This window comes from Panthera leo, chromosome A1 (assembly GCF_018350215.1).
Source record: "Panthera leo isolate Ple1 chromosome A1, P.leo_Ple1_pat1.1, whole genome shotgun sequence".
NCBI lineage: Eukaryota > Metazoa > Chordata > Mammalia > Carnivora > Felidae > Panthera > Panthera leo.
The window spans coordinates 16,025,296-16,097,384 of NC_056679.1; the positions used below are offsets into that span (position 1 = coordinate 16,025,296).

The 72,089-nt window shown below is 36.5% G+C and overlaps 1 long non-coding RNA gene across 2 annotated transcripts; it reads right to left on the bottom strand.

The window, feature by feature from the left end:
• Positions 1-13,094: 13,094 nt before the first annotated feature.
• On the bottom strand, positions 13,095-25,255 carry LOC122198621. 2 transcript variants are annotated; one of them, XR_006193080.1, is made up of 4 exons: positions 25,119-25,255; positions 19,588-19,694; positions 14,832-14,902; positions 13,095-13,611 (listed from the first exon to the last, which is right to left on the bottom strand). It is a non-coding gene; the product is annotated as an uncharacterized LOC122198621 (long non-coding RNA). The 2 variants fall into 2 exon arrangements; XR_006193089.1 differs by lacking the exon at positions 14,832-14,902.
• Positions 25,256-72,089: the final 46,834 nt, after the last annotated feature.

Here is a 72,089-nt window from a genome sequence, read left to right on the forward strand (position 1 = left end):
TATTGCCTTTGCTCGTTTGTCAAAGATCACCTGGATATATTTATATGGACCTATTTCTGGGCTCTCTATTCTGCTCCACTCGTCTATTTGTATATTCTCTCACCAATACTATACTGTCTTGATTGATTTAGCTTTATAGTAAGTCTCGATGTCTGGTAGTGTCACTCTTACAGTTTATTCTTTTCCACCAGCATTGCATTGGCTATCCTGGGTCTTCTACCTCTCCATATAAACTTTAGAATTAATTTATCAATATCCAGAAAATAAATTGCTGAGAATTTGATTGGGATTGCATTGAATCTATAGATCAAATTTGGAGGAGCTGATATCTTTACAATACTGAGTCTATCAATGAACATAGTCCTTTTTATATCTTCTTTGATTTCATTCATTAGAATTTTGTAGTTTTCCTCATACTGCTGGAAGCCGAGCTATCCCAGCCTGAGTGGCAGGGCTGGGGCTGTGGACGGATTGGTGACTGCAGGGCGGCCCGCCGACAGTGAAGCTTCTTATACTCCCGCTTTTAGGTAATTTGGCCTTGTTAAAGTACCTGGGGTATTGTCCGTTGGGGAATTGCCCTCGGCAGGCCCCCTGGGAAAAGAACCATTAGTGAAGAAAATAAGGTTCCAAGAAATTGTGCGGCCTTATGTTTAGCCCTTGCCATCCCCTATGGAGACTCCTGTACTTACAGGAAGGATACCCTCATACGTTTGCCAGCAAAGAGGGCCTGTAAAGGAGAGACATATGGATTTAAAAGTCCCACTCTGGCAACTAAGGAGTGTATCTCTGGGCACAGGTGACTTCAACCCCTAGGCCCACCTGGCCCCCCGGAGGCATTCCAGATGATGACTGAACCTAGTCGGTTCATTGGTTCCTAGGTGCATTGTCTCTCTAAGAATGTATGAGGCATGGGTTTCTAAGGCTTTTTCAGCCCCTTTCTGGCACCTCGGACCGAGGCAAACACATTGTTCTTCTGGCCTCGTGTGGTTAGGAGGTCATGTCCCTGAAACTGTTCCACTTGAGGTGTTGAGAAATGGAGGGCCTTTCACGAGAACAGCAAAGCAAATGCTTTGTAGATTATAGATTAACGCAGATGCATAATGGAATAATGTAAGAAATTAATCAGTAACCAAAGGGTATGCAGGAAAATTAGGGGAAAATCACCATGTTATTTCTTAAAGGTTGTTTACACATAGGAACATTTTCAAAATTAGGTAATGTTAGAAAAACATAGATGACGTATGTTACAAGGAAACCACTAGAATATATAATGCCACGTTTACTACAATAAATCGGCCAGTTCAACACACTGCTGTTGTCTGTGTCCGTTTTTATTTTAGTTTTAGTTTTTTATTTTAGTTTTTTGTTTTCTAGTTTTTTATTTTAGTTTTGTTTTATTTTCACCGACGCCGTTCTTCCTTCGGGAGCCCCTGGTTGCTGGAGCTGGTCTCTGGCACTCATACAGATTGTGTTCATATTTTATTAGTTCTGTACCTAAGTATTTTATTTTCATTTCTTTACTCTTTTTGAGGGCTAACATGAATGGAATTGTGTTTTTAATTTCAAATTCCACTTGTTCATTGCTAGTATATAGGCTACTCAATTTTGTATATTACAACCTTGCTGTGATCACTTATTAGTTCCAATAACTCTGTGTGTGTGTGTGTGATCTTTTGATTTTCTGCATAGAATATCATGACATCTGCAAACAAAGACAGTTTTATTTCCTCCTTCCCAATGTGTGTACTTTTTTTCCCCCTTTACTGCATTAGCTAGAACTTTCAGTATGATGTTGAAAAGGAGTGGTGAGAGAGGATATTTTGCCTTGTACCTTATCTTTAGCAGGACCACTTTAAATTTCTTACCATTATCTGATGTTAGCTGTAGGGTTTAGATATTCTTTATCAAGTTGAGAAAGCTCCCTTCTATTTTCAGTTTCCTGAGAGTTTTTATCATGAATGGATGTTGGATTTTATCAAATGCTTTTTCTGTATCTATTGATGTGATATTGTGATTTTTTATTTTGTAGCATGTTGATGTGCCTGGATTATATTAATTGGTTTTCAAATGTTGAATCAGCCTTACATACTTGGGATAAATCCCACTAGGTTGTGATGTATAATTCTTTTCATATATTGTTGGATTTAATTTGCTAATATTTTGTTGAGGATTACATCTATATTCACAACAGATATTAGTCTGTAGTTTTTCCTTGTAACATCTTTGTCTTATTTTGGTATTATAATCTTTTGTCTTATTTTGGTATTATACTGGCCTCTTGGGATGGGCTAGAAAATATCTGTTATGCTTCTAACCTCTCAGAGAGATTACAGAAAATTGGTACAATTTCTTCCTTAAATATTTGGTAGACTTTGCCAGTAAACCTATCTGGCCTAGTGTTTTTGTTTTGGTAGATTTTTAATTATTGATCCAATATGTCATAGATATTGGCCTGTTCAGATTGCCTATTCTTATGTGAGTTTTGACAGCTTGCGTCTTTCAAGGAATTTGTCTGTATCATGTGGGTAATCAAATTTGTGGACATATTATTATTCAGTTTTCTTTTATTATCCTTTTAAGGCCTGTGGGATTTTAAATGATGATTCTTCTTTTGTTTCTGGTATTAATAATTTGTCTTTTTTTTCCTTATAGCCTTGCTAGAGATTTATCAATTATATTGATCTTTACAAGGAAACAGCTTTTGGTTCTATTGATTTACTCTATGGGTCTCCTGTTTTCATTTTCATTGATTTCTGATCTAATTTTTTATTCTTTCTTTTCTTCTGTTTACTTTGAGTTTAATTTGTGCTTCTGTTTTCATTTTCATTGATTTCTGATCTAATTTTTTATTCTTTCTTTTCTTCTGTTTACTTTGAGTTTAATTTGTGCTTCTTTTTATAAGTTTCCAAAGGTGGAAATTTAGGTTGCTGATTTTAGATATTTTTTTTCTAATATAGTTATTTAATGCTATAAATTTCTAAGAACTGCTTTCATTGGTTCCCACAAATTTTGGTAAGTTGTGTTTTAATTTTCATTTAGTTAAAAATATTTTAAAATTTCTTTTGAAATTCCTTCTTTGACTCATGTGCTATTTAGAAGTGTATTGTTTAATCTCCTTAAATTTGGTATTTTCCAGTTATCTTTCTGTTCTTGATATCTAGTGATTCCATTGTGGTATGAAAGAACACACTGTATGATTTCTATTCTTTTAAAACTGCAGAGGTGAGTTTTATGGCCCAGAATGTCATCTATCTTGGTGGAAGTTCCATGTGGGCTTGAGAAATATGTGTATATTTGCCTATTGTGGGGTGAAATAGTCTATAGATGTGCATTATATCTAGTTTAGTGATGGGAATTTTTGTGTTCAACTAAGTCCTTACTGTTTTCTGTCTGCTAGGTCTGCCCATTTCTGGTAGACTAGTGTTTAAGTCTCCAATTATGATAATGGATGCATCTATTTCTCCTTGTAGTTCTACCAGTTTTTGTCTCAGGTAGTCTGATGCTCTGTTGTTAGGTACATATACATTAAGGGTCATTGTGTCCTCTTGGAGAATTGACCCCTTTATCATTATGTAATGCCCTTCTTTATCTCTGATCACTTTTCTTGCTTTGAAATCAACTCTATCTACTCCAGCTTTCTTTTGATTTCTTGTTAACATTATATATTTTTCTTCATTCATTGGCTTATCATCTTTATGTGTCTTTATATTTAACGTGGGTTTCTTATAGATAGCATAGAGTTGGGTCTTGTTTTTTGATCCACCCTGACAACCTTTTCTAATCAGTGTGTTTAGAACATTGACAGTCAGTATGATTATTGATATATTTGCATTAATGTCTTCCTTGTTTGTTACTCTTTTCTAAATGTTGCCCTGTTTTTTGTTCCTATGTTTGTCTTCTACTCTTTCTTACTTCCGTGGTTTTAACTGAACATTTTATATGATTTCATTTTCTCACATTTCTTAGCATATCAGTTATACTTATTTTTTAAACTTTTTAGTGATTTCCCTAGAGTTGGAAATATACATTTACCATGAATCCAAGTCTGCTTTTAAATAACATTATACCACTTCATGGGTAGTGTGATTACCTTATAGTAACAAATAATCCTATTTCTTCTGTCTTGTCCCTGGTATTATTGTTGTCATTCATTTCAGTTATGTGTAAGCATACATTATCAAATACTTTTTGCTATTATTATTTTGAACGGACTATTTTTTGTTAGATCAATTAAGAATAAGAAAAATTATAGTTTTTGTTTTATCTTCATTTATTCCTTCTTCAATGCTCTTCCTTCCTTTATGTTTGCATATACTTGTTTCTTACCTGTGTCATTTTTTTTGTTTTGTTTTCTCTTAAAAACCTTTCTAACATTTCTTGTATGGCAGTTCTACTGGCAACAAATATTCTTTAATTTTTGTTTGAAAGTCCTTGTTTCTCTTCACTTTTGAAGGGTAATTTCTTAGGGTTCAAATTCTAGTATTTTTTGTTCTCAACACTTTAAATATTTACCTCCACTTTCTTGTTTGCATAGTTTCTCGGAAGTCAGATGTAATTTTTGTCTTTGTTCCTTTATCAGTAAAGTGTTTTTTCCTATGGCTTCCTTCAGGGTTATCTTTGATTTTCTGTACTTTGAAAATGATATGCCTAGGTGTGTTCTTTTTGCATTTATTCTGCTTGGTATTATTTGAGCTTTTTGGATCTGTGGCTGGTGTCTGACATAATTTTGGAACATTCTCTATGATTATTGTTTCAAATTTTCTTCAGTTCCTTTCTCTCTTCTCCTTCTGGTATTCCCATTATGCATTTGTATACTCTATGTAGTTGTCCCATAATTCTTGGATATTCTGTTCCGGTTTTTTTGTTTGTTTATTTCAGTTTTCATTATCTTTCTTTTCTGTTTTGGAGGTTTCTTTTGAGATGTCCTCAAGCTTAAAAATTCTTTCTTCACCTGTGTCTAGTCTACTAAATAGCTCATCAAAGGCATTCTTTATTTCAGTTACAGTGTTCTTGATTTCTAGCATTTCTTTTTGATTCTTCTTAAGATTCCCATCTCTCTGCTTACATTGCTCATCTGTTTTGTGTTGAAGAGGAAGAATTTCCTCTGCCCTTCAAGGCCCTTCTAGTTGGACTAAATATGAGATTGACATGAGACAGATAAACAGAAGAAAATTAAGTTTACTAGCATACATACAGGGAATCCACACAGACACAGAAAGGACAAGCACCACTAACAGGAAGGTGAGTGGAGATGTTCAGAAAACAAAAGTTTCCTATTATACAGTTAAGTTTTTTACTTAAAGAGGGATTTCTGTTAATAGCTCTCTTCTTGGTAGAGATAGGCAGTTGAGGAGGAGTTGAAGAGCTTTTCCTAAATCTGCTGTGGCTTGATTGCTTTTAACTCAAAATGTTTATGCCAAAGTGAACCATCTTGAGGTGGCCTATCCTTAGCCCCTACACTTGCATGCTGTCTACTGTATTCATTAGAGCCCTTAGCATAATAACTATAGTTGTTTAAATTCCTGGTTTGATAATTCCAACATCGTTGTCATGTCTAGTTCTGATTCTTATTTTGTCTCTTCAAATTGTCTTTTTTGCCATTTGGTATGTCTTATAATTTTTCTTGATAGCTTATTAACATGATGTACCAGGCGAAAGGAATTGTTGTAAAACTTTGAACTTCACAAATGTTTCTGTCTTTTTCTCCATGTTTAGCTGGGATAGGATGGCTAGAATGGGCTGGAATAAGCTATTTACTTCCCCCAGGTCAGTTAAGCTATTGATCATATCCAAATAGGTTAGTCTCCCGGTTAATGAGGTTTTTCCTAAGGTTAGTCCTTGTTAAGAAGAACAGAGTGCTCTGGAGTATTCCTAAATGGTTCCTTTCCCTCCCCGCCTGCAAGAAGTATGAGGACTAATCTCCTTACACATGGAACTGGTCCTGGAAGTCTCCCTAACTTTCTCACTGATTACACATCAAAGGAATGATTCCTATGTTCTTTAGAAAGGGTTGTAAAACTGGCAAGATACTGGAAGGAGATTTACATATCAAAGAGACAGAAAAAATTCACAATTGCAAGTTTTCTAAAGTTAATGCTCTAACAAAAAGGGAAACCAGGACTTACAGTCATGAAGTCTATTTAAAGTTTAGTCAAAGTGAAAGGAACTTGAAGACTGTTGTTCAGAGCAACAGGATGGAGTGGGGAGGGGAGATGATACTATTTATTATATACTGAATATGATTTCTATAAAGTAGATGTTCTTCTTTTTTTAATAGAAAAAGCAATTTTTTAGAGAAATTAACTTTTAGAGAGATTAAGAATCTTAAGTTACACAGCTAGTAGGAGATGCCAACAGTATTTGGATCCACATATCTCTGACATTTGCTGTACCAAGTGAATCATACCTTAAATCTTTTGAACTTCAAAGCCATCTGCTTTGTTTTCTCATCTAATTACAATGGAAATTTCTGCGTATATATTATATACATGTTATATATATTATATATATGGATATGGCTACTATGTACATATATTTCAACTTTTATTACTTTTCTTTTAACAACCCTGGCAGTCTCCTATTCACATTTACTCGTGGTATACACTGATTATTTATGAACACTTACAAAATCTGCCTTTATCCAGGAAAATCTAAAATATGTTATTAACATATGGCAATGTGTCATAGGATCATCCAAGATGTTTGGAGAAGATTTGAGTTTTTTCAACCCATAGATCTTAAAAAGGAGACTGTAACTTCAATTGGAAAATAAAATACTGTGTTAATATAAATATGTGTCTCATTATAAGACTATTGTAGACATTCGGTGATGATTGCTCACAGCAGTGCCATGCTGTGAATTCACTTAATAACATGGATTTCAAGCAAGAAATCTAATTACACCTACAGGCATTATGGCTAAAATAGTACTGACAGATGTAGTTCTTTCTCCAACATCACTCTTGCATTTCAGGGGGAAAATGAAAAAAAAAAATGCAGCCAACATTAAGAAAATTTCCTACAAGTGTTCTAGAATAAACTGTTTACACATTTTCATTTTGCCCTTCCACAGTTGTTTAAACAGAAATATAGAGTGGGAGAAAAGAAAAGAACTTCACCATAATCACATGTCAAGTCTAATTTATACCATGATGTCACCTAGTTTGACCAAAAATACCATAACCAGACACGGTTGTCATTGTCTAAATATGCTATTCCTGATGATGGCCCAAATTGTAAATAAAACAAAAACATTATATTTCTAAAAATAATTTATTTTCAAATAATTTCAGTAACTAAGAAGGACATACATATTGACATTTTAATTAGTGATAAATAACCAAAGTCATTTTCACCTAATTTTAGGTAAACGATCCTATAACATACCTTTTTTTAAAGTGCCTTTTTAGTTCTAAATTAACATTTATGTTTATTTTTGTCTTAGATGTTTCTACTCACTCACATGGGTTCTCTTTATCCCTGAAAGGAAATTCTTCACTTCATCTGTTGTGTTAGCTCATAATGTTTTTACGAAATAATTGCAGTTGTGATATTTTTGAATCATCATACTCCATTCTTATGTATTTACTTTTGATGAAGAACATTAGGGGTGTGGTATGGCCTATAGCTTTTTCCATTCTTTGATCTAGTAAATTAATAGCTTACATACTTGTAAACTATGGCAAAGACCCTTGCTAAAGAGCTGCCAAATCTCCAGACCCAAATCAGATGCCATGTGAGCAGGACACAAGGGGAGGGAGGAAAGCAGAGAGAATCCGTCCGAGCCATGGAAAATGCACAGAAGCCAATAGAGAGGCTAGCTGTTGAGTCATTAGGGACACTTACAATGAATGTAGTAATGAAATAGGCTTAATGTCCAAAGCTCAGAGGATTAGTTCATATTCAAATCTAGTTTCCTCTTTCTATAAAACACAGACCATTGCATTTTATTTTGTCTTAATGTTTATCTATTATTTTTGAGAGAGACAGAGACAGAATGCAAGTGGGTTAAGGGCAGAGAGAGAGGGAGACACAGAATCAGAAGCAGGCTCCAGGCTCTGAGCTATCAGCACAGAGCCTGACGCGGGGCTCAAACTCCTGAGCTGTGAGATCATGACCTGAGCTGAAGTCAAACGCTCAACTGACTGAGCCACCCAGGTGCCCCAGACCATTGCATTTTAAAAACAGAGTCTATTATAATGATGCTGATATTATTAACAACAACAACAACAACAACAAAAAACAGAGAGAGAGAAGAGATTATAGTCTTATCTGTCCACAGCAACAGCTTGTCCATAAAATAAAGTTATGATAGAGTGCCTGTAAGGTCACTTCTGCATTTCAATTTTTATAATTCTTTAAGTCTGTAATGATAAAAACTTATATTTATATATAAATCTGAATTTAACAAAAACATTTGTATGTTCATGTTAGAAGCAGATGTGTAAATTTAGAATCTGAGCCCCAGTATTTTGTATATTGTTTCTTCTCACTCTACTTGTTTCATCCCCAGTTTCCCTTCTTTGACTCTTTCTTTTCTGAGTCTTTCCAAGTATAGAAAAACTCTTCCATTTGCTTGTCCGGCCTGGAATGCAAGATCACTGTACTCAAGAAATTCTGTTACTGCCCTCTTTTTGGAAGGAACTCAAGAGTCAAGGCTTTGATGAATATGTGGAAGGTTGCTTCTTTATAGTTTTGCTTGAAGTATGATTGAGGAATGATTTTAAATATGAATGTTACACATATCAATGAGGCTGAATGGGAACTTTTCATTGTTCACAGTTAAATGCACAAACAATCTTACATCATTTTTTACAAAAATAAAAGAGAACAGAAATCAGGGAAGTACAGTGTTTGTAAAGAATGGAATACTCAATTTTGTACTGTTTAAAATAAATACTTTGGTATTTTTATTATGCTTTATTCAATTTATGTCTAGGTTTTACTGATTTTAGTATTTGGTATTCAGATACCATGTGAAGTCCAAAATTAAGCCTGGAACAATTCTGCATCATTGGTTTGACTGAAAGTCACATACACGTTGAACATTTGCTTGAGACTGATTGTCTTTTACAGTATATATTTCTTCTTTTCATTATTATTAACATTATAAACAGTCTTTTTTCAGAGGTCTTATTCTTTCCTAAAATAGAAAACTGTACACATTGTATTTTTCTCATGACTTTGTCATCTCAGCTTGGCTCAATTCATTTCTTTATGATTTTTGAATCACCTTTCTCTACTAATTTTTCAGAATTTGAACAACTTCTCTTTCCATTTATAAATTAGAATAGTGTATAAGTCAACATCACCTTTATCCATGTAATAAATTTAAAAGGATAACTTTGGTTTAGAATGGGAATACTTTCTCTCACTCTCTTGTTTGCCATAGCGAGTTAGTTACCTTCTATATTTCTCTTGTGTCCACCTAACTCCCATACTCCATTCCTCCTGCCTCTAACAGACTCCCTTTGCTTCTTGTTTAGGTTATTGCAGTAAATATCCAAACTATAGCTCACTTCAGTTTTCCCTTCCAATTCATTCAAGACATAACTGCCTGATTAATGTTCCTGAAGCCTCTGGCTAACCAGAAAGCAATCAATGGCTCACTATTTCTAAATAGATAAAAGTTATACAACTTTTCTTGACAAATATTTATTTAAAAATTTTTTGTCTCACTTTCCTCCTAATTGTTCTGAATTAGTATTAAGTCAGGTTAATTATACTAATTGTAATATCTGTACATTTTATGTATTTTTTCTATCTCCATTTCTTTGTTTAAGTTCTTCCTGTCACCCGGCAAATCTCTCCTTTCCCATGTCGATTTTCCCAAATCATAACTATAATTGGGAAACAGATCACATAGGGTCTCTGAGGCTGGCTAAGGTCTTTCAATTTTCTGCTCTTCTATAATGACTTTAACTGTATGCTCTTATTGATAGTACTTTCTAAATTGTATATTAATCATGTGTACACTAGGACCTTCTTCTGGGAGACCATAGCTTCTTGGTAATAGATTTAAAGCTCCTCATTTCATATTTGGGATTGAGAAATACTTATTCTGTTATCCCCTAAAGTGCCTAAATACTCAATAAATATCTGATAAATATCTATTCTTTGATCAGAAGAATGAATAAATAAATGAAGAAGAGAATTTGGAAATGGGCATTTAATTATGTTTTAAGGTAATGGTCTTGCTTTTTTCTTCTGAAGCAGTTATAAGATTGTTACTATTTATAGAGAAGGAGAATGGGAGAAAGAAGTTTAGGTGACATGGACATTTTTAAGAACAGATGTAGCTTGTGGTTACATTATATTCAATAAAAGAATAACAGTAAATGCTATTTTCCATTGTGGTAAAGAAAAATTGGAAGCTAAAGTGGTTCAGGTCAACTTGGTTTCTAAATTTTTTTCCAGTAACATTTTTCTGTGAAGGCTGAGAATTTGAGGCTCAGAATCCTGTAAGTTTAACTAAAAATCTGTTATTAACCATACCGAAAAGAAGTCTTTGATTTATTTAGTTTTGTTTATTTATTTTGGGAGAGAGAGAAAGAGAGAGAGAGACAGCATGCATGAGTGGGGGAGGGGTAGAAAGAGAGGGGAGGGGGAGAAAGAGAATCCCAAGCAGGCTCTATGCTGTGAGCACAGAGCCTGACACAGAGCTCGATCCCAAGAAACATGAGGTCATGACCTGAGTCGAGATTAAGAGTAGGACACTTGACTGACTGAGCCACCCAAGGCACTGTAAAACAGTCTTTTTAAAGACTTGAAATAACTGTAAGTAGATAATATGGGGGAATATAGCCAGAGATCAAAAGAATGTAAAATTAAAAAAATACCTCATAATCATCAAATAGACATTGGCTACTGAATTTGACAGAGTGTGAATTTATATGGTTGTCTGCTCTCTATATACTTAGAAAAAGGTTAGGAGATATAGTGAGCTGTTCATTCAGGTAGGCAGTTAAGTTCAGTCAGGTTGAGCTGCATTAGAAGGGAAAGCTCTGAATGGGAAGGGTGAATGATCTTTTGGGAGAATCAAAGTGCCATTTGATAGTGCTCACTTCAGCACATTTACAAAGTGCTATTTGATAAGAAGTGTCTCACTTTTTCCACCTACAGGTAATATATTCTATTTCACTTGATTTCTCTTACGGATCTGTGCCTATGTGAGACTTAAAGGAAGTGATTATTAATGAACAGAGAAGGAGGTTACCTTGGTCTTTCATTTTAAGGAAATAATTTGGTGAGTCTAACTCTTCTGTCATGCAGGAGAGTACCTTTCAGGTATTTTCACATTAGTATCTCACCTCCTTAAAAATACCACAGGGTCTGATTGCAAAATGACTTGCATTCATGCAAATGTTTAAATGGCTATGTCATCTTGAGAGCCAGAATCTATGAACTATAAATTACAAATTTCACATTTATTGACCAATGTGTGCCAGGAACTGTGTCATACTATTGCATACATATTAAGTCAATCGATCCTTACATAATTCTGTTTTTATTTCCCATTTTATGAGCAAGGAAACTCAAAAAGGATGGAAAATAATGTAGAAATGACAATATTGTTACTATTATCAATAATGCACAATATTTATATGGCGCTCCATCATTCATATTTTCATTTGGAATTTTGGATTAATCCTGTGATATAGGCAAGGCAGGAATCTTGCAAATGATGAAAATGAGTCATTGTCCAAGTTCACCCAACACATATATAACTGAACATACAAACAAACACAGGTGTTTTGGTTGTTCATTATTCACATCTGATTATTCAAGTGGTTAAACCCAAATGAAATAGAAGTGAGGAGCAAAGTTTGAGGAAGAAAACTTGGATAAAAGAATCCCTACCATGAATAAAACTTTCCTCTGAATTATGCTTCTTTTGAAAGGATGCTTGTGTTTGCTCACTGGTCTTCATCAAAAAGTGCAAGTCAGGTCACTGCTTAAGCTGTCTGCTTTGGGTCTGTGTGTTATACTCTGAGAGGGACACAAGACACAAATTATCAGGAGGAGAGGAGCCAGCTTAGTGAAAAAGACTTGAATCTCTACCATATCTGAGAATGTTAGAATCACCAGGAATGTTTCAGCCTGAGGAATAAAAAGTTTTGTTGGGAAGAATCAGAATCATGTGGATGAAGTAGATTCAGTCTTTAAGCCCTTCGGGAAAGTCCAGAACAGATGGTTAAAATTACAGAGAATGAATTTTCTTTTAACTCAGAGAGTAACTAAAATACTTTAATTTCTCAGATGAGGAGACTTTATTTTAAGGTATCAAGAGAAGGCTAATCTTTATTAACAACACAAGATCAAGCAATAATTTCACTGGGTGTTTTAACTACGACTACTGAAGCAGTGCTAACTGTCTAATGTAGAAATCTATCTGCACTTACAAGTGAGAATCTGAGGTTCAGAGAGGTTAAGTAGTTAACTCAAACACAGCTAGCAACTAGCTACAAGAGTTTTTGTACTAGTTGTGAGGTTGCACTAGATGACCTTTCAACAGTAAGACACTTACTCTTTAAGATGCTGTCTCATTTGAATGCTTCATGAAGAATCGACCTAAAAGTCACTCAGCAGTCTGACAAATAAATAGAACACTACTGACAATGAAATAAGGGCCCCTCATAAACCAACAGCAGAGATCGGTGTGCGTTCAAGAAATTAATAAGAATAAAGTGATCACCACCTTCTGCCTCATTTCCCCAAACATGAAGTGACAGAAGGTACAGGCTTGGTTGGCAAGGGCCACTTGTGAATCATGGAACTAGCTTTTGAGTGGGAGAGATATTCAATTTATTGTTTCGTAAATAAACAACAGACAAGGAGAAATACATAGTTAGAAAATAAGAAAAAAGGAAAAGTTAGAAAAATTTCTCAGGTGTGTACAGTTGATATTTGGTTTCTGATAGTTCTTTATACATAGAAAGGGCTAAATAGCAGGAGAATGAGCCCTGCATCATTCAAGAAACCATAAATTTTATTCCTCATAAAATGTGGTAAAATGTCTAATCCTGATTTTACATTACATTACTGACGGTGGTCCAGCACCTAGCCTCTCCCCAAGGCCCATTTCCACCCCTTATTCCTTGTGTATACCAGAAATAGAACCCAGTAGGTAGCACGGGAGCAACGATTTTAGAGATTTCAACATTAAGGTCCAGATGGTTTAGCAAAAAGTTTAGGTCATTCCTTAGAACAATAAAAACATAAGGTTATCAGGACTGTGTGTGTGTGACTCACAGACATCTGAAGCCTGGCTTATGAAAACTGGCTGTTCATGGGAAGAATTAGCACATAGCTTCGACTGCTTATACTATCGACCCAAAATAACAGTATCTTAAACAAAGTAGTGTTTCATTTCCCTGTCATGTAAAAGTTGGAGGAGAGCAATTCCTTCAGTTGCCAGAGACCCAGGAAATTTCATCATGCAGCTACACTAGGTCTATGGTGTTGTTCTCACCCTTCTGGTTTTCCATGGCTCCTTTCCAACATCCGCTTTTCAGATAGCAGGGTGGACGAAGGGGGAGGGTTATGACATGTCCCTCCACTTCAAGCTGCAGACATCCCCTTAGCCAGAACATAGTCACATGCCATATCTACCTGAAAGACAGACAGAAATACAGTCTTTATTTTAAGTGGTAATATGATCCAGATAAAAGTTACTATGAAAGGAAAGAATGGATTAATGAGGTAAATAAGTGTCTCTATGGAAACTTGGCCACCCATGCCTAAACATAGTTTCTCTCTGTATCTCTCTTTTTAGCACTTTAATTTTCAATAAAACCACATTCTAGTCATTTTCTAAAAAGTACTCATTAGTATTCTTCCTCTATAGACATTCTCAGTGTTTTATTTGGCCAGTTTATTAAGGCAGCCTTTGGGGCAGGCCATATGGGTGTGTTTAGCTGCAATGAGCTGGTCATTTTAGTAAAGGAAATGTCTGTGCAATGAAAGGACATTTCTGAGAAAGCCAAGTATGGCTAGAAATGACAAATGCTCTCTTTTACATACTACATTAGCTGCAGTGATTTTGGCAGGGAGGGGAAGGGGACAGGTGGGTGAAATCTGATACTCTAATTAGGGAACTGATGAAGTATTGTAAATTTTAAATCATGCCCCTAAATAGGCAAAAGGAACAGACTTTTCAAGATGTAATTGTACGTGAATCACAATCTTAATGGTAGCTGATAATGATTAGACTAGCTGAAGAATTATTATGAGACAGAGTGGACAATCTAAAAATATTAAGAAGCACCCAGTATTATCTGGGGCAAAAAAAAAAAAAACCCTGAAAACCAAGGCAATAATAAAAATGAGGAAACGCAAGTGGTTCACCAAGGAGTTGAAATTTGGCAAGAATGCCATAGTATTCTCCAGAAGCTTCAACCCAATAAAGTCCATCCTGTACATCTCCTTTTTGTTGTTGTTGTTTTTTTTAATGTTTATTTTTGAGAGAGAGAGACAGAGTGTGAGTGGGGGGGGGGGGGGCGGCAGGCAGAGAGAGAGGGAGACCCAGAATCAGAAGCAGGTCCCAGACTCTGAGCTATCAGTACAGAGCCCTATGTGGGGCTTGAACCCACAAACTATGAGATCATGACCTGAACTGAAGTCAGATGCTTAACCGACTGAGCCACCCAGGCGCCTGCATCCTGTACATTTCACATTAGTTTTATGTTTTTGTATTTTAACCTTAGAAAATAAGAATGTTAATATGCTAAGCAACTGTTCATTCTGAGTTCAGCCAGCCTTTGGCAATTATATTAGCATCATTTTCAGGAGAGTTACATTTCAGGATGATATTATCAGAGGTTGGAGCTTACTTGAGCGCTTCTTCACTCCTCTATGTCTCTGAACATTTAGAAAGAACTCTTTTTCTTGCCAGTGAAAGCACCTGAGAAAATAAAACCCTTCGATTTTTATATGGCTTCTTCCAAATGTTTTGCTGCAGATGACATTTTATTAAACTTGGATTCACTAAAAAGGAATTTTATAAATACACAAAGATGGCTTTCATTCTGCTTGTATCCATATGTATACATTGCACACATATGTGCAGATGCGATGCAAAGGAGAAATTTGCTAATTATTGAGTAATTGTACATAAACTTTGCTGAATATACATAAAAATGTTGGCTTTGCAGATTGTCAGGTGAATTGGGTTTTGTCTGAATTATAGTAAACAATTGAATATATTGTCACACCTGAAGAAAACCATCAGAATTTTCTCTTTGAAAGTTGGCAGTTTCAAAGAACTAGGATAAGAACTGTTTTTGTCTCCAGTTATGTGTATTTCAAATAAACTCTTAGGTAAATAATTTCTGATGAGATTTTCAAATAATTTCCCCATAAATAATGACAGAAGCTATTTATTTCAATTCTATTTCTCTCCAACTCTGTGTTTATGTGTATAATGGAATTTTTGTTTTTCAAGTTCTACAAGGCATAAGTCCTTATCATTAGCATTTTAATGTTTATATATCTTTTTGGTCAAATTTTTATGATTGTGGTCATGGTTTTTTAATTAGAGCAGTAGTCTAATTTGAAAACAAATGGAAAATGTATTGTAATCTATTTCTGGAAGCATTCAGCTGGAAAAAAACAAGAGAGAAGATTCCAAGCTTTTGATTAGCATCTTTAAAATATAAGGACATCATTTCCCTCAGGGAAACAGTGAAACCAACTGATGGTAAAAGTCACTTAAAAAGCAAACAAAAAACAAAGCAAAAGAAAGGAAGAAAAAAGAAAACTTCAACAGAGAACTTTCACAAACATTTATACTGTTAAGAATCAACTTTGAAAAGTGTGATTTAACGGTCGATTTCTCTTTAAAAAATGAGCCAAAACAGTGTGATATGACTTATAAGTAAAATCAATTAAATTTTTGAGTTTTATGTCTTTAGAATTTGAGACTAAGAGAGTGAGACAGTAAGTGAACACAACCCATCGGAAAGCACATCCTCATTGTTGTAGGTTTCATGTTTTTCCTTCAGCAGTGTGAAAAGAATATTTCTCTCAAAAGATTCTGATTAACTAGCATGCTTTAAGAACAGATCTTTCTGTATACTAAATTCAGACTTACTAAGTCAATCACTCCCAGTGCTAGAAGCAGTAAAAGCAAGCAAGGAATAAGCAGGCTCATTGATCGGCTTACTCCCTGTTCTTCCCCTTAGCCCTCTGAAATCACTGTTGCATGCAAACCAAAACTTAAAAAAAGAATGAAAACTTTCCTGTGAGAGTCAGCTATAGTGCTGCTGAAGAAATGCCCCATCGTCACCTCCCCACCTCTGGTGGTGGCCTCTGCTCCTCCCTGTGCTCCTTCCGGAAGAACAGCTCTCCTGATACACTAGGTAGAGGACAGTCACGTTCAGCAAACACGAATTCTTTCCTGTTACAAATATGCCCATCCCTATATGTCTTTGACATTGAAATGCTGTTTCTTTGATCAAAATTGCCTAATTTTACCTTTTCCTTTTGAAGCCTAAGTCCTTGAATTTTGAAAGGGATTTGGTGAATCTGTAAGATACTTTACTTGTGAGCTGCCTGCTTGTTTACTAAAGCCCCCTCTGACTGTAGAATAATGCAGCAAAAATATGTACTGTGGAACTCTACCAGAGACAGTGCAGCCAGAGAGAGATCTGCCGGTATGTGGGGAGGGACCCACCTGGTTCAAGTAACCTGTATGTGTGGAAGGTGACACTAAATCATACAGAACTTCATTCCAAATGTATTGACAATTAGTGTATTTTAAATGAGAAAGAGAATGCAAGCCTGTAAAGTGAGATAGCAAATATTTGGTGGTCTTGTTAGTAGAATTGTTGGCAAAGTCTGTGCTTCAGCTCTTTGAAGGGAGTTGCTCAACAATTGAGTTTCTAAACTCAAAGTTGCTGATGATCTGTTCTGGCAACAGTCTCCCTGAGAAGAGCTCCTTTGCAGCTGATCACCTTTAGCCAGAAGCAGCCTTGTGTGCCTCACGTGTACTATGTGGGGAGAAATGTTGGTAAACATAGCCATGAGGTAAGATAGACCGTCTCAGTCAAAAAAGAAGCAGGGTCACTTATTAGAAATATCTGAGCTGCAAAGACCAGTAGAAGATCAAAAGATAGCCTACCACTTTGGTGTCCTCAGAATAAAATGAAAGCTACACACACACACTCACACACACACACCTCTTTATCCTTCTCATCAGAAAAAATTGTTATATTGGAGATTAATACAAATAGGGAAGAATTGTATATTGGAGATTAATACAAATAGGGAAGCAGACCTTTGATAAGACCTCCAATCCTCTCATTGCCAAATGACTGAAGCATGCAATAATGGAAAGTTGGGAATAAATAAAACTACGAATAAAAAACCTAAAAATTTGCCTTCCACTTCATTGGCCAATAGTACCCATAGAACACTTAACATCTGAAAAAAACTTTTTAACCCAAAAGCCTATTTTATCTTTGAAAATGGAAAAATGAAAGGCGCTGTCATTTAATTGGTAATTCAGTACCAAAGCCTTGGTCATTATCTAAAGATGGAGTTCTTCGTTCAATTTAAATGTCCCCTTTGAGGTAGATGTTTTGGCAATTGCTTCTAGACTTTTCATTTTGAATTAGCTGGACGAAAGTTTTCTATACCCTCTTTGTCTAACTAGATGTAATGAAATTTCTCTAGATTATTTTTAGTTTATTTTTGTGGTGAAGATATGACATTAATATTTCAGAGCTAGAAGGAAATTCCACGTTTGGTTTTTAATGGCTGATTTAAAGACAGAAAGGGTCCTATGTGGGCAGAATCTAATCCTAGTCCACACAGACCTTTCCACTCAGATGGTTTGGAAGTTAGGCTGTAGTAAGTACTGTCTGAGTCAGAGGTTTCTCCTAATCCTACTACTTCCTATCCTACATCAGGGGCTGTCACCAATCGCGTATAGATGTGGGAAAGAACATGAGTGATATAGCCAGGATAAAATCTAAGACAGCAGTGAGCAACTTTATTTTTTCACATTGCCCACTAACCTCACTCCCCACTCCTCAAAAAACATCATCTGACCGCTTTTTAAAGTTCAAAATGAATAAAAAATATTTGAGTCCCATAGGTTCCTACATCTTAGATTGTCTTCATTGAACAGACTTCAATGGAGACAATTGGCACTGACTTAAGGCGATAAAATTGTATATCAGGCCACCTTTAAGAATTAGTAGCAGGGAGGCAATATTCCATTATTTATCCTGTAAATGTATTTGTCTCTTAAAAAATTTATTAGTGAGTTTACACTCTTATTTCACCTTCAGATTAGGAAGTTGAAGCTTAGAAAGATGAAGTGGCCATGACTCACATGAAGAGCTTCCCCAAAGAGGTGTAAGTTAGAATTAGAATGTGTTCTACTAATGGCAGCATTAACACAATTGTGTCTGTCGCTGTGCCTGGGCACTGATGATGACACATTGCTGGTTGAGCTATTGTTTCTCTCATTTAAACTGAATTTGTTGATGGGGCTGCCCACCCTTCTCAAGGTGGTTTCTTGTCCTTTAAGTTTTAGCTTAGCAGGCCAGTGCCATTAGCATCCTAGAAGGCTGGGTATACTGAGGCATTCTTGCTACTCTGAGAAGTTGCCCTTTGGGGGGGCTGACTAGGATAGAGCCCTGGGGTCAAGCCTGCTATGGACCTCACCCAGATTCCTGTCCCATAAGCAGTGTCACAATGTTTATGGCCCATGGGATGATCTGTTCCTTAAATCTCTCATTTTATCTCCTAGGCTGAGAAATCACTGTGAGGCTTTTTCCCCCCTTGATCTTTAAGGATGAAATCATTTTGGATTAGATCACAGGCTGTACAGTGGAGTTGGAAGTCTGTATGTGGCATGTGTAGATAAAATTCCTTTTGAGATGAAGTTTGCTTTTAACTCCCTTCCACCTTTTTCAGTACAAATATTAGTTATTTTACTTATGTTCTTTAGTATCTTACATTCATACATTGTTTTATAATTGTTATTTTCCACGTACATCTTGTCTTTTAAACACACTAATATTATGTGACAAATATAATCTCTTTTACAGATGAGAGACCACAGACTGTAAGCCCCTCCAGGGTAGGTGCCTCATCTGTCTTGTACACCGCTGTGTCTGGTCTGCATAGCCTACCGCGTTGTATGTGCTAAATTATTATTTGTCGACTGAATGAGGAAATGAGGGATGACTTGCTCAGGATTCCACAGTTGACAAGGGGTAGTATGGCTTTTTATCACTGACACCTGGTTATTTAACTTTTGCTCCAACATATTCAGTGATGAGAAATTCATTACCTTCCCAAGTAGCTGTGGTGCATTTTATTTTATTTTGGTTTAGTTCAGTTTGGTTTGATTCCATTTTTTTGCCTGTTTGCTTTTGCCTGCACAGCTACCTAGGGTCTCTCTTCTATTTAGAGTGATTCTGCTGATGTCAGTCGTGGTTGCCATGATTTTATGGACAGGCATGTGACCCAGGGTAGGTCTTGCACAGCATCCATCCCCTATTGTCTATAGTGATTGGTCTAAGAAGTAACTACTTTGGGAGCCAAGCGGACCCGCTGTACGCTCTTATAACTCACAAATGGAAGATGGGAGAAAGAGATCTGCTTTCTTCTCTCTGTAATTCAAGTCCTGACAAGGCTGGTTCTTCCAGCGGCTCTCTTGGTTCTTCTGTTTCAAGAACTCACTTAAGAAAGAAACCAAACAAAAAAGAGATGAAAGCTTGGAAATGGAGAGCATCATGACACTGCTTGAACCTCTGAATGTGGTATGCTCAAACATTTCTTGAGTGTGTGGTCAATAAGTCCCCCTTTTTTCTTCCTTTTTTTTTGTTTGTTTGTTTGTTTTCCCACTTGTGAGCGAAAGAGACCTAATATGGCAACCTATCCCATAATGATACAGTTTTGACTTTTAGAACATTTTTCTCTATATGGAGCCTAGATGTCCTTGTTGGAGACAGGCAGAACAAACGGGACTTTTCTTCCAAAAAACAATGTTTTTAACACTTAGAGAAGGTTACTCTCTGTTTTTCCTCGCATTTGCCTGAATTTCTCTTCCCCAGGCTCTCTGTTCAGTCCCTTCAACTTTTCTTCATGTGATATAGTTTCCCATACCACCTATTTTCTAGTCTTTCAGTGTATTCTCATTTGCCTATAGACGTCTTAGCATGAGGGAGAATTACACACTGGTCAGAGCAACATAGAGCAGGATGATAATTTTTTGTTTGTTTGTTTTATGCATTGTATTCTTTCACTGTTCCTGAAGGTCTCACTGGTCTTTTTGTTGTTTGTTTAATATCGTGGTACATAATTGTCTCTTAATAGAAGTATCAACAATTAAAACTCCCAAGAATGATACATTTGCTAATGAAGCAGATCTCCCATAATTTTCAATAATTTTTCTTTCTTTTTAACTGATTTTACATTTATTTCAACTAAAAGGATTTAGTCAGATATGGTCCATCTTTTCTATTCATTGATATCTATTGTAAGTCTATCAGGAAATGTATTTGCTATTTCCTTTGACTTTATATTTTCATAAAGCTATGTTTAAAGATGGTGGGTTTTTTATTTTTATTTTTTGTTATATCATTAAAGAAGTTAAAAACTTCTTTAGTTTAGTAGTTTTCTTAAATGAATGTAAAATCCAATAGATTTATTTGTGAATTTTCACTTTTGTAGATCTTTATTCACCTTGAAGTTCTAACAACTATTAGTGTAAAAATGTGATTTCCATTTGGTTCTTATCTGAAAAACTAGAAAAAAAACCACAACAAAATAGCTTCTTTGCTTTATTTGCCAAATATTTTGCACAGTGCTTATTTTGTATTTTTCCCATGTTAAGTGTAAGAAGAGACTTGTCGACACATTATAAATAAGCAATTAATGCAGAAAAATAAGCCACTTCTAATGCCAGAATTTCTCCAGGAAATAAAGAAGAGATGAGATCAGTGCTCTAAAGATTCTACAAGTGTCTTTATGTATTTTTTTCTTCCTTTCTCTGCAGGATAAAATAAAATTTGAGAACAAACTAGATAATTGAAATATATGCACACTACCTTAGTTATTTCAGTTTTTCATACAAAAAATATGTTTGCCTTGGATTATATTATTAACCTCCATATTTTAGTCATGATCTTTTTCATTTTTAAAAGAAGGAAAAGGTAAAAAAATGAAAAAAAGACATTCTGAGTTGTGTGTGTGTGTGTGTATGCACGTGTGCACATAAAGAAAGAGAACATCAATAACAGGAGCACAAACACCGCAAGGCCATTAACTACAGTAGTAGCTTTGATTTTAAAGCTGCCCTCTTTGGGGCACCTTGGTGTCTCATTTGGTTGGGCATCCCACTCTTGATTTCAGCTGAGGTCATGATCCCAGGGTTGTGGGATTGAGCCTCCTGTCATATTCTATGCTAAGCATGGAGCCTGCTTGGGATTCTCTCTCTCTCTCTCTCTCTCTCTCTCTCTCTGCCCCTCCCCCACTCACACTGTCTCTGTCTCTCTCAAGTAAAATAAAATAAAACTTAAAAATAAAAATAAATAAAAATAAAAGGTTCAGTCCATGTAGGTCATAGGTGACACTTACCCCATACCAGAAACTCTCCTTCATTAAGTATTTGTATTTTCTCCAAACTGTTACTCCCATCACACCACCACTGGTGTTTTTCATTATCTTCATTTTGGCAAGTCTGTGTCTGTCCTCACAAGTTTTTTCTTCAGAACCTCAGATCCTTTACCATTTCCTATATGGAGTAGCTTCCCCACTGCCTTTTGTTTAGGCAGACAATCCTTTCCATCACAACTGGCTTATTATTTTGGCTTAGAAATCTTCCTTCTAAATAAATACAAGGTTTCTCCTGAAAAGAATTTTGTTTTCTTTTTCTATTCCATTGTAGATTCTTTTCATCACATAACAATATTACATATTCTCTTGTTTTGTTTTGTTTTGTTTTTAATTCTGCAGTTGAGGGTAATTGTAAGAATGGAAAAAGCAAGACCTGTAACCTGTTTCTCCAAACTCACTAGCTTTATTATTCTGGAAATAAACTTCAAGAATTTTAAGTAATTTACCTGTGTGGGGCCACTTATGGCAATAACTCATCAAGAATTTGTATCTAGACTTTGCTTCTATATGGCAATTTGTATCTGAAACTATTTTCTAAGTATAAAGGTTAAAAATAAGTGCTAGCCTAGGATTCTGCTTAAGGAACATCTGTTCTAATCTACGATTTTACCACAATCACTCTCTTGAAAAGGGAGGAAGAAAACAGTAAACTGGCAGGATTTCTGTTTAATGGACATTTAATTGAAACTGATATCCTTGAGAAGAAAATTCACTTAAAGCCTTTGTGCATGGTATGCTTATAAGCAGACAGTCTCTAAGATTACAAACTGTAAGAAACAGGAGGAGACTTTGAAGTGCACAGCAACTTCTAAAGTTCTTCAGCATATTCCCTGGTGGAATTTTCGTTTTGTATCATGTTTTTCCAAGTCTTCCTCCAGATGTTACATAGTAGTGTTTTACTTCAGGGAAATAGGGTTTGGAGTATGATGATTTAGACATCTTGTGAACAGACATCAAGGTCAAAAAATGGAGACATGAGCTCAGTTTTACAAAAATGTCTCATAGTATCTTATTAAGGAATGTTGGGATCATTCAAGTAGCTTCTTCTACCCAATTTCTACACTCTCCACATATCCTCTTTACAGTCCTACCTAACCTTTGGCCTAATGCCCATGTTAAGGAAAGCAGACCAGTAGTTAAAACTTATTCAATCTTTCAAGAGGCTTATAAACACTGGTTAATTAGTGAAAGAATCAAAAGAACAAACACTCTCACAATAATCATACAGATAACAGAGTGCCTAAAAATCTTTTTTAAAATAGTGAAATATACAGTCTGTAGAAGACATAGAGGACGGTTGTTAATTATATACTGGAGACTGGAAACTATGCCTCAGGTCTCCATGCATTTTTTTTGTGGAAGATAGACAGCTGTCAGGTTTCAAATCATTCAAGACAGAGATCTAATAAAAGGTATGGAGAATTTGAAGGAAAATAAATAGACAAATTTGGCTGAAGACAGTGCTGTTCTAGTAGATGTTGGAGTGTTAGTGTAAATTTAAGTTTAATGCATATTAGCTGGAAAGGAATGATGACAAACTAATATCCTTTGCCCTTTCCCATTCGAACAGTATAATTAATTAGTATAATTGTCTTAATATCCAGGTAACATTTAACCAGCCTATGTTAATTTAGCTATAGTAGTAAAATCTGCCCCTGGAAGCCAAAAAGAAAATCAAAAGGATCAGAACATTGATTTTCAACTTCAACCATATATAATTTATTAAAAATATTTAAGCAGGAGATTTTAGTTATATTTAAGTGGGAAAAGGAAAGGAGTAAGAGAGAGTCCCCATTCTTTGAGTGCTGCTCTTTTCCAGCTACTATCCCAGTTATAATGACCCCATTAACTCATTACTAGCATCAGTAACAGCATTAATGGGGCAGTCAGTTAAGCTTCCGACTGTGGCTCAGGTCATGGTCTCACAGTCTGCGAGTTCCAGCCCCGTGTCAGGCTTTGTGCTGACAACTCAGAGCCTGGAGGCTGCTTTGGCTTCTGTGTCTCCCTCTCTCTCTGCCCCTCCTCTACTCACACTGTCTCTGTCTCTTAAAAAAATAACATGAAAAAAATTAAAAAGAAGCAGCATTAACAAAAATGAATGAGTCCTTAACTGATGTGCTTACTTTTGGCTTGCCAAGACACCACTGATAGGGAGAACAGTCAACTCACTGTTTATTATAAAACTACAAACAAGCACTAGCATACAGCTTTGATATATTGGTATACACTTTGAATCTGTGGCTGTAGGGTTTAGAGAAGACAGTTTTAGATGTATTTATGTGCTAACTCTCAAGTGTTTTCAATGAGTGCTCTGAATGCCCTCTGTTTCTCATTTAGATGGATGCCTTCTTAGGTGCTCAAAGGCTTTTAAAAGCTTTCTCTCTCTCTCTCTCTCCCTCTCCCTCTCTCTGAACAGGGTAAGCTGAAAGAGGCATTTAGTAGAATAGAGTTTTTGCCCTGGCAGGAGAAACCAGAGATTTCAACAAATAAAGACATGCATTTATGATTGGACTGATTATTATTTTTTCTCTGAAATGACTGAGAGCCCAGTTCTCATTAATTAGTAGGTGATGAAAGAGAGAGAGAGAAAGGGAAGGAGAGTTCTATCGGTGAAATTCTTAGGTTTAAGCTAAAATAAGCCCAAGAATGATGAGGCAAAAAGAAGGTATATACATGGAAGCAAAAAAAATGAAACTCTTGTCAAAAACAAAGAACAAAAGGGGCGCCTGGGTGGCTCAGTCAGTTAAGCGTCCGGACTTCGGCTCAGGTCATGATCTCGCGGCTCCTGAGTTCGAGCCCCGTGTCAGGCTCTGTGCTGACAGCTCAGAGCCTGGAGCCTGTTTCAGATTCTGTGTCTCCCTCTCTCTCTCTGACCCTCCCCCATTCATGCTCTGTCTCTCTCTGTCTCAAAAATAAATAAACGTTAAAAAAAAATTAAAAAAGAACAAAAAACCAGAAGTCTGGCATCTCTGAAAATATTTTAATCAGCTGAGAACAGACTGATCATTAGGATCAAATTACTATCTTCATTCACATTATCCTGATAATTTAAACCCAAAATGGATAGGGTTTATGTTTAAAAAAGAAATAGAAATATTTTGTGGAACTTGCTCTGCCAACACTAGCTCATTTGTTTGTTAATTAATTAAATTATGCAACAAATACTTATTGAGCATCTCCTTATGCAAGGCAGTGTTCTAGGCAGCGAAGACAGAAGGATGGAAATGATAAATAAGATATATAAGGCCCTTATGGAATTTATATTTTACTGCAAGATTTTTCTATCTTTACAAGAAAATTGTCCCACATAGCTTTAAAAAGTAGTTATAGTCTACATTTTGTATTTCTTTCATCTTTCGATAATTTCTCCCTCTTTTGCCAATTTTATAGACCTTGTAAATATTTTAAAGATAGAGAAAAAGTGATTTTTAAGTGAGGTACTAACATTTAGGACCTTTGACTTTTTGTACTTAAGGTATAATCACCTTTCGTCCAGAAGAGAAACACTTCATTCCTGTGGCCGTAGTGTGAGAAGAGAGATGATTCTTTTCAGAAGTACCAAATAAAAGCTGTGTGTCTGATTGACTATTTGTTTACAACCTATGGGAAAATGTATAAAACCCCTCCCCCACCCACAATGGCGTCCCAAACCCTTAGACACGTCACTTCCTGGTTCTTTCCCTCTGGTTTCAAGGGCTTAGTTTCCCAAGCTTTGCAATGAGCATGCGCCAAAGAACTGAAGCCTGCGCCGTCACCTGAAGGAACGTACATTTGTTCCAGTTAGACTACTTTTTGCCTTACACGGGCAGCGGCCACGCCAGGGTAAGGCTGTAACCTCTGTAGTTCTCAGCCAATGAGGAATCAGGAGCGGGGACTTGCATGCTAGGAAATAAATTCTCTGCTGTAACCACGCCGGTGTGCCTGTCGGTCAGACACTTGCTCCTGCAAGAATCATTAAAGCTTCACTCACTGTGCTCCTCCTCTCCCTGGCCCTCCTTTGATTGGGTCGGTTGGCTTGGTTCTCACACTGGTTTACTGCTAAAATTCTTTTACATGTTCAGCAGCATTTGGTGTGAAGTGTGAGTGTGCCTGCCTTGGTCTGCAGTACTTCTCTGCCTAGGAAGTCCCGTGCAGGCCGAAATTTCTGCCTCCTTAAATAGGTAGCTGGATCTGAGCTGTATTTCTAGTCCGCAGTTGCCCCTCCCGTTGCCATTAAGTCTTTCTAAATCTTTCCCCAATCCTGGGGAAACTCGAAGAGAGAGGGGAATGTTGGCTCTAAATGATTGTTTCTGTAGTTTTGCAATTAAATATATTAATCTAATACCTGCTGTTTTTCTTCATGGTATTCACACTGGATCAGACCACAGTTTACATTTTCCATCAGCAACTTTGAATTTTTCCTTGTACTTGAAGGAGGTAGTGTTTATGCTCTACTCAAATCATGTGGAGAGCAAGGATTAAAATAGACCGCTGCTCAAGCCAGGGACAAGTTGCAAATTAGAGGCAGTATAATATAGTTAAGACCGTGGACCATGGGACTTATTATCTTAGTTTAAATCCCAATTGATCTCGGACACACAGTTTGCTCATTTGTCAGTGGGAAAAATAATACTACGTACTTCACAGGATTGTTATGAAAGTGTAATTAGTTGTCACATGTGGATCGCTTAGAGAATTGCTTGGCATGGGGCAAGCCCTATTAGTAAGGCAGGATTATAGTCTGAATTAGGTGAATGGCAGTCCTGAGCTAAGACAAAAGTTTAAGTTATTATAGAAGAGTTAAAGTTTGGAACTGACTTCTTGGTTATCTCTGATCACTTTCATCAATGACAAAATATTCAGTATGACACCAAATAGAAAACTAACTTTAATTAAAAATGTGATCTCATATAAATAAATGGAATATTGAATGTCCATTTGGGCTAGGAATTCTATAATTGACATTTTAAGTTTCCTCTTCTGTGAACTGCTTTTTCAAATCCTTAGTAAAGTTTCTATTCTATGTTCTCTTTTTATCACTGGTTTATAGGATTTCTTGGTATACTCTGCATATTATGGGAGACCCTCCACATTTCTGACCTAATTTTTCCACGTGGTGAGGTGTCCACAGAGTTGACATTCTTGGTCAAGTGCAGGACACTTAATGCAGGTCTGCTCTGTGCTATATAGCAAGGTCCCTGTCCTTATGGGAGAGACCCATATTTGCCCAGCTCTGCCAGCACCAGGTGGGTAATTCTAATTCAGAATGAAGTATTAAAAAGTATTTAAAATCTCATGTGACTGCAGATCTAAAAACATGTATCCTTTATTATTCTGGATCATGATAAAAAAAAGTAGATGGGGACTATGGTCTTTCTTGAGAGTTAATGACCATTATAGGGATATGGACAGGCTAGGGAAATCACTGAGGACTGGGTAATACCCCAGGGATTTTAAGCACAGGAACCATTACTACAGCAAGACCTGAAAGGAGAGAGATGGACAGTAGATGTAGAAAGAATGCCTGGTAGGAGCTATGTAGATGCAGGGGACAAAGTGCTATTTATTATACTAACTTTGCAAGGTAATGCCAGTTTAGATATACTCTAGTATATTCCAACCTGAAATCTGAAATGCTAGTCACCATTCTTCCCATAAATTATCAGGGAAAGAAAGGGAGGAAAAATCAAGTGGTTAGAGAGCAGAAAGTTGTTTTAGACCTGCTTCTGTAACTATTTATGAGGCTTAAGTTGAGAGTTCTACTTCTTCCATCACCACGTTCCCCTTACTGTCTGTCAACACCTTGGCCAGGTGGAATTCTTAATCTAATGTGTCCCAAACCTTCAATTATGCTGGATTTAAATGTTTGGTGATCCTATATTCATTGTGTTGGCCAGTCTTTCATTGACGGTGATCATTGGTCAAGTGAGTATTAAGGGATATTGCAACAAATTTCCTGTGTTTCAGAGATTGTCTTTTTTTTTTTTCCTTAACACAATTTCTTATTTGCGATTGGGATCAGTTAACCCAACCAGTACATTGATCCCTTTCTTTGCTGTTTGGAAGACAACTTAACAGAGGCATGAAAAGCCCCAAATGACTAAAGCATCCAGTTTAACAGATGCATGAATATATTTTCACAGTTCTTCCTGGGCCAGGACCTCCAAACCACAGATTCAAGTCCATGGGAAAAGAAGAAAATATTGGTTTACTCCTTGGTTCCCAGACCAGTGGCTGTGGGGAGTTGACACATATATAGGCTATTGGTCTAAGGTATATATTGCATTTTCTAGGATAGCACTAACCTCAATGACTTTTATTTTTCAATTTGTTACATGATTGAGTCTTCAAAAGGTATCTACTGTTCAGTGAGTCATTTCCTTCTGGGAGATGGGACTTGTGGTTAAGATTAGTGAATCCAATGAGCATGAGTCCATTGTCTCACCTCCTTCACTCTGTGTCTTTATTCAGAGGTGATTGTTGTGTGGAGTAATTTAGCAATGGATGGATAAGATATTCTGTAAGTCCTGCTGGTAAGGAAGGGAGATCTGGCTTAAAATATCTGTATATTCCTGGGAGGATAAATTGCTGTTTGTAGTATAATAGAACTGAGCCATTATAATCAAACTGCCACTAGGTGATCAGTCATTCCCCCCAGAGGTAGTTACTCAGCATTAGCCTGTTTCTTAGCAGAGTGGGCACTCAGCAGCAGTAGTAGCCAAATCAGCTTTGAGGAGAGAAAGTGTAATATGGCTCAACAATATGTTGAGTCCATGCATAATCCAATCCCTGCTACCAAAGCTCTTTATACACAAACTCATTGAGGAAAAGAAGCTTCCATAGCATGATTCATGATATAGATCATCTTCTCATCATAATAGACAATCTCCTTTGCAGTGAACATAGGAACTTCATACTCTGCATGCATTTAGAAGGATATACTACATAACTTTTATCACCAATTTTTTAATCTTGTGCTTTCCAAGTCTCTGACCCTGAAATAGGATTGGTCTGTACCTCAGACTGTTTGCTTCCACACAAAGTGTACAACCAGATGTTGGATCCTGGAGTTCTTCCCATAGGAAATACTTCCTTCATTAATATCTTTCAGAGGTACCATTTGAGGGCTGTAATACTGTATCATTTACTTTTGAGTAGTTCTTGCATTTGAGTAGTTCTAGCAAATCCATTGCTAAGTAGGCCCATTCTTTTTCCATCTTTTTAAAATGGAGCTTCCAATGAGATGGTATAGATATTCTGAGGAATTGGTGAAAAAGCAGTACAAATAGGTATTATGGGAGTCTGAGCTAGCTGCTTGTGAAGTTTCCTAGTGATTTCTGAATCTTCTAGGATTCAGTCTTAAATATATTGTTTCCATTTTACAATGGAATTCTGCTGTGCGTGTCCAATTTTGTGATTCAATAGATTATAGAACACCTTGTTCAGGATGGGCAGTCTGTGTTACATGTCATAGAGTCAGGTGTTTAGTTCTTACTAAGGCTCAGCAGCAAGCCTTTCAAGTAGAGAATATTTGTAAGTGAAAGAAGGCATGACTTTATTCCAAAACTTTGGGGTATATGTTACTATTTTTTCATTGAAATTTGCCTAAGATTCCACGTATCATGTCTGTTGATCATAAACTTTTCCAAAACCATTGGGTCTGCCAGTTATAACCTTGCCCCTTACACAGTTCATAGACAAATAATACTCAATATGTCCTCCCATGCATCGTACTAAGTAATGTAACTAGAACACTTGTTATTTCTTGCTCACCAGGATCAATTAGTTAAATGTCATCAATGTTACAGTTTTATGTAATGCTTTGTGGAATATTGTAGGGACCAAAGTACTTCTAGATTATATTATGATGGAAAGCAGGGACACTGATATAACCTTGAGGAAAAGCATTAAAGATTTACTCTTATCCTTGCCACAGGATGGCAAATTTTTCAAAATTATCAGATTATCTTTTCTGGTAAAGATGGGAGTTGGATGGAGGAAGGCTTTTCTAAGTCAGTATCTTCATACCATGAGATAGGACTTTGTTGATATGCTCTAGTAAAGATACCACAACTGTCATCATGACCTGATTATCTTTGGTGAAATCTGTATGAGGCTATTCTCTAAGAGCCCTGTTGCTCTTGCATAAGCCAAAAAGGGCTCCCAAAATGGCCAAATGGCCCTTCCCATGTGGGTCATGGGATGAGTATGCGAGTCTTTCAGTTACTAAATGTTTTATTTCCACTATATATTCTCAGACTAGGAAAATAACCTTCTGTGAGACAGATTCAAGCTCAAATTCTGTCATCTACCCTTCTTCTATGCACTGTGACAGGATGAGTGTGAAAGTTTGGAAGCTTTCCTTCCATTTCTATTTTTTGGAACAGCTTGAGAAAGATAAGTATTAACTCTGCTTTAAATGTCTGGTAGAATTCCCCTGGGAAGCCATCTGGCCCAGGACTCTTATTTGTTGGGAGATTTTTGATAACTCTTTCAATTTCTTCACTGGTTATGGGTCTGTTCAAATTTTCTATTTCTTCCCATTTGAGTTTTGGTAGTGTGTGGGTGTTTAGGAATTTGTCCATTTCTTCGAGGTTTTCCAGTTTGTTGGCATATAATTTTTCATAGTATTCTCTAATAATTGTTTGTATTTCTGTGGTGTTGGTTGTGATCTCTCCTCTTTCATTTGTGATTTTATCTATTTGGGTTCTCTTTTCTTGAGAAGTCTTGCTAGGGGTTTATCAATTTTTTTTTTCTTTTCAGAAAACCAGCTCTTAGATTCATCGATCTATTCTACTGTTTTTCCAGATTCTATATTGTTTATTTCTGCTCTAATATTTATTATTTCTCTTCTTCAGCTGGATTTGGGCTTTCTTTGTTGTTCTACTTCTAGTTCCTTTACATGTGTGTTTAGGTTTTGTATTTGAGATTTTTCTTATTTCTTGCAATAGGCCTGGATTGCAATGTATTTTCCTCTTAGGACTGCCTTTGCTGTACCTGAAAGGGTTTGGACTGTCGTGTTTTCATTTTCATTTGTTTCCATATATTTTTTTAATTTCTTTTTTAATTTCCTGGTTGATCATTCGTTCTTTAGTAGGACGTTCTTTAACCTCCATGCATTTGGAGGTTTTTCAAATTTTTCTTGTGGTTGATCTCAAGTTTCATAGCATTGTATCTGAAATATGCATGGTATGATCTCAATTCTTTCATATTTATTGAGGGTTGTTTTGTGACCCAGTATGTGATCTATTTTGGAGAATGTTCCATGTGCACTCTAGAAGAATGTGTATTCTGCTGCTTTTGGATGGAAAGTTCTGAATATATCTGTCAAGTCAATCTGGTCCAGTGTATCATTCAAGGCCATTGTTTCTTTATTGATTTTCTGCCTAGATGACCTGTCCATTGTTGTAAGTAGAGTATTAAAGTCCCCTGCAATTACCATATTCTTATCAATAAGATTGCTTATATTTGTGATGAATTGATTTACATATTTGTATTTCCAAGTTGGGGGCATAAACATTTATAATTGTTAGCTCTTGATGGAGAGACCCCATAATTATGATATAATGCCCTTCTTCAACTCTTGTTATGGCCTTTAGTTTAAAATCTAGTTTGTCTGATATAAGTATGGCTACTCTAGCTTTCTTTTGATTTCTAGTACTGTGATAGATAGTTCTCCATCCCCTCACTTTCAATCTGAAGATGGCCTCAGGTGTAAAATGAGTGTCTTGTAGACAGCATATGGACGGATTTTGGGGTTTTTTTTAATCCACTCTGATACCCTGTATCCTGATTGGAGAATTTACATTCAGAGTTATTCCTGAAAGATATGGATTTAGTGTCATTGTGTTACCTGTAGGTTTCATGCCTGTGGTGATGTCTCTGGTCCTTTGTAGTCTTTGCAGCATTCCATTCATACAGTCCTCCTTAGGATCTCTTGCAGGGCTGCTTGAGTGGTCATGAACTCCTTCAGTTTTTGTTTGTCTGGGAAAGTCTTTATCTCTCCTTCTATTCTGAATGACAGCCTTGCTGGATAAAGGATTCTTGGATGCATATTTTTCCTGTTCAGCACATTGAATATTTTCTGCCACTTGTCTGTTTTGCCAAGTTTCAGTGGACAGGTCTGCTACTACCCTTATGTGCCTACCCTTGTATGTTAAGGCCCATTTGTCCCTAGCTGCTTTCAGAATTCTCTCTTTATCTTTGTATTTTGCCAGTTTTACTCTGATATGCCATGGAGAAGACCTATTCTTGTTAAATCTGAAAGGAGTTCTCTGTGCCTCCTGGATTTGGATGTCTGCTTCCTTCCCCAGATGAAGGAAGTTCTCAGCTATAATTTGTTCAAGTAGACCTTCTGCCACTTTCTCTTCTTCTAAAACTCCTATGATGTGGATACTATTATTGAATCACTTAGTTCTCTAATTCTCCCCCCATGGTCTAGTATTTTCTCATCTCTCTTTTTTTCAGCTTCATCTTTTTCCATAATTTTATATTCTATTTTGCTTATTCTCCCCTATGCTTTTTCCATCCTTGTTGTCACAGCCTCTAGTTTATTTTGCACCTCAATTACACCATTTCTTAATTTGTCGTGATTATTTCTTAGTTCCTTGATCTCTGAGCAATAGATTCTCTGCTGTCTTCTATGCTTTTTTCAAGCTCAGCTATTAATATTAGGACTATTATTCTAAATTCTTGATCAGATATATTGTTTATATCCGTTTTGAGCAATTCTGTAGCTGTCATTTCTTCCTGTCTTTTGAGGAGAATCATTCTGTTTCATCATTTTGGCTAGTTTTCTGTCCCTTGTGTATTTTAGTACCTTGTTATGTGTCCTGCACCTGCGAGCACTGCTATGCTAAAAAAGGATCATACCCTGTCCAGGACCTGGCCCTTCAGGAGGTGTTTTTGGAATGTGTTGGGTGCTCTCTGTTGTTGTGACTCTAGTTGTTTTATCTCTCTACTCATAGTGGTGGTTTGGACTTTCCACCAAGTGTGCTTTGATTTGTTCATTGAAGTAACCCTGAAAAATGTTCTAAGGGGGGTTGGTGGAAGAAGATTTATCCCATAGAAAGAGAGAAATGACGGGAAAAGAAAAGAAAAAAAATTGCATAGAGAAACTATACAGCTTAATCCAGAGAGAGAGGAAAATAAAGAAGGAGATTCAGAAAAGGTATAAAAGGAATAGATTAAAAATGTCTGCTTAAACAAACCAACAACCAGAATAACCAGAGGATGAAAAGGAAGAAATAAAAAATATTATATATATTTATAAATATATTATAAATATTTTTATAAATATTTTATATATATTTTATATATATATAATAAGAATTGACCAAGAATCAAATCAGAAAATGCAAACCCACAGGACTTATACCTGTGACTTGGAACCCATGGCTGCACTGGTCTGGAGTAGGGGCTGTGTGGTTTGGTCAGTGTCAATCTTGCTCTGGTTGATAACTCAGTTACCAGGTATGGAGAGGGAATAGTTTGGTGTAGGAGGTCCTGCCTCCAATCTAGCCCTAACTTGTTGGTGATGGGGAGAAAAATGGTGACACCCAGTCTCTCCTCCCTGGTTGGGGTGACCCAAACCATTCTGTTCAGGCCATCCTCACAATGACACATGGGTCCAAGTGGGCCAGTTTGTCCCGCTCTACAGTCTCCTGCACCTCCCAGGCACTTGGCTGGGATTTAAGCCCCAGTGTCTTAAAGGATACCACCCCAGATCCGCATGCCCTAGATCCAGGGTAGTGCCACTCTGTTCAGCCAGCCAATAAAGGGCCTTTGGCTTGTGGGTGTCTGCAGGGTCTTTTGTCCTTGGAGTGGCTATATGCATTCTTCCCACAACACTCAAGGGAGGAGTTGCTCTCTCCAACTCTGCATCTGAGCTTGTGACTGAGCTCAGGGCTGGCTCCTCTCCTCCCCAGGTGTGTGAACAGGGCAGTTGGCCCCAGTCCAAAGAAAGCCCCACAACTCTGGAACGAGTTACAAATTGGTTCTTTCTCCGTTTTTTCTGTTCCCTGGTCCATGGTTTTTCTCATGTCCAAATACAATCCTACACTTCCACAGCCTCTCTTTCTCTTCCTTTTGGCTCTCCACAGAAGGGGATCCCTCCGCTCTGTGCCTACTCCATCTGTTTTGTCTCTCCCAATTCACAATCACGCACCTATGGCCTGCCAGGTTGTCCCTGTGAGCCCCTGGAGATGTTTTTGTCCCTCTGTAGCCTGTATTCCTGGAATTCCAAGTCTTCTGGCCTCACTATGGCTGTACTTGATTGACAAGGGAACTTCGGGTCCCCCTACTTCTCTGCCATGTTGACACATGCCACTTGTTGCTCTTTTATAACCACATCCATTTGTTTTCTCTCTCTCTTCTTCCTGTCTGTTCTGTCCTTAAATTCTGGGAACCACTAATTTTTTTCTCTATTCCTATAATTTTGTCTTTCAAGAAGGCTATATAGATGGAGTCATATCACATGTGGCTATTTGTTACTGTCTGTTTCACTCAGGATAATTCTCTGGCAATCCATTCATGGTGTTGCATGTATCAATAGTTTGTTCTTATTTCTTGCTGACCATTGGTGAATATTCCATGGCATGGATATACCATATTTGGTTAAATACTCACTGTTGAGGGGTGCCTGGGTGGCTCAGTGAGTTAAGTGTCCAACTTCAGCTCAGGTCGTTATCTCGCAGTTCATGGGTTCAAGCCCCACGTAAGGCTCTGTGCTGACAGCTCAGAGCCTGGAGTCTGGTTCACATTCTCTGTCTCCCTCTCTCTCTCTGACCCTCCCCTGCTTGCACTCTAGCTTTCTCTTTCAAAAAATAAATAAACATTTAAAAAAATTTAAATACTCACTGTTGAAGGACACCAGATTATTTCTGGTTTTTCAGTATTATGAATAAAAGTGCTATGAACATTCATGTACATGTTTTTGTGTGAGCATAACTTTTTATTTCTCTAGAGTAGCAAGCCAGGATGGCAATTTTTAGATTTTATGGTAGTTGCATACTAAATCTTTAAGCAACTGTCAAATGGTTTTCCAGAGTGGCTTTATTATTATATATCTCACCATCAATGTATGAATGATCCAGTCTTTCTTCAATCCTGCCAGCCTTTGATGTCTCACTATTTTTTATTTTAGCCATTCTGCTAGGTGTATGGTGATACCTCATTGAGGTCTTAATTTACATTTCCCTGATGGCTAATGATGTTGAATATCTTTTTATGTACTTATTTGCCATCTGTATATCTTCTTTGGTCAAGTTTCTCTTCAGAAATTGTTTTGCCTATTTTCCAATTCAATTATTTGTCTTTTCACTTTTGAGATTTGAGACTTCTTTATGTAGTTCAGATACTAGTCCTTTGTCAGATACATGGTTTTCAAATATTTTCTCTCTGTAGTTTCTCTTTTTACCTTCTTAATAGGGTCTTTCTTGGAGCAAAAGTTTTAAATTTTCGTAATGACTAATTTATCAATTTTTCCTCATATGGATCATGCTTTTGTTGTCACGTCTAAAAACCTTTTTTTATAGAATTGTTGAATCACTATGTTGTACACCTGACATTGTACGTACATTGTATGTACATTGTATGTCCACTATACTTCAATATAATGAATAATAATAATAATAATAATAATAATGATAACCTTCGCCTTGTCCTAGATCCAAAAGATTTTTCTGCATAGTTTTTTTCCTAGAATTTTTATAGTTTTACATTAATTTCATCATCAGTTTTAAGTTAATTTTACATGAAACAGGAGATTTAGGTCCAGGTTCACTTTCTTGCCTATGGATATCTAATTACCCCAGGAACATCTCTTGAAAGACTATCTTTCTTCTATTAAATTATTTCTGAACATTTGTCAAAAATCAGTTGGGCATATTTTCGAGGATCTATTTCTAGGTTCTCTGTGTTGATTCATTGATCTGTGTATCTATTCTCCACCAATAATACAACACATTCTTAATTATTATGGTTATATAATGTCTTGAAATTGAGTACACAGATACTTCTCACTTTATTCTACCTTTTCAAAATTATTTAGATATTCCAGTTTCTTGACCTTTCCACATAAATTTTAGAATAATCTTGCCTATATGTACAGAAAATCTTGTGGTGAATTTGATAAGAATTGCATTAAGCATTAAGTAAAGAGAATTGACATCTTTAATATGTTGAATTTTGTAATCTATGAACAGAATATATCTATTTATTTACATATTCCTTGATTTTTTCATCAACATTGTAGTTTTTAAGTCCTATACACATTTTGTTAGGTTTACAACTATTTTGTAATTTTCTAATTTTGTATCTGAATTACTTATTTTAGCTTTCTATAATGTTATGACAAATCACCCCTATTTTCCAGTATGTAGACATAGCTGTAACATCTTAGAAATAAAACTTCTTGAGTCTTAAAAATAAAAAGTCTAAAAAATAAGACATCCCACCCCTGCTTTTTTTATTTAAAGAAATTTATTTTAATGTTTATTTATTTTTGAGAGAGAGAGAGAGAGAGAAAGAGACAGAGTGTGACTGGGGGAGGGGGAGGGAGAGAGGGAGACACAGAATGAGAAGCAGGCTCCAGGCTCTGAACTGTCAACACAGAGCCTGACACAGGGCTCAAACTCACGAACTGCGAGATCATGACCTGAGCTGTAGTCAGACACGAAACCAACTGAGCCACCCAAGTGTTCCTCCCTACCCCTATATTTTAAAGTGGGTAGCTGGCACACATTTCCAAAGCATCTGAACAGTATTTGAACACTGTATTATTGTCTTATTATTTATCATAATGTTCTCTCCTGTTATCATTTAGGAAAAACACCCTTATTTAATGTTTATTAAAATGGGGTTATTAAACTGATTTGTTTTCTTTATTTCAAAGTATGTAACAAAATTATGATTTAAGAAAATTTCTGTATGAATCATACATTTCCCCCCCAAATTTTATTAGCTAATTTAAAATATTTCCCACATCTTTGAGACCGGGAAATGACTAACAACTAACATTTCTAAATTAGGGCCTCTATCCTGAATCAAAATAGAAATTTGAATGTTTGCTACTTCAGGCATTTTTTTTTTTTGCTGACTAAAGAGCATGTGAAAACCGTATTAAGCATTCTTGCTAAATTAATTCATTCCATTGAGAATACTATTTATCTTTTAAGAACAAAAATTTGCTGAGGCACCTGGGTGGCCCAGTCGGCTACTACTTTGGCTCAAGTCATGATCTCAGGGTTCATGAGTTTGGGCCCCGCGTCAGGCTCTGTGCTCACAGCTCAGAGCCTGGATCCTGCTTCTGATTCTGTGTCTCCCTCCCCTCAGCTCCTCTTTTGCTCACACTCTGTCTCTCTCTCAAAAAAAAAATAAAGATTAAAAAAAATTTTTTTTAAAAAAAGAACAAAAAATTGCTGTTAATTATTATTCACTTGTTCTCTTATTCTTTTGGGATGTTATAGTCAGAAGTTGAACACGCAGAGGAAGTTCTATTTATTGTGAATTTCATTATCTGTTTCAAAGTTCAAATTGTCTTTTAAGTGGTGTCCTGGATATGTTAATGCAGACAAAATGCTCACTAACAGTTGGATTTTTACTAATTAAACATCAAAACAACAACAGAAGTCCTGCCCATTCTTGGAGTACCTTATGGTTTCTCTTGGTATGTTTAAGGATAGATAAGGTATAACATTAAGCTTTTCCTCTTCATTTTTAGCAAAAATATTTCCAATAACATAGACATATTACACATTTCCTGAATTTTTCTGGTTCCTTAAAAGTTGATTAAATCAAACTTTTCTGACATTATATTGGAAATGAAAGAGTGAAATTTGCAAAAAAAAAAAAAAAAAGAAATTTGCAGAATTAATTATTGGAAAGGTCTTTTTATTTAGTTCATTAGGGCAAGGTTGATATATTTAAACCTGGAAAACAGTGGTAAATTGCCAGTATTGTCAGCTTGACTGCTAAAATAAAATTTCTAATCCAAGAATATGGGTTACTAACCATTGGTATTATAATAATTTTGACTTATTTTTCTTGCTCTGAAAAAATAAGCACAATTTATACTAAAACTTTAGATCAGAATAACTGGTTTATTCCATGAGAATACAAACAAAGGGAAGAGGAAAGGAACAAATACATTTTTATTTTAAATAGATTGATTAGGGAACAGCAAATCAGACAGACTTGTCATTTACTGAATGTGAATTTGAGCAATTTAACAGTTCCTGTGTGTAAAATGCACTAACAATACTTTCACAAAGGTTGTTGAGATGACTAATCAAGGCAGTGTATTTGGCTATTAGAGTATGCTCATTTTATCTGGTATGATTGCTATTTCCATGTAAACTTAATGATTAGCTGAGTTTCTTTTTTTTTTCCTCCTGGTGACTTATACTACAGTAAAAAAAATTGGTAAATTCCTTGTATGTTTTCTCTTGCTCAGTCAAAACACATAGTAATTAGTGTGATTAAAAAAACTAATATAAGTGTAATCTGTTAAAGCTGATCTGAAGGAAAGTGAAGAATTTCTAAGATCTTAAAAAATACTATTTTTTATTTTAGGGAGAATTGATTTCTGAAATTTGGATAAATATAAAAAGGCCATAAAACCTATGGCCCACAAATCCTTTATTTTACTTTTGTGTATCTTAAAAAAATTTTTTTTACGTTAATTTGTCTCAAGAGAGAGAGTGTGAGCAGGGAGGGTAGGGACAGAGAAAGAGGGAGAAAGAGAATTCGAAGCAGGCTCTGTGCTCTCAGTGCAGAACCCAACGCAGGGCTCAATCTCATGAACCATGAGATTATGACCTGAGCAGAAATCGAAAGTTGGAGGCTTAACTGACTGAGCCACCCAGGTGCCCCTACTTTTGTGTATCTTTATGTTAGGGTTACCTGTGCCTAATAAAATGTGAGCTTATAAAACTTTGATCAAATGCCATCAGAGCATATAACTCTATTTTTGGCTCCAGATTCTGGGTTGCTGCAGTACCACTGTGTTCCTGCCAATCAAAGAACATGACTCCATTATAGAAAAGAGCAGAGGAGCCACACCTTAGTGTTCGCAGTTGTGCATATAGGGTCAGATTCAAATCAGCAAACACCGTCAATGGAAATGAATTGATACACCAAATTTCTTGCACCACATTTTCATCTATTTGTAAATTAAAGTTTGTTCTAACCAACTAAGAAAAGTCACCAAGTGTTAGCTATCATTAAAGGTGACAGCCTACACTGACAATATTTATATTTTACTAATAGTTTTCACACACACCCCCATGCTCAAGTCCAATTGAGTGAGTCAGTGTTCCCTCATGTACTCCCACCTCCAAGCCCCTACACATGCTGTGACTTTTGTCCAGAATGCCCTTCTCCACCCCATTCCCACCAAGCCTATCCTTCCCTGTCTCAGCCACCTCTACCCCCTTCTAAAATTATACACAACATTTCTCCGTTTAAATCTGACCTATTCTTCAAAGACCAATTCAAGTATTGCTTCCTTTGCAAAGCTTTTCTTGAATCCTACTTGCCACAAACATTTCTTCTTTCTCGGAATTTCTGTGTCTCATACCTTGCAGACTTGGCTTCCCTGGGACAGGAGGGCTTAGGGAGGAAGAGTGGTAGATAATCTGGGCGAGTGATATGATGGAGAGAGGTTTGAAAAGAGTGTGCTACAAGGATGGCAGAAATATAGTTTAGCTATTTCATGCAACTTTGCTTAAGGCTTAGGTGCAAAGTTCCATGGAAAACCATAGACCCTGTAGCCCCTGACACCTATGGAGTACATGCTCTAATGCTACACTGTTTCTAAAGACACTAAATTAATAGTGTTACCCGCATGTTTATCTGACAAGTATGATGATATAGCACAAGTATGAGGTTGGTCAGACGTATTTATGATGGATTAACTAATAATGCTAATAATGTATCTAATTCAAGAAAATTATGTTACTCTAATAAAGCCATTTGTTAACTGGAAAAAAAAAGATTCTGGTTTGCTTTGAGCCTTTAAGAAGTTATTTCATTAAATAAATGTAAACATTTTAAAAAGTGATGAGAGTAAATTTTCCTTTAAAGAGAACACCATAGTCTCCGAAGAGGAAAAGGGAAGGATTAGATTTCTAGCCCACTGGCCTTTGTTTTTGCATCAGGGTGGGACTGCCAAGATCTGAAGAAGTAGTAGTTAAGTGTTTTAGTTTCTGTTAACATTGTAATGAAAATAGAATACCATTTGATGACACGAAACACCTCTTTGTACACCTTGTTTTCCAGATATATTTACCTAATCTCACCCCTTGCCAGGAGAGAGCAGTAAGCATGGAAATTTTGTCCTGCTTCTTATTTCTCGTGTTCCTTTCTATTTGTTGTACCTCTTTCAGTTTTGCACGTTCCACACAGTTGGCATTTGGCAGCCAGAGGTACTCGGGAAGAATTCCTTCAAATTCTTTGCTTTTATACATCCGTTTGACACACAGAGCAGAGAGCCCATAGCTTCGTGTGACCAAATCAAGATGTCTAAATCTCCTTTCTTTTTTGTTAATAGCTTCTCTCACTGGCCCACTGGCCATCTATTGTGATGGAAAACTTTATTTATATACATAGTTTTGTGTTGACTTGAAGATCCATTGAGACTTTCTTTGCTGAATATTTCAACTTCACATAAAGGGTTCTGTTTTGCACTATAATTGTCTCTTCCCTGAAATAATTTGAATCACCAAGAAAGTAAAGATGGTATCTTACTATTATTATCCTGGCATGCCAAGCACTACTGCTGAATGTGTAGTTGGTTCTCAGTAAATTAAAATTTAATTGAGGGAAGACATGCTGTCTTGGCGGGATCTCCACTTACCAAGACCTAAACTATGCTGCCTATGGAGTTATATGCAGCAAAGCACGTATCCAGTGCACAGGCTGTTGCAAGCAGAAGGCGGAGAGAGGGGTAATCCAATAATGCTCACATGGAAAAAATCCAATAGCACTGACTTGAGTGCACATAAATATTCCTGTAGAGAGATGACAAGTAGGGAGGATTTCATTTGTGCTTACAGAAAACCTCTCCAAGATTAGCATATGCAAAGATGCCCATAGCCCACCAACTATAGGAAATCCAGGACCGATCTTTTGGTTTAAAATTATATATTAAAGGTATGTGCAACTTATGAATGCATCGGTGACATTTCCTTCTTTTCATTTAACCCAATTGGTCTTCATTTCAGTGTCTTTTAATTAGCTTACAAGGAATAGTGACATTCTATTTCTTACTCATTCTGTGAGGAGCAAGGACAGGATGAGAAAAATTACCCAGATTTCAGACTAAGTTACACAAGTCTCTGTGTGACACATTAGCAAACTCTGAGCATAAGTCTGGGAAACTTGAGGGAAAAAATCTTTTGGGAGAAAGATATCTTAGGTACACAAAATTTTAGATAAAGTAAGCAGATGAGCTAAGAAGTGGGGTTTTTTTTCCCGTAAAAAATAAGAGATAAGGAATAACCTCCTATACCAAGCTTAAGCTTTGGAGGAAGAAAGTAGTGGCTTAAATAGGAATGAACGATGCACCCAGCACTCTTTACTTTCATAGAAAATCCACTGACTTGATCTGGAGGTATGTGTATATTTACAAATAGATGTTTCTTTCCCCAATCCCTGTTTTTCTTCTTTAAAATTTCTAATTTGCCATTCTTGTTTCAAATCAAATAGGTATGCTTCTGTTTCATCCTTCCCAGTCATGTTCCCTTTCTTCTCATTGTTCTTAGGTTTGTTTCATTTTTTAATTTTTTAATGTTTATTTTATTTTTTGAGAGATACACAGACAGAGCACAAGCGGGGGATGGGCAGAGAGAGAGGGAGACTGAAGCAGGTTCGAAGCTCCGAGCTGTCAGCACAGAGCCCGACGCAGGGCTTGAACTCACAAACTGTGAGATCATGACCTCAACCAGAATCCCACGCTTAACCGACTGAGGCGCCTCCCATTGTTCTCAGTTTTTCATTGTGTTTCTTCCTCTTGTAATTCTCAAACTAGCCAGGAAATCTCAGATCGTGGCAGAATGAGACATCTAGAAAATGGTGGTGGTTTGTGATGAGGGATAGAAGCAGAAAAATGTTCACCTTTAGCCCGGAAGGCTGACATCTAGTCTGCATAGATCAAATACGTACTGGTTCCTACATTCTTAAAAGGTCTCATGACTGCGTTTACATCTCAGCGATAGTTAATATCGAGCTGGATAAAGAGCTCCAGAGAAATCCTGTGAGAGTAATTTTATGAGTAGAAATTCGAAGAAAACATTTATGATGTAATACTCCCTGCAGGTCCCCTCCTTGAACACAGCATAGAACTGCTAGGTTCATACAACAGAAGTGCGGCTCTTCTTGACCCGGGTCCTGTCCCTGTGCTATAATAAAAGCCCCGTTTTGCACCAAAAACGTCTCAAGAATTCTTTCTTGACCATTCACTTGCAACCCCACATCAGTTTGAACAGTCCCCAAGATAAAGAATCAGAAGCTTAACTTATCAGGATCTTTATGCTCAGTAAGATAATTTGGTTCTTATTGCTGGAAAGGAACTACAAACTTTGGAGTCCTCAACCATGTCTGTGTTGCAGAAGGCCTAACAGTATTTGTTGTTGTTCTGTTCAATGGAAGCAATCCAATTAAAGACACGATTTGGTCTTGCTCTCTGGGAAACTTGTGAATCACCATATTTACGGATAATGTGGAAAACTTCAGATTAACATGAAATCCAACATATGAGTGCTGGATATATGAACCAAGATGAGGGTGGGCAGCAAGGAAGAGCTAGAAGATATGTTTAGCAGCACATGATTATATAGTATGTCAACCACACAATTCCAGTGACTGTAGGTAAACTCAAGAGCATAGATAATAGTGAAATATAGTTAAAAAAATTAGAAAATGGTGGCTTTGAGTATTTATCTTTGTTTTCAATGTAATTGATTTAATTTTAAGTTTATATAATTTATTTTTACTAATTCTAGGATTAGCAGCTAGCTTTTTAAATTCCTGTTGGCTCTCACGAGCTGTCATGAGCCAATTCCAGCATGCTCTTATTCCTGTCCACTTTCTTGCTTTCCCTGGTTATGGTAGATTAATGGTGTACCTACATTTAACATGGTCAAAACTTTTAAACTACGTAACTTAAGTGCTACATGGAAGAGGCATACTGGGGCCTAATTATATTAGGAATATAATTTTTTTCAATAAAAGGAAAAAGACCTCTGTGTAAACAAATTTAGAGTAACACATTAGCTACAGTTGGACCCACAAATCAGGACATTGTTTAGTATATAATATATTAGGAGCAGTAGAAGCACAAATTCCGTAATATCGCACATGAGCTATTGAAGTCTCTGTCAACTAAAAATAAAAATTAAGTAACATCTGACTAACAGCTACTTTTCATACAGTTATTAAACTTTTAAGAATACATTCTGTATTTCAAGGACTCTTCTGGGTGGTGGTTTATAAAGATTGTGTGAGTGTAGCAGGAGCAGTAGGAAAGATTTAACAAGCAGTTGTACTATTATAAGTCCTTTGATGGAGGAATATAGGTGCTGTAGGAGCACAGAGGTCTTGATGGAGAAGAGTCCTGACCCCTATCATCACCACCACCACCACAGACTCAGCCTCCTGCTAATTCCGGCAGAAAGCCTAGAGTAAGACAAGAAAGGCTAGAGTAAGACAAGAAGAGTGTCAGATTATAAGCAAGGGAAATGAGAGCACTTCACACAAACAGAGCTCTAGTTGAGACTGGTTATAAAATGCTTTCTGATAATAGATCTGAGCAGGCATCCTACGACATGTCTGTGGATAGTCATCTAGAGTCAGTTGTGGTCATATAATCTGTGAGCAAAGTTGTGGTATAAATATATCACTCCTTGCTTTCAAATGGATAATGAGTGAGAAAACATATCCACAAGCACAGTTATTTCAGGAGAGGCTGGATAAGGATGTAATAGACAGTAATGCAGTTCTTGTGTGGTTGGGGGTATACCTTTTGTTTATTTTATTCAGGAAGGTTACAGAGGAAATATATTTTCTGAGTCCTTAAGTATCTGAAATTTTGTTGCTATCTTAGGTAAACTCCAGTCTGGCTGGGTCATCCAAATCACATGCATTCAAAACCTTATGTTTGTGCTAAAGCTTTTTCTGTTGTTACCTGAATTTTGAAAAGCTGCTTGTGGAGATCTTGAGTTTTGTTATTTAAATTTTTTTAATGTTGATTTGTTTTTGAGAGAGACAGAGACAGAGCGTGAACAGGGGAGGGGCAGAGAGAAGGAGACACAGAATTTCAAACAGGCTCCAGGCTCTGAGCGCTCAGCCCAGAGCCCGACGTGGGGCTCAAACCCACAAACTGTGAGATCGTGACCTGAGCCAAAGTCAGGCACTTAACTGACTGAGCCACCCAGGTGCCCCTTTAGTTTTGTACTTTAAGAGATCTTCACATTTTTTGCATATTCAGTTTCTGCATAGATGCATGAAGGTGTATGTTTAATCTTATTAGATAGGCTATTTTTCCAGGATGTATCTAGACGTTCTTTTTCATTGTCCTTCCCCCTCAGAATATATAAAACATCTATATCTACACGCTCAGATAATTTTTTTAAAAACTCAGCAATGTTTTCTTCATTATATCTTTGGTTATTAATTTTGGTTCGCTTACTCTCAGGAGCACCTGCCATTCTTAATTTGCTCTTCTGTTCTCCATCCTCCACTGATGTTATAGTGTTAAGCTTTTTCTTTTTCCTATAAACTCTGGTTCATCTTTTTATATTTGTTGTCTGTATCATAATTTCATTTCTTCAAAAAGGCAATTCTGTTCTAATTCAGTATAAATTTTGATTCTGTTATACAACAGTTTCCTTGAAATCCTTAATCTGTTTCATTATTACTTCTATTCAACTGCCCAAAGTGGCCATTCATTTAAAAAGTTTTCCCAACTTACATTGTCTTTGTCATTGATCTGCATTTTACTTTTTTTTTTTTTGTAAAGTTTATTTATTTATTTTAAGAGAGAGACCGAGTGAGGAAGGAGGGGCAGAGAAAGAGGGAGAGAGCATCCCAAGCAGGCCCCGTGCTGTCAGCACAGAGCCAGACCCTGGGCTAGATCTCATGAACAATGAGATCATGACCTGACCCTTGAAACCAAGAGTCAGACGCTTAACCGACTGAGCCACCCAGGCATCCCTGATCTGCATTTTGAATTGTCTTCAAATTTTAGTCCAAATCCAACCATCTCATGTTTGTTAAATTAATCTAATTTAATTGTTTGAAAGTTGGAACTATGAAAGTTGGAACTATATGTGGATGTTTAAGAAAGTATAGATTTTAAACATTTAAAAATAAATTCTTAGTGAAAATATCTGTATACTAATTCTGTACTTACCCGATTCTTATTGTAGTCTTTTCCTTTTTTGGATGCAGACAAATTGTTAAACCAAGCACCTTCCCAAATTAGAAGCACAAAATACCATTCAGATAAGTCAATTTACACTGTGTTCTGCTAAGTTGGTTGGATTTTCTCACACTAAGTAAAATCTATTGCTTACAGATGTGGGGAAATAGCTTGTACTTTTGAAACTCACTAGACATGTAATTTATTTTGATTTAGACTCAACCTGAACACTCTGGTATGTTAACTTTGTTTCTTACTATTTTTTTTTCTCTTTTAAGGGAAAAACTTGAAAATTTGGTTGAACTGAAACTCTTGACCATTTAGAAGTTGTTAGAACTGTATAAAAATAACCAGAGTTGATGAATACTGTGATTCAGTGTGAAAATATTTTTATCTAGATCTCATCCTTTAAAAGTTGGCTCATATGCTTTTTTCCCCTTAATTTATTAAGTACACTTTCATCTCCCTTCTTTTGTATCCAAAGCACATCTAATTGCTCCTCCATTTTTGTTTCCTCCCCTCCTGACTCAAAGGACAGGGAATCGGAGCTTGAGAGGCATGCTAACCTCTCCTGTCTTTCCGGGGGCATAAAGAGCATGGACTTTATCAGACAGACTTGGATTCAGGTCCTGCTCCACAATTTATAATGTGTATAGCCTGGGCAAATTATTTAACCTTCCTCAGCCACAATTCTCTCATAATGAGAGTTAATGGTTTACCTTAAGGATTTATTGAGATGCTTCTGTAAAGTGGGAAGGTCCATGACTGACAATGATGGCCACAAAGCAAACATGTGGTAGTTGTGCCCTTTTCTGTTGACATGAGGAATTCATCCCTTCACACAGTTTCTCTTCAAAATCTTTGATAATTCTATCTCCACTTTTGTTTTCTTCCTTTGAACATATCTAAATCTCTCCTGTGAAAAAAAAGGCTCTATGATTTGTTTTCCCAAATGCTTATCCTATTTTTTAAGTTTATTTATTTATTTTGAGAGAGAGAGAGAGACAGAGAGAGAGCAAGAGAGAGAGCAGGGGACAGACAGAGAGAGAGTGAGAGAATCCCAAGCAGGCTCCATGCTGTCAACACAGAGCCCAACACAGGGCTCTATCCTACAAACTGTGAAATCATGACCTGAGCTGAAATCAAGGGTCAGATACTTAACTGACTGAGCCACCAGGGTGTCCTTATCTTGTTTTTTATTTCATTCTAAGAGGCTTTTTTTCCCCCATGAAGTTTATACCTGCTTTCTTCCCTTAGAACTTAACCTTTTTACTCGCTCAGTGACTGTGTATTGTATCTTATTGCTGTTATAACAAAATGTCACAAACAGTGGCTTACAGCAACATAAATGTATCCTCTTACAGTTCTGGAATTCAGAAGTCTAAAACTCAGTTGTCAGGCCTGTGTCCTTCTGGAGACTCTAGGGATGAATCCTTTCCTTGCCTTTTCATCTTCTAGAGACTGCCTGCATTCTTTCGCTTGTGACCTTGAATCCCTGTGACCTCTGCTTCTAACATCACATATTGTCTCTCACTCTGATCCTCTTGGCTTCCTCTTACAAGGATCTGTATCATGTCATTGACACCGGGGTAATCTAGGAAAGTCTCCCCATCTCAGAACCCTTAATTTATACTTGCAGAGTCCCTTTGGCTGTGTATGATAACACAGTCACAGAGTGTGGGGATTAGTGTGTGGACCTCTTTGGGGACTTATTTAGTCTTTCACAGTCTGTTTTCTGCATGTCTTTTCTGGCCTTCTTATAGGAATGTTGCTAACTATTACTTAATTCTTGGAAGTCTCATGTCTCTTGCCCTGTGTGTGATAGCAGCACCTCTCCTCCCAGGTTCTTCTGTCTCTGATGCTGCTTTTCTGACTCTTTTTCACTCAAATCTTTGTTTCATGCATTTCCAGATTTAATGTCACATAATATTTGTTAAATCAAATAGCTCCTCCATGCACAAACTTCCAGTAGCCTTCCATAATTACGAAACTTTGCTAAATTAATTTTACACATTCCACAAGCTTTTAGTGAGCACTTGCTATGTCCCAGGTTCTCTGTTTTCTGTGATAAGGATGCAGAGATTCATGGAATACAAACTGTCTTTAAGAAGCTAATGTTCAGGTGCCTGGGTTAAGTATCCGACTCTGGATTTCAGCTCAGGTCATAATCTCATGGTTAGGGAGTTTGAGCCCCACATCTGAGGATTCTCTCTCTCCTTTTTTCTCTGTCTCTCCCTGACTTGTGCTTTCTCTCACTCTCAAAATAAACAAACTTAAAAAAACAAAAAGAAGCAGCTAATGACCTGATCAAAATAACAAATAATTGCAAAGCTACTAAAAATTTGAAAATTGAATATGGAAATGAAAATATACACACAGTTTTATGGACACCCTTGAGATCAATCATCCAACTTAGCCTGAGGGTGTTAAGGCTGACTTCTTGGAGAAGCAAACACTTAAACTGGTCTTTAACAGAAAAATACAAATTAAGCATTGGGAAGAAAATAACAAGAACAAAGGTCTAAAGCATACATTGGTATTATTTGTTCAAGGGATGGCAGGTTGATTAATGTTAAAATGAAAAGTCATAGGAAAGAGCAATTCAAAATAAAACTGGAACTTGAAGGTAAGTAAGAAGGAATGATTGGAGGGGTAAGAGGAGAGAGTAAACGATGAAAAACTGCCTTATACTGGGGGACAATGTGAAAGCAAAGTGATTAGAGCACCTCATTAAGAAGGTCAGATAGTATAAACAAATCAAGTGTATAATGCCACCTTCAGTGTAGGTGAAATTTCATCTCCTTTTTTCTTTACTGAGGGGCCAAGAGTTAAGAAGAGTCCATATTACCAATGTGTGTCACTGGACAAGTGGAGCAGAAGTTAAGAATGAGAGTAAAGGAATAGAGTTAAGGATGGATTATTATATAAGAACCTTGCATTTGAAAGAAAAGTATGAGAAAGAACCTCCATCATAGAGAAATACAAGGGCCAGGAGGATATTTATTAATATGACATAGAAATGAGAATGTTTAGAGGCTTTGGAAAAGATGCTAATAGAGGGATGCCTGCGTGGCTCAGTTGGTTCAGTGTCTGACTTGTGATTTTGGCTCAGGTCATGATCTCACTGTGAGTTTGAGCCCCACATCGGGCTCTGGGCTGACAGAGCACAGCCTGTTTGGAACTAACACTCTCTCTCTCTCTCTCTCTCTCTCTCTCTGCCTCTCCCCAACTCAAGCTCTCTCTATTTCTCTCTCAAAATAAATAAACTTTATAAATATATAAATAAATATTTCTTGAGTATATCCCTCCTCTTTACTCCCACTGTCACTTAGTTGAGAACCTCATCTCCCTTTCTAGAACATAACTCAAAAAAAAAAAAAAAAAAAAAGAACATAACTCAAGAGGCAAAGCTTGAATTATCTTTTTCTAGTCCATTCTCCATATTGCTTCCAGAATTATTTCTGAAAGGAAGCATATATTCTTATATTTATTCACTAAAATAGCTTTTCTGGGGGGAAATCCATTATGTGCTAAAATCAATCTTAGTAATACAATGCTGATCAATATAGACACAACCTTTACTTTCACTGGAATTTACAACCTAGAGGAAGCAAGAAGTGTGCATTAAAAAGATATGATTTATAATTATTTATAATTAATACAAAATTAATTAATGTTTTTGAGCCTTCATTCTGCTGGTTCTGTGTCTAACTTACTCTTCTTCATCACTAGGGTTAAGAACTCTGCATCAGTCTATACAGGCTGCAGGGCTGGTTATTGCCCCTCTGATGCTTCCATGCAATTCTGACCCATACTCAACCCCTTCTCCTTCTCTTTTGTTGTTTGTTCTGTGTGCAGTATATATATATATAATACAAATTAACAAAGATGAATGTCTCAAAGTATGCTCAAATTCATCTGTAATTATAGTAAATCATTTACTGTGGGAGTACTACCAGGGGAACCAAGAATAATTTAGGAGCCAGACTTCTAAGCCAGCTTCCAAGAGAATGTAATGTTTAAGTAGATCCCATCCATCTTCTTTGCTTAAAATCTTTCAATGTCCAGTCATCATGTAGGCTAAAGGATGAATTCTACAGCTTTGGAGTTTATAGCTCACAGGAGGCTTTGAAGTCTGTCCCCTTCTCCTTTCTGCATAAACACTATGTGTCTTCTATGCTGAAATGTTGTGGTTTTGTCAAGGTTACAGCATTTTCTGTCTCTTCTTGTTGTTCCCTTCTTTCATCACATCTTCCCATATACATCTTTGTCAAACTGGATTATTGCCACTCTTCTTTCAAACTACTCAATGACAAAAATTTTGTGTATGAAAAAGTCTTTTTATCATCCGGCTCATTGCAAAATTGTCCATTCCTGTGTCAGTTCAGTGATACTGTATACACAGCTCTATTTTAGGCTACAGATTGTGTTTTTGTATATTCTGCTTAGCTGTGTATTTGGTTTGTAGTAGGCATCTGAAAAGGTGTGAACATTTAGTGTTAACTTCAAGAATACTTATATTTATGAATAAGTAAAAAAAGGTTTCCTCCTCTCTCTCTCTAATCATTTGATTGATTTACTTTATTTGGTTTCATGGGCCTTCCCAATTAGAGACATGCTTGTTTTTTGTTTGTTAAGGCAGTATTATAACAAGTGGAGATGTTCTACAGATGAACACAGAAGAAACAGCTCCTGTGAATAAAATGTTTTTCTGTTTAACATTTAGGATTTGGGGTTTGGGATTAGAAATTGCCAGATTTTCAAAGTAGAGCAGTATTTATTTTAGCCTAAACATCTTTAGGACTACAAAGATGGAGTTAGTTGGATATTGATATGGACTCTAACTCTGACTGAAATCATACAGTTGTCTGGCTTGTATGATAAGCCATATCTAGAGGGGAATCAGGATAACAAGCCATCCATCTGCTTGGCAAGACTAAGTCTCTCCTAACACTTTCTGTGCAGCAGGCTCTAGACTTTCTGGATCTGGTAACGCTGAAGTTCAGTTTTGTTCAAACCACTTCCCGCTGAAAAGCAGGATGAGTAAACTAAATTGCTTTTCAGATCATCCATGGTGATTTTATTTGGAGAAATTTTAGGAGTGTCTGGGTGGCTCAATCGGTTACGCATCCAGCTCTTGATGTCAGCTCAAGTCATGATCTCGTGGTTTGTGAACTCGAGCCCCATGTCGGGCTCTGCATTGACAGCATAGAGCCTGCTTGGGATTCTCTTTCTCCCTCTCTGCTCCTCCCAGCTCTCTCTCTCTCTGTCTCTCTCAAAATAAATAAATAAACTTTAAAAAGAGTAAAAAGAAATTCAGATTTATATATGGTTATAACATTGTTCAACACCTGCACCTTCACTCATTTCATAAGTGGCATCCCAAAGGAAGAGTGACAGTAGGACCATCATTTATGAAACTAGACTATTTCAGTGTTGCTTTGAAGAATTCCCTGTACTAACCTTTCATTCCATAAGCATATATCAAGCAAATTTATGTGCTACTCTTTACGATTTTTCAAAATGTGCACACATGCACACACACGTGTGTTAATTCTATATATAAATATAGCTAAGTATATCTTGATTTTATATATATATATATATATATATATATATATATATATATATACATATATACATGCATATAATTAACTCTTCTCAGGATGATATACACTTGAAAAGTTTGTCATTAATATAAGTTTATATGAATTTATATTTTAAACAGTTCTTGTAAAATGGCCATTTTCCTTCAAATTTTTGTCCATATTTTTCTTTTTTTTTTCTTAACTGTGCCACGTGGCTGATTAAGAAATGGTACTAGGAGTAGGAGAAATGTCAAGTCTAGCATTTTATTGTTGTTCCCTTGTGCCTGCCACACTAGGAGTATCTGTTAAAGTCTCTTTCCATTTAGAGGCCTTGTTTAGTTAAGAAAAAGTAATGACACCCATAAGCCATCTACATGCAGCCCACCTAACCAGTAATACACTTCAACACAAGTGAATGATGGTCCTACTGTCACTCTTCCCATGGGATGCCTCTTCACATATGAACTGAGTGAAGGTGCAGGTGTTGAACAATGTTAAAACCATATATAAATCTGGATTTTTATTACCTTTTTTTTAAGTTTATTTATTTATTTTGAGAGAGAGAGAGAGAGAGAGAGCAGAGGAAGGGGGAGAGAGAGAGAAAGAGAATCCCAAGCAGGTTCTATGCTGTCAATGCAGAGACATGGGCCTCGAGTTCACAAACCATGAGATCATGACTTGAGCCGAGATCAAGAGCTGGACACTTAACCGACTGAGCCACCCAGACACCCCTAAAACTTCTTTTAAATCAAAAATTCCCACAAGTTTTCAGAAATCTTTTCTGTATTCCTAATAGATGTCACACATTTCAGGGTATATTCTTTGCAATTTTGAGACCATTTCTTTGCAAAATAATTTTGAAATTTGAAACATATTATCCAAAGATTGATAAGCCAATAGAAATTTCAAAAATGCAAGCATGCCTATGAGAGCCACAGGACCCAAAGGAGATGGATTTAAGTTAGGAGTTTTGAATCTTTTGCATATCCCCAAGGAAATCCTGCAAATCCCCAGGTGCTTTACTGTTAATACTGTATATTGTAAACCACAAGTATTTCATTTCAAATATGAAATTACATTGTAGTGTTTAATATTCTTTTTCAAAGTATGTTTCTCTCTGCCTCTCAACTCACTTCCCCCAATTCTGATTGCACTTCATTCTGAGGATTGCGCTGCCTTAAACCCTACCTCAAGATTCATTCTCTAATGTAGTAGTTCTCAACTGGGGCTGATTTTTACCCTTCTGGGGTCATCTGGCAATGTCTGGAGATATTTTTGGTTGCCACTATGGAGAGGAAGTTGGCATCTGGTTGGTAGAGGCCTAGAATGCTGCTAAGCATCCTACAATGCACAGGATAGTTTTCACAACAAAGAATTTTCTGGTCCAAATGTCAAAAGTACCAAAGTTGAAAAACTCTAATGGGATATTTGCTGGTTTTGAGATTTACAAAAGGATGGAAACCGAGCAAGGTATCTATGAGAGAGGGCTAAACATTTTACCTAGAGATGAGGGTACTAACGCAGTGATCTCGACCAATGCTTCTGAAAGTTTAATGTGCACAGGGATTTTGTTAAGATGCAGATTTCAATTCAGTATCCCTGAGATGAGTCCTGACCTTCTGCATTTCTAACAAGCTCCTGAGTGATGCTGATGTTTCCGGTTTGGGGCCTATATTTTGAGTAGCAAGGAGCTAGATAATTCAGTATGGGTCCTTAGGAAGATGCCTGCGAAAAATGACTACAAGAGAGGAATAATTCCATTATGTATCAATTAGAGGTCTGGAATATCTGTAAGAACTATCTATCTGTCTATCTTTATCTATCTATCTATCTATCTATCTATCTATCATCTATCGATCACAAGAATATCACAGTAACTTAACATTATTTAACTTACTTAAATAAAATTTTATTTATTTAAACATAACTTTTATTATCAAAGTTATGCACAAGATTTTACAAAGCCACTAGTGCTAGACAGGAATTTTGATGAAGAAGAATAATCTCTTGACTTCTTCCTGCTCCCGTTTCCTACTCTACAGATAACCAGTTTCTACTAGTCTAGTGTATTCTTTTGACACTTGAATCCTATTACTAAGTAACTTTCTGATCCTGTTACCTGCTGACTTTTTTGATTTGACATACTTACTGATTCCATACAACAGAAAATAGGGTCAAACTCTTATGGCCCAGACTTTCTTCTCCTCACATGTGTATACTTTTTTTCAGCCCTGTTCTCTGAAGGAATCTTTTATTAGATTGGTATTTATAGTTTGTTATACTATGGGTTATGAATATATACTTATAATTCATAGTTAATCTACTGACCATGATTACTTTTCTTGAACAAAATTTATGTTTCATGGAGTTATTAATTGTCTCTTCTTAGTTTGGTATTACCCATAAACAATTAATCTGCAAATTCTCTGATGGAAGTGTGAGTCTCTTCTTATCTGTAGGCACATGAGGCCTTTGATCTATTTCATACTTTTCAAGAAGAGATTCCATCTGGAGCGCTTATTTTTCTGCTTCAGTGTTCTCCAGATTCCCTGAAAGTCTATTATTCTAGATCTTCTTTCATCAACACCTGGGGCATCCCTGACCTCTCTGTACTTCTCCCCGTCTCCTAATTCCATGTCTTCCTTTTCCTTAGCTAATTGCCTTGTATGATATAACATATTATCTAGAGACTTCCTGACAAGGGGTACATGGAAGTAAAATATTTTGAGCATTAGCATGCTCCAAAATGTCATTATTTTTCTCTGGCAATTGTTGGATGATTTGACAGGGTATAGCTTTTAGGGGTTGAAAGCGAACTGTGGTTAATGAAAGCACTGATCCGTTGTCTTTCAGATCCTGATAATCTTATCAGGAGGCTCAAATCTGTGCTTTCATGTCCCAAGTCTTTCCGGGATTTGGTGACACATTCAGTCTGTTCTAGACTTTCCTGACTGATGGTGTTCAGCATATTCTCTGGTAGGCTAAGCAGGTCACTACTGTTCCAAGAGCTTTGCAACTTCCAACTGTTGCTGATAGCTCCTCTTCTCTACTCCTTTGTCCTCATGCCTCTTCCATAAAAGTATACATCTGCAAGGACAAGATGGATTCAAGAAACCATATAGAAACAATAAAGATTAAAAAAATTGAGATTTTCAGGAAGTAAAGGATCTGCCCTGAGCCTAGTCTGAGACTTTGGTGCAGTAAGTCTGCCAAGTTCCCCAACAGGAGATAAACTAGCATTCTTTAAATACCTACATGCTGCATTCTTCATGTATGTAATGTCATTTAATCTCTTTAATAATTTCAAGGTAAGATATGGGTGCACAGAGAGATTCATCAAGTTACCTTAAGAAAGAAAGTGTCAGATTTTAGATGGAGATCTTTTTCCCTGAAGGGCTAGAATAAAAGATCCTCAATATAAATAGAAATGCAGTGCTGGGAACACAAAGATGAAGTCCTAACTCTGCTGATCCATGACTCACCAGTGTATGTTCTGACCAACACAGCAGGCATTATTGCGACCTTCATCCATTGTTCCAACTGATGGAGAGCTTTTTAACAACAGGTATTTCTTTGTCCACAGCTTCATAGACTAGATACATTTCCTTCTATGGACTTCTTGAACTAGCACAGACTCTTTTTTAGAAAAATCCTCATTGAATGTTTACTTTTCCTTTACTGTAGTAATATTTTTTTTGTGGTACCAGTAGTGATGAGTTTAGGGAATGTGTCCATTGGATAACATGTTATTACTTTCCCCTGCTCCATCCAAATCACTGTATATAGACCTAAATTCCCATTAGTTGCCACCAGTAATGTAAGTGATGTTTCCAGGAGGAAATTTTTATGAGTAGGGAAAGTAAAATCACAAAAATGTAAGATCATCAGAAGAGCAAGGCAACAAAAAAACCATATCCTCATTTTGGAGTAAAGATGATGTTTGAGGAATAGGGTAACAAAAATTCTTCATTATGGGTGGAGAAGTTTGGAGAAAGTGCATTTGTTGTGTAAAGTATTTTAAAAACCAATGAACCGTGAGGTGGGCCAACCATGGACTGTCATCAGACACTCATGGTCATCTGGTATACACTTGTGGCTGGCTAAGATGTGTTTCACTGCTGAGTGAGACACTCCAGGGTTTATGTCCAACATATGATTCTTGCTTCCTTTCAGGTTTCAAGTTCTGTCCCACAATTTTCCAGTGATTCTACAAGGAGCAAAGTCCATAAGCAAAAGGTTTGAGCTAAAAACATAACCATCAGCAAATATTTAAGATGTTTTTATTTTGTGTTGTTTTTTATTATTTTCCTGCCTGGTATGCTAGGGAGAAAAAAAAACTTGAAAAATTCTGTATCTTCAAGTTATTAAGAAGATATTTGTGATTTTCATTCTCAGTGTATTATTTAGCCAGGTATATCCCTATTTTCTTTCTTTTATTTTGCAATGTTCACTATGATGTTAGTATGGAAAATAAAATGTGACTCATATTGGTTATAAAGATAGATTACATGTGTACAAAGAATTCTGACCTCAAATTAGGAAGTTGAAAATTTCCTAAAATCTGCTCTAGCAAACATTACTGGAAACATTTGTATGATTTTTTTAAACCTCTCAAAAACACGATTAATTTATGTATATTAGTAGAAAATAAGAAAAAAATGGATTTTGTCCAAACCACCTATAAGATACTATTGCCATCTTGACTCTTGTATAAAAAAATGGTGGCAGAATCAGAAAATATGGAGACTAAAAATTATATATTAAACAAGGAACTTATTGAAGTTATAAAAATGAAATTATAATCTTAATTAAGCCAAAAATGATATTCTAGTTTCCAGTTGCAGATGCAAGTAGTCATTTCACAATTTACCTTGGGCTGATTGACTAATCTCAATAAAAACTTAAGTGATTCAGAAATGTAACTGTCTCAGAAAGTAAAACTTCAAGAGCCCTGTCCTCAATACCTCAAGTCCCAGAGTGACAATGGGAGTCCCAATGGACACCTTGGAGAATTTAGCCCCTCCTTCAACTTTAATTTACCCTGCGGTTAGAGTCTACTACTAAGATACTAATTTTTGAAAAAGAAGATGAGACTAGGAGTATGAATAAATAAGTAAATGAGTAAATTACTAGAGAATCTTGGGGACCAAGAGTAAACCACTTGATCACCAAAAAAACCCAAAAAACAAAAAACAGCAGTAAGAATATCCACTTCACAATTTGTACTAGCATCAGTATCACCAAGGACTAATTAGTTCAGAATCCTTGAGAAGAGAACACATTCCTTGAAAAGTAAATAAATATTCCGATGGGTTCTTGCCTTAGAATCGTTAAAGGATTTTGTGTTGCAAAAAAAAAAAAAATGTTGAATTAGTAGTAGTCCTTCTACAATGATATTTGTCTCTCTCTTTTTTTTTTGTTTTGAGAGAGAGACAGCCAGCATGAGACAGGTAGAGAGAGGGTAGAGGTTGAGAGAGAGAGAGAGAGAGAGAGAGAGAGAGAGAGAGAGAGAGAATCTTAAGCGTGGGAATCTCAAGCATGGCTTGATCCCATGACCCTGGGATCATGACTGAGCTGAAATCAAGAGTCAGATGCTGAACCGACTAAGCCACCCAGGCACCTGATATTTGTCTCATTAATATCCAATTCTGTCTCTACTGTTCTTTCATTGACTCTAAGAAGATGAAATCATGATAAATACAATACTTTGAAAAACATTTTATGTGGAAATTATATGAAATACATGAAGTACAAACAAAGCATATAACTCAGGATACAAGTTCATACATATAAGACATGAGAAGGTGGCAATTTCATAAGGATGCCTGGATGATGGTGATTATAAGCCAACATTGGTTATATGATGCATCCTGATTCCGGAGATGTTAAAATGTGAAGAATATGTGCATATTAGAATTGATGAAATATGACATTTCTCTTTTTGTGTTGGGTTACAGTTTAGCTTTTCTATTGAAAATCATGTTTTTATTTTAATGTCTACTGTTTTTACAGTATTGAGTAAAATGAGTTTTTACATTTATTGAGCTATAACTTACATACCCATTTAAAATTTACCCATTTAAAGTATATTGATTCAACAGTTTGGGGTACATTTACAGACTCGTGCAGCCATCACTATAATCTAATTTTAGAACATATTAATCAGTTCTCAAAAATCCTTGTACCTCTTAGCCTCTTTCCTCATTCCCCTGATTCTCCTTCATCCATTTAATAAGTATTCTTATTTAAATATCTTAATTTATTTCTTTATATATACATTTTATGTTTTATTTTTATTCTTGTTTTATAGCTTGTTTAAATTAAAAAAATATATATTCTTTTAGCTGTTATAAGATCATAAATTCTGAATGATATTTTCTTTCCATTGGAGATAAGTGAATTTTCTCATTGTTGATTTTATTGGCTTTTTTTGTTAACAGTTTTTATCATGTATTTTAGGATCTGGGTATGTGTAGGCTTATCTTTATGAAAGGTGGTTCTTCCCTTCCCTCTTTCTCTTTGAGCTCATGCTTATCCCTCTGTTGGTCTTAGAACTAATTCTTACATTGCCAGATTCATCCTGCATCTGGAAGTGATTTTGATAGTATTGTAGACCCAGACACCAAACCAGTGGGTAGGTTGATTCAGCCCTTGTCATGAAGACACTTCTGCTTTGTCTAGCTCAGACATGTAGACTGATTCATGTCATAGTCGTTAAGAACAATCTGGCCTCTGTGCTTAGCCCCTGCCTTTGGAGAAGGGAATCTTATTCAGATCCTAGTATCAAATACTGGGCCTGATTCTGACTATAGTTTTAGTTGTGTTATACCAAAGAAAATGAAATTCTGGTAGATTCTGCTTTAAGACCTGGAATTGAGGGGCACCTGGTTGGCTCAGTTGGTTAACTGCCAACTTCGGCTCAGGTCATGATCTTGCAGTTCGTGAGTTTGGGCCCGGTGTAGGGCTCTGTGCTGACAGCTCAGAGCCTGGAGACTGCTTCTGATCCTGTGTCTCCCCTCTCTCTGCCCCTCCCCCACTCATGCTTGCTCACTCTCTTTCTCTCTCTCTCTCAAAAATAAACATAAATTTTTTTTTTTTTAAAGACATGGAACTGAGCTTAGTACCCTAAGCTGTAACTTTGCCTACCACCTTAAATTTCCATCCCATTCTGGTCATGATAATATTTAATACTTTTCAGTGCATTTGTACCTTTTTGTTTTTCTAAGTGTTTATTAATACTATGTGTGTTATCTTTCAAATACTGTGTGTATGTGTGGGGAGAGAGGGTTATCTGTATCTGGAGCCTCAAAGCAAGATATGAAACATCATCTGTACTCTAAACCAGAAAAGTTTTTAAGATGTCAAATGAACCTTGAGCTACAGGCTCCTCTCTGATTGCCTCTGGAATGTTTTAGATCTGCTACCCTGCTGATATGTTTGAGGATCCATGTCTTTATTTTTATAATGCAAATATTTTTTCAGCTTTATTAAAGCATAATTGACAGGGGCGCCTGTGTGGCTCAGCTGGTTGGGCGACCGACTTCAGCTCAGGTCATGATCTCACAGCTCGTGAGTTCGAGCCCCGTGTTGGGCTCTGTGCTGACAGCTCAGAGCCTGGAGCCTGCTTCGGATTCTGTGTCTCCCTCTCTCTCTGCCCCTAACCCACTTGCATTCTGTCTCTGTCTCTCTCAAAAATAAATAAACATTAAAAAAATAAATAAATAAAGCATAATTGACAAATAAAATTCTAAGGTATTTAAGTGTAACCATGAAATTTTGATATACATATTGTGAAAGGATTTCTCACATCTAGTTAATTAACACATCCAACACTACACACACACACACACACACACACACACACACATATAATTTGTATTACTATAATATAGTTTGTATTAATCATATATATATATATACATATATATATATTTGGTAGGAATATTTAAGTTCTACTTCTTTAGGAACTATCAATTATACAATACAGTATTCTATCAGCTAATCATCGTGTTCTAGGCTAGATACTCAGACTTCATTCACCTTATAGCTTAAATTTTGTGCCCTTTTGCCAGCCTCTTCATATTTCCCCTACCTGTAGCCTCTAGCAGTCACTTTTCTACTCTCTTTTTCTATAAGTTTGGTTTTTGTTTATTTGTTTGTTTTTTTTAGATTCCACATAGAAGTATTCCCTGCAGTATTCCCTGTCTGGCTTATTTCACTTAGCATCATGCCCTCAAGATCCATCCATGTTGTCACAAATGTCAGGATTACCTTCTTTGTCATGGCTGAATAACATTCCACTATATATATAGACACCACAACTTCTTTATCCTTTCATCTGTTGACACACACTCATATTGTGTCCATATCTTGGCTATCATGAATAATGCTGCAATGAACATATAAGTGCAGAAAGCTGATGCCCTGTTTTCGTTTCATTTGGATACATGCCAAAAGTGGGATTGTTGATCACACAGTAGTTCTATTTTTAATTTTTTGATGAACCTCCATTCTGTTTTCCATACTGGCTATACTAATTTACATTCCCATCAACAATGCACAGGAGTTCCCTTGTCTCCACTTCCTTGTCAATACTTTTTATTTCTTGTCTTTTTGATGATAGCCATGCTAACAGGTGTGAGATAAAAATCTCCTTGTGGTCTTGACTTACATTCTCTGATGATTAGCGATGTTAGTACCATCACATGCACCTGCTGGCTATCTGCCTGTCATCTTAAGGTAAAATGTCTAGTCAGTTTCTCTGTCCATTTTTAATCTGAGGGTTTGTTTCTTTGCTATTGATTGCATGAGTTCTTAAAGTTTTTTAACATTTATTTATTTTTGAGAGACAGAGAGAGACAGAACATGAGTGGGGGAGGAGCAGAGAGAAAGGGAGGCACAGAATCTGAAGCAGGCTCTAGGCTCTGAGCTGTCAGCACCCAGCCTGATGCAGGGATCGAACTCATGAACCACAAGATCATGACCTGAGCTGAAGTCGGATGCTTAACCGACTGAGCCACCCAGGTACCCCGATTATATGAGTTCTTTATATATTTTGGATATTAATACTTATCAGATATGTGATTTACAAATAATTTCTCCCATTTGGTAGCTTGCCTTTTAATTTTGTTGATAGTTTCCTTTTCTGTGCAGAATTTTTTTAGTTTAAAGTGGTCCCATTTGTTTACTTTTACTTTTGTTGCCTTTGCTTTTGGTGTCAAATCCAAAAAAATCATTGCTAAGACTGGTGTCAAGGGGCTTACCCTCTATGTTTTCTTCTAGGATTTTTATGGTAGCAGGTCTTTACATTTAAGTCTTTACTCCATTTTGAGTTAATTTTTGTGTATGGTATAGTATAGTGGTACAGTTTTGTTCTTTATTATGTGGTTGTCCATTTCTTGAAGAGACTATTCTTCTCCTATTGTATATTCTAGGCTCCTTTGTCATATATTAATTAATTATATGCATGAGTTTATCTCTGGGCTCTCTAATCAGTTTCTTTGATTTATGTATCTGTTTTTATGCCAATACCATACTTCTTTGATTACTGTAGTGTTATAATATTGTTGGAAATGAGGAAGTGTGATGTCTCTTTCTTTTTTCCTTTTTCTCAAGATCACTTTGGATATTCAGGGTATTTTTTGGGTTTCGTTCAAATTTTAGGACTTTTTTTCTATTTCTGTGAAAAAAAAATCCATTGAAATTTTGATAAAGTTTGTATTGAATCTATGTATTTTTCTCAGTAGTGTGAACATTTTAACAATATCATTTCTTTCAATCTATGATCATGGAATACCCTTCCATGTTTTTGTGTATTTTCAATTTCTTTCACTAATATCTGATAGTTTTCAGTGTACAGGTCTTTTACTTCCTTGGTTACATTTATTCCTAGGTGTTTTATTCTTCTTGATGAAATTAGAAATGGGATTATTTTCTTAATTTCTATTTCTGATAGTTCAGTACTAATACATAGAAATGCAATTGATATTTTTTACTGATTTTTTTATCCTACAATTTTACTGAATTCATTTATTAGTTTGAACTGGGTTTTTTGTTGTTGTTGTTTTGTTTTTGTTTTTGTTTTTGTTTTTTTGGTAGAGTCTAGGGTTTTCTACATATAATACCATGGCATCTAAAAATAGAGATAATTTTACTTTTTTCTTTCTGATTTGGGTGCCTTTTATTTAGTTTTCCTGCTTAATTGCTCTAGTTAGGACTTCCAGTACTATATTGAGTAAAAATGTCAAGAGTGGATATCCTTGTCTGGTTTCTGATTTTAGAAAAAAAGCTTTACATTTTTACCATTGAGTATGATGTTAGATATGGGCTTGTAATATATGACCATTATTATGTTAAGATACATACTCTCTACACCTGCTTCATTAAACTTTTATTATAGATAGATGTTGGATTTTGTCAAATGCTTTTCCTGTGTATATGAGATGATCATAGCATTTTTATCCCTTATTTTGTGAATGTGGTATGTCACACTGATTGATTTGCAGATATTGAACCATTTTTGCATCCCTGTAAGAAATCCCATTTGATCATCATATATGATCCTTTCAGTGTACTGTTGAATTCTGTTGGCATATATTTTGTTGAAAATTTTTGCATTTATATTCATCAGGAATATTGGGCTTTAATTTTCTTGTAGTATCATTGTCTTGTTTTTGGTATCAGGGTAATTCTGGCCTTATAAAATGAATTTGGAAGTGTTCCTGCTCTACATTTTGTTAGAGGAGTTTAAGAAGGATTGATATCAATTCCTTAAATGTTTGATGTAATTCACCAGTGAAGTCATCTGGTCCTGGGCTTTATTTTTGGGGGGTGGGGGGAGGGTGGGAGGGGTGAGGGGTTGATTACTGGCTCAATCTTCTTACTAGTAATTGGTTTCTTCAGATTTCCTATTTCTTCATGTTTCAGTCTTAGAGATTTTATGTTCTAGGAATTTGTCCATTTCTTTTGTATTCTCCCAATTTGTTGGTGTATAATTGTTCATAGTAGTTTCTTATAATCCTTTGCATTTGTGTGGTATCACTAGTAATGTCTTCCGTTTGTATTTTATTTGTGTCTTCTCTCTCTCTCTTATCTGTTTCTCTCTTTGCAGTAAGAGTGGCTAAAAATTTGTCCTTTTTGTCCATCTTTTCAAAAAACTAGGTCTTCATTTCATTGACCTTTTCTATTGTCTTTATAGTCTCTATTTCATTTATTTCCACTCTAATCTTTGTTATTTTCTTTATTCCACTGACTTTGGGCTTTGTTCATTTTTAGTTCCCTGAAATGTAAATTAGGTTGTTTGAGAACTTCCTTTCTCTTTCTTTCTTTCTTTCTGTAGGTGTTCATTGTGTTGAACTTCCCTCTTCAAATGTTTTTGCTGCATCCCATAAGCTTTGATAAATTGTATTTCCATTTTTATTTGCCTCAAGACATTTTATTTCTTTTGTGATTTCTTCTTTGGAACATTCATTGTTCAGGAACATATTGTTTAAAATTTACATATTTTTGAATTTTCCAGTTTTTTTCTGTTCATTTATTTCTTGCTTAATGCCATTGTGGTTCGGAAAGGTGCTTGACATGATTTCAGTCTTCTTAAAATGTGTTAAGACTTGTTTTGTGGCCTAACATCTGATCTGTCCTGGAGAATGCTCTATGTGAGTTTGAGAAAAATATGTATTCTACTGCTTTTGGATGAAATGTTCCGTAAATGTCTGTTAAGATTATCTGGTCTAATGTATAGTTTAAGTCCTATTTTTCTTATCAATTTTCTGTCACAATGATCTATCCGTTGTTGAGAGTGGGTTATTAAAACCCTGATATGCCCCAATTCGAGAGACCCCCCCAAAAACAAACCACCAGAGTCCAGAATCAAAGCCAAGCGGCAAGGGTCGTTTATTGCAGGTTTGAACCCAGTCCTCCGCGCACTCGTTGCCGGTGATGCTAAGAGGCCCCGAGCGAGGATCTTACAGCTTCTTTTATAGACAGGCACAAACAAGTTAGGGATTTTTTTAGAGGTTACAGAGCTGTTGTTGGTTAACATTTAAATTTGAACGCTCAGCAGAACTTGATTGGTTCCCGCCTTTATTTCAAACCATTCAGCAGAACTTGATTGGTTCCCGCCTTTATGTCAGACTACAACCGGCGCGCCCTGGCTGGTTTCGGGAACGGTGGGGGGTGGGGGGGGGGAGGTGGGGGAAGATCTTTTCTTTGCAGTTGTGAGTACACCTGGTAATTTTTCTCTTAGTCTCTCAATCCCATATTATTCTTGCATTGCAATCTATTTTTCTCTTCAGGTCTGTTAATATTTGGTTCATACTCATGTGGAAATGTTAGGGTTCAAAGCCAACAGTCAAGAAAGAATTTTTAAGTCATGTTTTGTCCCCAAAGGTGTTTTTATTAAAGTAAGGGGACAGGACCCATGGGCAGAAAGAGCTGCACTGGGGTTATGAGGAATGACTGGTTACATAAGATATTCTACTCTGTGGAGGGGAGGGTGATGTCAGGGTTCCCAGAAAATTGAGTCTATAGGTTTCTGGAGATTGTTTTTTTTTTTTTCTTGTAAATCATAATAACAATTGTGAGGTAATTGAGACTCAGGTCCTGCATGACTGTGATCTCTATCAGTTAACCATTTGTTTTTTCCTTTCCTTTGTTCTTGGGCAGCCAGGAGTACCTGAGGAATGTCACATGTATCCCACCTGGGTCAGGGAGGAGGTTGATTGTTAGCTTGTGCTTTGTCCTTAGCTTGCCTTTGTTTCCCACATCAATATATTTAGCTGCTTCTATGTTAGGTTCATAAGTATTTACAAATAATTATCTTGGAGGCACCTGGGTAACTCAGTTTTGTTGAGCATCCAACTCTTGATTTCAGTTTCAGCTTAGGTCTTGCTTGATCCCATGGCCTTTTTCTCTCCCTCTCCCTCTGCCCCTCCCCTCTCATGCTTTCTTTCTTTCTTTCCCTCTCTCTCTCTCTCTCTCTCTCTCTCAAAACAAACAAACAAACAAAACCAAATAATATATCCTGTTGTTGAACTGACTTTTTAAACATTTAATAATGGCCTTCTTTATCTGTTATTACAGATTTTCTTGGAATATCTTTTCCATCCTTTAACTTTAACACATGACTATGTGTCTTAACTTTAACACATGACTATGTGTCTTAAAGCTGTAGTCTTTTGTAGACCACAAATAGTTGATCTCCTTTTTTATACATTCAGCCATAGGTTGGGGGAATGTTTCTTTGTTGCTACAGTCCTGTGGGACTTTTGAATGTAATTCCCTTGGGCCATCTTAGCCAAGAGACCCAAGAACCATTCCTTCTGTGGCAGCCATAAAAGCTAAGCCACCAGATGTGTGTATGAGGTCTTTCCAAGGAGATACTAGCAACTTGGAGTGGGTTAGAGGGAGATGGCAAAGCAGGTGTCCACAGGCTACCTTCTCTCCTGGGAGGGTCACAGTCAGCCTCTAGATGTGTGCTATATTAGAAGCCAGACCCCCAGGCAGCAGCTTTTAAAGTATGTACAAAAACCTTTTTCAGGGAAAGACTGGGTGATGGGCATTATTGTTTGTTCCCTTGTCCCTGAGCCTGAGGGGGATAGCTGGTCAAGAACTGTTTTTTGTTTGTTTGTCCCAGTTCTGTGGGATTTGCAAATGCAAAACCTGTTGACTGTTAGAGCCAGGGGGTAGGCTGGTGCCTTGGGCAATAGCTGCAAAACCTGGGGTGCCAGAAGTGTGTACAAGTTCCTTCCAAGGAGATATTGGTTACTTAGAGTGAGTTTTAGTGAAAACGTAGAGGTGGTGTTTGCTGGCTTCCTTGTCTCCAGGAAGGATCATAACCCGCAGATTATTGTTAAATTAGAAACCTGACCCTTGGGCAGTAGCTTTTAAACTATGCAAAAAGGCCTCCTTCAGGGAAATGCTGGGAGATAGGCATTTTTTTGGTCTGCTTCCTCTGTGCTGAGTGCTGGGAGAATAGTCTCAGTAAACCTTTTAAGAACTATGTAGTTACTTGTTCTAGTATAGTGTATCTTGTGGACCTAGACCCATTGGCTTTCAGAGCTAGGTGTTTTGTGAGGGGGGTGACAGCAGCTGGGGGTGGGGATGGGGGCTTATCCTTCAAGTAGGCATCTTAAAAGTTGGAGCTCTAAATGTGGGGTCCAAAACCTTGGCTCCATAGAGAGAAGCTGGTGTGATTGGGAGTTTCTTTCCAATTGTATGGGGTTTTGCAGGGTTTGTGGCAAGACCCTGTCTCAGCCTTTTCTACCCATTTTGATGTGGGTGAGGGTATTTTCTCATTCATCTGATGTGTACAATCCACTTAGCTAGTTTCTGGATTTCTTTCAGAGGGAATGGCTCTGTATGTTGCTGTATATGATAGCTCTGATTCAGTAGATCTATGGGAGGAGGTGAGTTTAGGAGGCATTCATGTTACCATCTTGGACCAGAACTGTCTCTTTAAATTTTTTTTAGGTCTAGGTTTTTATTTTGTTTCAGAGTGTTGAGAAATAAAGATCTGGTAAAGCTTTTTATGTGGGCCTGGAAGGCATGATGTTTAAAAAAATGAATGTGTCAGTAGTACGTAGGATGGAGGCTGAATATAGAATCAGATTTGCGTAGATATTGTTCCAGTGACATGAATTACTAAGGATCTGGAAAAGATTAGTAGCAATGAAATAATAAAGCTGAATATCAAGAAAAGTGAAGTTATTGGCTATCCTAGTGATGAGTTTTTGGGGTGATGGTGGGGTGGTCCGGAGCCGATGGCCAATAAAGAATTATTCAGTGCAAAAAGGTGATTTTATTAAAGCATGGGTGCGGGGGGGGGGGGGGGGGGCAGGACCTGTGGGCAGAAAGAGCTGCACTGGGGATGGGAAGAGTGGCTCCTTTTATACTATGAAATTGGGGAGGTAAAGTCAAATGGGAGGCCTCCACAGGGACTTTGATATGCTAGGGAGGACTCCTAAGATACCTGAGGCCTTCCTATTGTCAAGCTAAGGTTCTTTTTCCGTCTAGCAAAGCATTAACATTAAGACAGCAGGGAGTTCCTCTAGAAAAGTTCTACTCTGCCTTCCTCAATTATCTGTCAATGGGATGTAGGTTATAAGGAAATTTAATTTTACCTGCCATTTCCTTCTTGCCACCTCTATGGAGAGGTGATATTGGGACACCAGGAAACTGAGTCTATGGGTTTCTGGAGGTTAGGCTATTGATAAATTTGCCTTTTTCTTGTAGTTTACTAAGATATTTTCAACTGATGGAGACTCCTGTCCTGTATGACTATGATCTCTATCAGCCATTTGTTTCCTTTCCTTTCCTTTGTCCTTGGGCAGCCAGAAGTGGCTGAGGAATATCACACACATCCCACCGAGTGGGGGAGGGTGCTAACTTATATTTTGCCCCTCAGCCTGCCTCAATCTCCCTCATTACTGGGGTTAAAAATTATGGTAATGGCCTTTTAATTGATGTCTATTTCCTAGTTTCTCTACTGTTTCTCTCATCTCTCTTAGGCTGCAATAGTCTAATTTCACTTAGGACAAGCAAAATCTAATTTAATATTTCTGAAGCCCAGTATATATCAGAGAATATGTTCAGCATTTCATGTATAGTTGTTCATGAAGAGGCTTGTGCAATGGGGAATACAGCATGGAATTGGGGCAAAAATCATCTTAAAGTGACTGAATCCAGATCAAATTCTCGAGGGCTGGCAAGCGTCAGCATCTTCAATTCTCTGGCTATGGTTGGCCCAGAATTGGTGAGGTCAAAGGAGTTTAGATTCTGCAAAGAGAACTTAGGACTGTGCTTCAGGTTATCTTCATTTTCAAATATGATTAGGCCATCTCCTGGCCTGATAGTGGGTGTTATTCTTACATTCTTTCAGGAAATGGCCAGGGGGCTAAAAGGACTTTTCTTTTGTCTGGAAAGCAATGTCTGTGTTTCTTTATCCAGAGAGCACTAACTCTTTCAGCTTACAATGTGTCTAATTTAATGCTTACAACAGTCCTGAGATAGAAGGCATTGTCTCAAATCAAAGATGAAGGAACTCAGCCCATAGAAGATTATTAAGATTAAGGAAATGGACAAATGGATTCAGAATTGAAACCAGATAGTCAGGTTTTAATGTCTAATTCATTTCATTATTCCATGAGGCTTTTAAAAACTATTTTTTTAAACACAACTTCTTTCCAACAATCTAACCATTTTGAGATAGGGAAATTGAAGGACTCCGTAAAAATCTGCTTTTTATCTCCTTTCCTGCTCTGTTCTTGCTTGGACCTGCATTCCCACTTTACATGTGCCTCATAATGCGAATAGTATATGTCCTCCTTGTTAGGTGACAAGGAATTAATGGTTTCTTTAGAATAGATAACATCTAAGGAAGGACCAAGTGATTATGACCAGACAAAGCCATCCTGTGCTCATTCCAGATCACTGGAGCTGGACATCACTATGCCCAAACCACCCGGCTTTCCTTTCCAGGTCCCCCAACCACTCTGTATCTTCACTCTCTTTATACCTTCAAAAAACTCTACTCTCACCTCTTGCTGACTTCTGTTTGATTTGTATGCTGTGCTATTTGATTTCTCTCCTGTGCCTATCCAGGAACCCTCTTGGCTGGACCTGTGGAACCTTCTATGGGTCCTCAGACTGGGCCTGCCTATATCAATACGATCCAGCAATTCCACTTCTGGGTATTAATCTGAAGGAAAGAAAAACACTAACTTAAAAAGATACCTGCAACCCTCATGTTCATTGCATCATTATTTACAGTAGCCAAGACCTAGAAGCAACCCTACGAGTCCACTGATGGATGAATAGATCAAAGAAAATGTGATATAGGGCACCTGGCTGGCTCAGTTGGTTTCTGCTCAGATCACGATCTCACTGTTCATGAGTACGAGCCCCAAATCGGGCTCTGCACTCACAGTGCAGAACCTACTTGGGATTCACTCCCTCTTTCACTACCCTCCCCTTCAAAAATAAATAAACATTAAAAGAAAAGAAAATATGATATAAAGAAATAAATACACACACACAAACACAATCACACTATTGAATATTATTCAGTCATAAACAAGAAGGAAATCCTGCCATTTGTGACAATATGAGTAGACCTTGAGGGAATCATGCTTTGTGAAATAAGTCAGACAGAGAAAGACAAATACCTTATGATCTCACTATATATGGAATTAAAAAAAAGAACTCATAGATACAAAGAAAAGACTATCGATTGGTAATTGCCAAAGGAGAGGATTGGGAGAAGGCAAAATGGGTGAAAGGTGAAAGAGCAATATGTAAACTTCCAGTTATAAAATAAATAAGTCGTGGGAATGTAATATACAACATGGTGACTATAGTTCATAATATTGTATTGCATGTTTGAAAGTTGTTAAAGGAATGACTTTTAAAATTCCTGATGAGGGACCATAAGGCAAACTGAGGGCCAAGCATAAACTAGCACAATCCCCATGTGTGATATTCCTCAGGTACTCCCGGCTGCCCAAGAACAAAGAAAAGAACAAAAACAAATGGTTAAACTGATGGAGTCTTCCTGCAGTTTACAAATATCTCATCAATAGCCTAATGGAACTCCCTACCATCTTAATAATGCTTTGCTAGAGGGAAAAACAACCTCAGCTTGGCAATACCTAGGCCTTCACTAATCTGTAAATCCTTTTTAGCTTATGGAAATCTCTTTAAGAAACTTTCTCTTGACTTTACCTCCCCCAGCTCCACACTATATAAGCAGTCGCTCTGCACAATCCCAGGGCACCTCTTCCTGCCCACAGGTCCTGTCCCTGTGCTTTAATATAATTACCTTTTTGCACCAAAGATGACTTCAAAAATTCTTTCTTGGCCATCAGCTCTGAAACCCCACCATCACCCTAAAACCCATCAGTTCCCATTACAAGGAAAAAAATGTATAACTATGTATGGTGATAGATGTTAAATAGACTTATTGTGGTGATCATTTTGCAATATATACAAATATTGAATCATTCTGTTGTATGTACCTCTAAAACTAATATAATGTTATATGGCAATTATACCTCAATTGAAAAAAAAAAAGAAAAAAACTTAAAATATATTCCCTATTTGGTCAAATTATGCTGTTGTAGATAAACTATAACCATGACCTTTACCAAGTTACTCTCTAATCTCTGTGGTTTTCCACTTTGGGGCATTAATGGCAGCCCTCATAGGTGTAAGAACACCAATCACTGAGGTGTTAGAGCATTTCATACCTGGGAAGGTTCACTTCTTTCACAGAGGTGTAGGTTGACCTTGTCCTGGGGATTGGTTTTAGAATGTTTGGTGGTTGTTTTTTTTTTTGTTTTTGTTTTTGTTTTTCAAGAGAACAGGGCCATGAGCCAAAGATGCTAAGCTTTGTTCATTATTAAACAAAAGTTGGAACTGTGAGATCATGACCTGAAGTCAGACGCTTAACTGGCTGAGTCACCCAGGCGCCCCTTAGCATAATGTTTTGAGATTTATTTTTACTGCTGCATATATCAATAATTTGTTTCTTTTATTAATGGATAGTGTTCTGTTGTATGGGTATACCACATTTTATCCACTAATTTGCTGATAGATATTAGATTATTTTTGATTATCAAAAATCAGATTTCTATGAATATTTATGTACATATCTTTGTGTGGACATACGTTTTCATTCCTTTTGAGTAATTACCTAAGAAGGAAATAGTTGAGTTGTGTGGTAGCTGTATCTTTAACTCTTTAAGAAACTGCCAATGTTCTGGTCATTTTGCCATTTTACATTCTCACTAGCAGTATATGAAAGTTCCAAATGTTTCATTCATGCATTTGTTGTTAGTCTTTTAAATTTTGGCTATTCTAATGGTGAGTAGTCCCCCTACTCATTGTCATTTTAATTTTCATATCCCTGATGGCTAATGATGTTAAGCATTTTTTCATGTGCTTATTGGCTGTTTATGTATCTTTAGTGAAGTGTCTGTTCAAATCTTTTGCTTATTTGTTTATTGGATTGCTTATTTTCTTATTGAGTTTGAAACTTCTAAATATATTCTAACTGTAGGTCCTTTGTTTTAAATGTGTTTGCAAATGTTTCTTGGAAATTTGTGGATTTTCTTTTTAATCTCTTTCAAATCTCTTAATTTTCATAAGGTTCAATTTACTATTATTTTTTCCTTTATTAATCATAGTTTGGGTTTTTTACACATATATATCATAATTTTTCTTTCATGTTTTCTTTTAGCAATGGTTACAGTCTTATTTGTTTAAAAGGTTATTTTTTTTCTGTTGAATTAACTATACTATTGTCAAAAATTAGTTGTCTATATTTATGTTATTGAGTGAATAGTCTCTTAAGTTTGACCTTCTTGATGATTTCATCTTTATCATTATGAAATATATGCACTTATCACTGATATTTTTTATTCTTATATTTTCTTTGCTTTTCATATATTAATATAGCCACTGCAGTTCTTCTTGTTGACATTTGTATTTTGTAACTGATTGTATCCCTGTATTTTAACCTACTTCTGTGCACATATACACAAAACTGGTGTTTATATTATACTTAGTTTGTTTTTATATTACAATTATAGAAATAGGAAATATCATAGGAAAAGATAGGTAGGATTCAGTGGGCAGAAAGGGAAGGATTAGGACCTGAGATCCCTGGGTGGGGAAAAACTCATATTTTGGTACAATGCTGGCAGGGTCTGAGCACAGCAAACCCTCTCGGGCTAAAGATTCCTCATAAGAATGCAACAGACACCACCTACTCCCCCTCAGGTTCCCCTCAGGAATTTGACTAAAGACCTGACTAAAAATAAGAAGTAAACCATAAAACATGTGGAGATATATGTCCAGAGAAAGGTCTGGACATAGACCACCCCTCATACAATGGAAACACAAGCCAATCAGGAATGGACAACCCAACACCTATCAAGCCAATAAGGGTAGAACCTGAGAAGGAACAAGGGGGAGGGAAAGGGGAAGGGCTGACCAGAACCTTATAAAACAAAGGCTCTTGCTTATAGTCCATGGGGCATTCACTTTCGAATGTCCCCTCTCTGTAAAGAGAGCTTTCCTACTGTTCTTACTTTCTAATCTCATACTCCAATAAACTTTTGCCTGCTGCTCATTTTGTGTCTGTTTCTTCATTCTTCGAAGGGGCAAGACAATGAGTCCCAGGTATTGAGGTAAAAAATCCTGCAACACAAATACTTGGATCTTGCTTTCATATCACCATAGACATTTGTAGGATTTACAGTTTGCATCTTTAACTTATCACTATATACCTCCATGTGAGAATATGTTAATTACATTTGAATAAAAAAGAGTATACATGTTTACTATAAGAATCTCTTAATAGTATGCTTCTGTTTCACCCTCTTATCCTTCATATTTTTGTTATGTATTTTACTTCTTTATATCTTGTGAGCAACAAAATGTAGTATTTTTGTTTTTCATTAAGCCATCTGTTATATCTCAAAGAATTATAAAATGAGAAAATAAGTCTATGACACTTATAAATTTATTTATTATTTTTAGCACTTTTAATTTTTTTTTTCGAGGTCCAAATTTCTATCAGGAGTCGTTTTCCTTTTGCCTGTAAAGCTGCATTTATGATTTATTGTAGTGTTAGTGCTCTGGCAACAAATATCCTAGCTTTCATTTGCCTGAAAAATCTCTATTTTATCTTTATTTTTAAGGAATATTTTTTTGGCTACACAATTCTAGTTTTCAGTTTTCTTTTTTTTTTTCCCTTCTGATTTACATAATTTCTAATAGAAAATTTGTAGTGATTCTTAATTCTAATCACTCTTTGAAACAGTATGATTTTTATCCTTCTGATTTTAGGACTCTATTATTACCACTGGTTTCTAGCAGTTTGATTGTCATATGTCCTGGTGTGAATAATTTTGTGTATTCTAGTTGAGCTTCATTGGGCTATCGGATCTGTCGGTTTATAGTTTTCAAAATATTTAGAAAATTACTGTTATTATTACTTACTCAAATACTTTTCTGTCCTCTTCTCCCCCACACCGATACATGAACAAATCTTATGAGATGCCACTTACGTGAATGTTAGACCACTTGATGTTTTCCAGTTGGTCACTGAGGCTCTGTCCATTTTTTTCTGTCCTTGTTTCAGTTTTGTTAGTTTCTATTGTTATGCCTTCAACTTCACTAATCTTTTCTTTCTTCTGCATTGTTTAATCTACCTTTTATTCCATTCTGGAATCCTCTATTATTGATATTTGGTTTTCATTCTTTCATTTTAAAATATTTTCCATTTTTTCATAAAATTTATTTTTTCTTTTAAAACTTCAAGTATATTCTGCTAATCCTTTACTTTCAGTTTGGGATCTGGTTCTACTGACTGATTATTTTTCTGGTGAAAAATTGCCTTTTCCTGTTTCTTACTATGTCTACCAATTTTTGATTTGGTGCTGTATAATTTGTTTGGCATACAGCTCCTT